At 44.6% G+C, this 72,089-nt stretch overlaps 1 long non-coding RNA gene across 2 annotated transcripts; it reads left to right on the top strand.

The window, feature by feature from the left end:
* The first annotated feature begins 13,506 nt into the window (after nt 1-13,506).
* Nucleotides 13,507-50,860, top strand: LOC128324728 (uncharacterized). 2 transcript variants are annotated; one of them, XR_008307061.1, is made up of 4 exons: nt 13,507-13,554; nt 41,428-41,528; nt 42,323-43,047; nt 50,763-50,860. It is a non-coding gene; the product is annotated as an uncharacterized LOC128324728 (long non-coding RNA). The 2 variants fall into 2 exon arrangements; XR_008307060.1 differs by lacking the exon at nt 50,763-50,860 and having other exon boundaries at nt 42,323-43,466.
* The last annotated feature ends 21,229 nt before the right edge of the window (nt 50,861-72,089 follow it).

Below are 72,089 nucleotides of genomic sequence, written 5' to 3'. Positions count from 1 at the left end.
GAGGCTTAACCCCTTTCAGGTCGCTCCAAATAGGGATAATGGGGGCCGTGAATTATGACATAAGGTACATGGCTGAAAGTGATACCGTTTGGTAGAGATGACCTTACTGCATCTTAAAATGCAGAACTGACTGCTTTACATGGGGCCAATCCCAAACCAGACTATTTAATGTCAGCTTACAGCTTTTATAGCTTACACTGTACTGAAGCATGTTCAGCTGGAATGTTCATGAAGACAAAAGGAATGGGGGGGTGAGTGAGTGAGTGGGCAGAGAGCTTCCACCGTACTGATCTGGAAAAACACACATTTTTGAAATTATAGACTCTTAGCAATAAAGTCAAATACAGCTTGTATCTGGTGGGCTTTTAACTTTCTAGCTTTCTAACTTTCAGCTTTTAAATTTGGTTTTAGCTTGGTCTGTTTTTAGTTTTGATTTATTTTACTAATTTTGGATTGTTTTATATTGTTTTTTTCCTAATTTTGCTAGCCAAATCAAGCAGTGTTACGCCAGAGAAAAAAGAAAAAAAATGCATAGAAGGAAATAAATTTTCAAAGCAGCACCCAGTTAAAGCCAATAGGGATGTGCAAACAGGTTCAATGAACAAGTTCAGCACTGAACCTGTTTGGTTTGATGAGCCAATACTGAAATGAACCCCCCAGTTCAGTTAGTTATTGTACCAGAAACACACACACCCAGACCGTTGGGGGGTGATTTTTGAGGGTGGATTATTTTTACTCACCCCCCAGGGGCTTCTCTGAAGCCACCAGAGGGGTCTCCGGTGGTTCCCCCTGCCCCACCAGCCTCCATTATGTGGCAAATTGCCCATTTTATGTGGTCTTTGGCCCATTCTAGGCCTCACCTCCATGTTAGTAACCATTTTGGAGGCTGCTGCACATGCCCAATAGGCCTCCAAAATGGCCACCGCCACAGGGGTGAGACCTGGAATGGGTCAAAGAATGCCTAAACTGGGTGACTTGCCACATAGTGGAGGCCAGCAGGGGGAGGGACATCCTTCAGAGCCCCCCCCCCCCAGCCTCCAAGAAGTCCCCTGGAGGGGGTGAGTAAAAATAAAATAAAATAACCCCCCACTAAAATAACGAACTTTCCCGAAGCTAACCAGGAGGGGTTCGAGGGAGTGCAGAACTGAACTTGCCTGGTCCTGTTTGGGAATGGTTTCGACTAAAACCATACTGGGCCAACCAGTTTTGTGCACACATCCCTCCAAAATGACACTCACTACTCAAATCACTCAAATTGATTCAAGCTCAAATAGGGGCTGATTCAATTTGAACTCAAACAACCCTTTATTCTTGGGACAATTTGGCTCGTGTTTAAATCACTTGAATCACCCTGATTCGAGTTCAAATTGATTCAACTCGAATCAATTTACACATCTCTACTCTATATTATACTAACCACAACAGTTAACATGGTAGAGATAAAGTAACTTTCTGTACATTAATGTTGTATGTGGATTGGTATACAGCCCATCTTAATCATTCATGAGATATGTCCAGAAATCTAGCTCTAAGCGAGGACCTCATATATTAAGATAGGGCCAACTTTGGGTCCCCAGAACCCAGACAGCAGATGTGGTCTCACAAATAAAATCAATAAGTAATAACCATATTAGTATAACACCAAACATCTGCACTTTACCTGTATGCATCTATGAGTCCACACTGTAATAAAGATATTCTCAACCTTGGATTCCCAGAAGGAATTATAACTCCCTTCAGCCATTGAGGTTGGGGATGATGGATGGGAATTGTAATCTTTGTTGTTACCCCTGGGCTCTGGAACACACTCCCAAATGAAATCAAGCTCTTCAATGAGTGAATGAATGAACAAATGAATTCATTTAATTGGATTTAAATGGGGATGGATGGTATCTAAGCAAACAAACAGTGCATTGTCTTGTTAGTCTCCCAGCCTAATCCTTTGAGTTACTGTGCTGATTAACAAGTATATGGGAACATACTTGTTATTATGTATTATTATTATTTATTTGATTTGTATTTGATTTGTATTTATATTTGATTTGATTTCCAAAATGGCTCAGGGCGGTTTACAATTAAAACAAACGACTAAAACAATAAAGAGCTAAAACAAATGGAAAACAATATAACAACAATTAACATTTTAAAAACATTTTAAAACAACAATTAAACAATTACAGTGATTAAAAGCCCCAAAATCGGGTTAGAATATTAAAACAGATTTAAAAACCCTGGAAAGCCAGACCAAACAAATACGTTTTAAGGGCTCTCCTGAAGGCTAATAGAGAATTCAAATTGTGGATTTCCACAGGCAGTGCATTCCACGGCCCTGGAGCAGCTATAGAGAAGGCCCGCCTCTGAGTCGCCACCAGACGAGCTGGTAGTAACTGGATACGAACCTCCTCAGATTACCTTAATGTGCGGTGGGGATCATGCAGAAGAAGGCACTCTCTAAGGTAACTCGGGCCTAAGCCGTTCAGGGCTTTAAAGGTAATAACCAGCACTTTGTATTTTGCCTGGAAACATATCAGCAGCCAGTACAATTATTTCAAAATAGGCGTAATATCGTCTCTCCGGGTTACCCCAGAGACCAATCTGGCTGCCGCATTCTGAACTAATTGAAGTTTCCAAACTACATACAAAGGCAGCCCCACGTAGAGCACATTGCAATAGTCAAGCCGGGAGGTTACCAGCTGGTGCACCACTGTTTTGAGGTCATCCTCCTCAAGGAATGGGCACAGCTGTTGAATCAGCCGAAGCTGATAGAAAGCGCTCCTGGCCATGGCCTCCACCTGAGTAACCAGGGTGAGGCCTGGGTCCAGGAGTACTCCCAAGCTCCGCACCTGCTCCTTCTGGGAGAGTGTAACCCCATACAGCACAGGAAGATCTAAAACACTCCTCAGATTCTGAGCCCCCACAATGAGCACCTCCGTCTTGCTTGGATTCAGCTTCAATTTGTTATCCCTCATCTAGCCCATTACTGCCTGTAGGCAGGCATTTAGAGAGTGAGTGCCATTTCCTGAACAAGGGAGGGAGAAGTAGATTTGGGTGTCATCAGCATACTGATAACACCCAGCACCAAATCTCCTATGACCTCACCCAGCGGTTTTATGTAGATATTGAAAAGCATTGGTGACAGAATGGAGCCCTGAGGGACTCCATATAACAGCTGCTGTTTTGAGGAGCAACTGTTACCAATCTCCACCATCTGGGATCTACCCAAGAGATACGAACGGAACCACTGCAGAGCAGTGCCGCTTATCCCCAACTCCCCCAGGCAACCCAGAAGGATACCATGGTCGATGGTATCGAACGCCGCCAAGAGATCCAAGAGGACCAACAGAGTCACACTCCCTCTGTCAGTTCCCTGATAAAGGTTATCCATCAGGCCAACCAAGACTGTCTCAACCGCATAGCCAGCTCTAAAGCCAGTTTGAAATGGGTCTAGATAATTAGTTTCCTCCAAAACCACCTGGAGCTGGTTAGCCACCACCCTCTCAATTACCTTGCCCAGCCAGGGGAGATTGGAGATTGGCCTATAACTATTCATCGCTGAGGGATCCAGGGATGGAAAGGCTTCTTAAGAAGAGGTCTAACTACTGCCTCCTTCAAACAGGGAGGCACCCTACCCTCCCTCAGCAATGCATTTATGATATTAACTAGGCCTTCTCCAACAATCTCTTTGGTAGATCGAAGCAGCCAGGTTGGGCAAGGATCTAGAGAACAAGTGGTAGGCCATACCACTCCAAGCAGCTTGTCCATGTCATCAGGAGTCACAAATTGAAACTGATCCATACTTATGGATCTTATGATAATCCAACGGCAGAAGTTAATGACACTATGCCAGGCAAACCAATAGCTACAATGAAGCATAAAGAGGAGGGCCAGAAGCTACTTACAGTCCACCCTAAACACCATTCAGCCACTACAGGACAAGTGGTGGATATACTGCTAAAATGCTGTTATAAGGGAATTGCCATTGAGAGGCTACAAGGATAGATGCTGCAACAGCTATTTCACCATACCCTACCTCTTGTACAATCTATAGTACACTGAGATATTTATTTATTTATTTATTTATTTATTTATTTATTTATTTATTTCCCGTTCTTCCTTCAAGGAGCCCAGAGTGGTGTACTACATAATTAAGTTTCTCCTCACAACAACCCTGTGAAGTAGGTTAGGCTGAGAAGTGACTGGCCCAGAGTCACCCAGCAAGTCTCATGGGTGAATGGGGATTTGAATTTGGGTCTCCCCAGTCCTAGTCCAGCACTCTAACCACTACACCATGGCTGGTTTTTGTGCCCTTTGCCCAATCCCTCTGCAATTTGGGTGGTAGCCTCCACCCATTAGGCACTACCACCCCACCCCACTCTTTTGGCCCTGGGACCCATTTTCTTGATCCGAATCGATTCAGATTCAGATTAATTTGGACCTGAATCGAATCTGGGGTGATTCGGATGGGTAAGATTCTGACCAAAAAATGAATTGGGGGTGTTTCAATTTGGATCTGAATTGAAACACCAAAAATCCAAATTGCACACCCCTAATAAATATGGTTAATGATGTAATGTTAATTATTATAAGAATGCAGTTTTTGCAAGATCTGTCTCATTATAACCACCTTTTCCTCTGAGTAAAATCACCTCACCAGTTCATGTGATATTCACTCTTGCAAGCCTTTCCTAAGAAAAATGTCATGAAAATATAAGGCATATACAAACCCCATGAATTTCTGAACAAGAAAAGGAATAATCTTAATGGCATTTATTTATGCTGTCTTTTGTATTTTGACCTTTTGGCATCAATATACTTGATGCTTATAAACAGCAGCTGAGATCCAAACATCTACTTCAGAAAAGTCCAGTGAAATCTCTGACAATTTTCTCTCTCCTTTGAATACTAACCTCTTCATCATTTGGGACATAACAATCTACTTTTGAAATTTCACCCCCAGGTTTTTTTGTTTTTTTTTAATGCTCTCCACATTGTATGGGGTAAGGATGTGCAAGCCGGCCATTTGGCCAGTTCATTTCAAATCCATACCAGATATGAACCGACCTGGCCTGGTCCACCTTTGGTTCAGCCGAACCAGGACCAGTCAGATCTGGCCACTGAACTGGACTGAACCAGTTTGTGGGCCAGTTCGGAGATACTTGTAAAGGGAAGTCCTTGAGGATTCCCCTTAGATGTAAAGGGGGTGTCCCTAATCCCTATCCTATAGGCACTGGGGGTGGGCATGGTGAGAGAAAAGGGCCTCCATACCTTTAGCAGAGGCAGCAAGGTGGCAGCAGAGACATCATAGGTAGCAGGGGGTATCTCCAGGGGCTCCTCCAAGCCCCCCACAAGCCTCCTGAATGACAGCCCAGGCAGACTGTGACCTGGTTTGGGCATCCGTGGAGGCCATTTTCATGACCTCTGTGCATGTGCAGAGGCCATATGCATCACCACACAAATCATGTCATGATACAAATGGCCTCCACATATGTGTAGAGGTCATGGAAATGGCCTATACACATGTGTTTAGGACTAAACTGGACTGCAGCAGGCTCAGGCTGTCATTTAGGAGGCCAGCAAGGGGCTTGGAGGAGCCACTGCCACTGCCACCTCTGATGTCTCAGCCACCACCTCTGTTAAAGGCATGGAGGCCCCTTTCTCTTGCCACCCCCCTTCCTGATGCCTTTAGGGGCACTCCCTTTATGTGTAAAGGGGAATTCTCAAGGATTTCCCCATTATAAGTACCTCCAAACCAGCCCACGAACTGGTTCTTAGAACCAGGGCTGGTCTGGTTCAATCTTGGACTGACCGAACCAGGCCAGCTCAAATTGAACCATGGTTCGAATTGAGCCGGCTTGCACATCCCTAGTATGGGGGATTGCTCTTTGAGAAACAGCAATCCAACAGTTCTTTGGGTCCTGGTAAGAATATTCTTATTGGCTGACATGATGTACAGCAGACTGAGGATAGTTCCTCACCACCTGTGCTGCTGCAAGCATCTAAAACAACACTGATGCTGTTGCACTTGAGCACTTTTTCACTGTTACATGGAATTGTGCAATTGTGCTTGCACGATACTATGGCCATTGGAATGATGGCCATAACATTGCAGAGTGTGATCACACAGTTTTATGTTTTAGCATAAGGGCACTCTTGTGCAAGAGCACTAGCATTGTTTTAGATGCTAGAGGCAGTATGCTGCACATCATATCAGCCATTGATTTGATATGCATTCCATTAAAAGCAATCTCGCTTGTTCAAACGCAGAGACTAACTTGCACTGAAAAATACCACTCAGTAATGCTTCACCCGCCCCCATTAATACACATCTGCCTAGATTCAGTTTTGCCAATGGGAAGTATTTTCAGAGCACTTGAGTTAGGGGACTTTTAGTAGATTACAGTATAGATGTTACAAATAGACAGAATGTTAAAAATGTAGCTGGCCAGGAAAGTGATCTCAGATGATGCCAGAAAATAACACTGTTGTCAAAATACTATTCACATTTTGACAGCATTTGTTTTAATGGCAGAACAGATCAGCCTAGTTGTCCAAAAGCTACTGAAACTTTTTAGTTGTCTGACACATTCGTCTTGCCATAAAAACAGCTTTGAGTAGGTTGCCAATCATTCTTTGCTCATCATCATGCCTAGCGCAACGATCAAGTGTCCTAATCAAAACAGTGAAACTTGAAAAACAATCTCTTTGGAAGAAATTTGCTTTAGGGACTTATTGGCCAATGTTCCATGCGAAGGATATAGTGGATAGGACTGAGACCATTTATCAGCAAACTTGCTAAAATAAACCCCTCCAGTTAAATGTTCATTTGTTGAGGAGGTTGAATGATTAGGAGAACTAATCAGCTTGGAAGCATTTTACAGCTACTTTATCATGATTGTAACAGGAATAAAGGGAAAGGCTATCTCCCCTTACATTGGGATGGAAGAATATTCTACTAGCTAGGGGTACTACAAGATGCTACCCCATATGTCCACTTGAGCACATAGGGTAGCATCTATAGCAGCATCTATGCAATAGTGCAAGCACAAGCCAATGTTCTTGTCCTTAATGTATGCTAATACTTTGTGTGTTAATACTTTTAACTGTCATTTTTATTATATATTTTTAACTTTTGTAAACCCCTTTGGGATTGTTTTTAATGAAAGGCGGTATATAAATTTCACAAGAAATAGAAATAAAAATGACCCCCCCCTCTCTCTATCTATCTATTTTAGTATTAAAATTTGTATACCACTCTTCCAAAAGGTGGGGTCTTATGCATAGGAGAATCTGGCTGCATAAAACTTTAGAAAGGGCTCCAGTTTTCAGGACGTGGTCGAATTGAAATCATTGTTCTAGTAATTTGTAGCTTGCCTTTTAAAAGTCTGCTGCCTCCTGACCCCCCTCAAAAGTAACTTCTGAGGGCCAAGGGACTGCCAAAAATAGCATGGGATGCAGTGCAGGTGGCTGGAGGGAGAGGGAGGATGTCCTGGAAACTGGGTAGAGATATCTTCCAACCACTTGAAGGGAGTTCCCAGAAATGGGATGAGGGCACTTTCCAAGTGCATGCATACTTCTGCCCAGCTCTGGGAATCCCCCCATCCTCTGCAGCCATGCATGCCACATCCAACCCCATTGCCATGTGTCCCTCATGGGGCTGGAGGGAGACAAAGGGGGCAGGAAAATCGCTTTTGCTTGTCCTCTTGTGCATGTGTCACTGTGGATGCTATACATAGTGATTTCAGGCAATCAAAAAATGTTGCATCATAATTCAAACACAAAACTTGTATAAAAAGAGTTCCAGCCCTTTAAAGCATCCCTGCTGTCTATTATGCCCTCCTTCATTCTCACATCCTTGGTTCAGTGAGGCCTAGGGATGATTGGCTGGCTGGCTATTCTTTTGAAAGTGAATCCCTGGTGAAGGTTCTGCATTACTACCATTCTGGGAAAGGGTGTCATTGAGAAATGTGAGGGTCATACACTATCTGCCTCATGGCAGAGTCCCATGGGGAGGTGTAGGATTACCTGGTCCCCCTCAATCCTCTGTAAACTGTGTATGCATTAAGCCAGGCTGAAAAGAGCAGTCAAGCTGCTAGTGAAAGACTGAAGAAAGGATTTATTTATTTATTTATTTATTTATTTATTTATTTATTTATTTATTTATTTTATTTTATTTTATTTAACAAATTTCTATACCAGCAAAAACTCAAGTCTCTGGGCGGTTTACAATAAAAATACCATTAGAACAAAATTAAAATGTTAAAACCATCTAAAATTTAAAATCTGTTAAAAGTGTTAACTATTGAAATTGTTAATCTAATTAAAAGCCTGGGTGAACACGAGTCTTGACTAACCTTTTAAAAGTTGTCAGAGATGTGGAGGCTCTTATTTCAACAGGGAGCACATTCCAAAGCTTTGGGACAGCAGTGGAGAAGGCTCATCCCTGAGTAGCCAAGGAGTTTCTAGAGAACGTTAGGAATGGGACAGCCAAGGCAGAGCACTGTAGCATCTCAGGATGCAGGGCTTGGCCTGTCTTATGTAACCTGCTGCTGACTTCTGAGAATGATCTGTTATCTAATCTGCTTCATCCAATGCTAAACCTGTATATTTGTGTAAATAAACCAAATTTTCCAAAGACACTGTCAATCAGCAGTAACTGTCCTCCCAAAGAAGCCAGAATCCAAGAATACTGCAAACCCCTGAAACTTCACACCATCCAGGGAAGTGGGGCAACTGTAGACAGCATCTATATATATATTTCTCCTGGGTGTGCCCAGGAGAAATGCGTCCCGGCAGCCCAGCTGATTGGCTGGGCTGCGGGGGCGCCTGATTGGTCCTGGCGCACCCAGGAGAACGGCGGCGGCCATGGCCGGGGAGCCAGGCAGGCCCGGCCGCGGAGGTGAGGCGGCGGGCCTGGCCGGGCCCGGCCGTGGAGGCGAGGCGGCGGGCCTGGCTGGGACTGGCGGCACCCTTGGGCCCGGCCATGGCTACGGGCCCGGCGGCGGCAGCAGCACTCTCCGGCCCGGTGGCGGCGGAGGCACCCTCGGGCCCGGCGGCGGCGGCACCCTCGGGCCCGGCTGCGGAGGTAAGGCTGCGGGCCTGGCCGCAGCGCAGGCGGCGGTGAGCCCGGCCGCACTAGAGGCACAGATGCTCTGTGCCCGGGCCCACTAGTAACAATATATAACACAAGAATATACTGCTTCTGTCTATCTTATGTAGATTTTCCTCATTAGAAGAAGATATGCCCTGTCCAAATTTGTGGTGTTCCTCTGGCTAGATTTTTTGACAGGCTGAACAGTTTGTTGTCAGGGATTGGTTGGCTTGATATAGGCAGGCACCTGCACTCAGTGTCACTTGAGAGGCATTTGGGATTTTGCCAACATGCTCTCCCTGTATGTATGTATGTATGTGGCACTGTTGAAAGGCAAATGACAGCTTCACTGCTTAAGCTGTCAAGGGAAAGCAGGGCTGAGGGAATTGTTGTCATCCAGCTGATGAAGCCACTCACATGAGACTTCTGCTACCAGGCAGTTTCATGAGAAGAGGAATTCTTGCATGATGAGAATGTGTTTGTGTCTTCTATATATTTAATTCTCTAAGGCATACTTGTAGATAATACCATGTGTGGCAGCTCTCGTGAGAGTTTGGAGAGCTGCTGGATAGGCTAGCCATGGGACGGGTAGGAGAAGGGGAAATGGCGGTGGCAGCGGTGGCTGAAGAAAACTGTGGTGGGTGGCTGGCCGGTGACAGGACGAGCAGAAGGACAAAATGGCGGCAGGCCATGCACTGGGAGGGCAAAATGGTGGGGGATGGGCAGGAGGGCAAAATCACAGCAATGGTGGCCAGGAAAGAAGGCGGTGATAGTGGCCAGCCGGTGGGCCAGGGAAGGAAGAAGCCGGGCGGGTGGGGGGGGGTAGGAGAGAAAACAATGGCGATGAGGGAGGAGGGAAGGAGGGAGGAGGCGGGGGAAGGAGGAGGCAGCACTGCAGGTGGCTAGAGGCGCAGATGCTCAGTGCCTGGCCCAGCAAGTAATTTTTATTCCACTTACCCCAAATGGTTCTAGGTTTGTGTAAATAAAAACAGATAATAAATAGCCCATTAAAACAAAAGGAAACCACTTAAAAATCATTGAAGGCCAAGCTTAAAAAAATGTGTTTTTAGGACACTTTTAAAGGCTGGTAAATACCTTAAGCCTTTAATATCTATAGGTAATGCGTTCCACAGCCCGGGAGCAGATATAGAGAGGGCCCTCTGTATTCCTCTCCTTGGGAGGTCTGCAGCAGCTGACTGCAAACCCTGAAGCCCCACAGTGGCGGGATGAGGCTGAAAGTCTACAAGAAGAGATGGGCTGGGAGGCACCACTGACTCAGGTGCCTAGAGATGCCATGCCACTGAGATCCCTCAGAATATTGTGGGTATGGGGGTGGTTGGCACTCTATGTGCACTACACCACCACTCACTCTGGGCCACCCTGGTGCCCCCCAAGTGCAGTTATGGGGCTGCTGAAACCCCCATTATTCCCTATGGGGGGAAAGCTTAAAGACTCACAAATTTCACAAATTCTTCAAAAATCAGCCCTTTGACCAATTCCTTTGAAATCTGGATGGTAGCAGGCACCCATTGGGGCACTACCGCCCAACCCACTCTTCTGCCCCCAAAACCCTCTTTCTGCCCTGAATCTTCCCCAAAGATGTGCCAACTACATAAATTCTTTAAAAATCAGCCGTTTACCCAATTCCTTTGAAATCAGGGTGATAGCTTCCTTACACCCATTGGGCACTACCACCCACCACAACCCACCCTGGTGCCACCCCCCCCCCCCAGAGTTATAACTAAGGCTTCTGGAATCCCCATTATTCCCTATGGGGAAAATCTTAAAGATGCAGAAACTTCAAAAATCATTTAAAAATCAGCCCTTTGCCCAATTCCTTTGAACTATGGGTGGTAGTTTCCACTCATTGGGCACTACCCCCACCCCCACTCTTTTGGCCCTGGGACCCTTTTTTGATCTGAATCAATTTGGATTCAGAAAATTCAGGCACAAATCAAATCTGGGGTGATCCGTGTGTGTGTGTGTGTGTGTGTGTGTGTGTGTGTGAGAGAGAGAGAGAGAGAGAGAGAGAGAGAGAGAGAGAGAGAGAGAGAGAGAGAGATTCGGACCCAAAACAAATCGGGGGTGTTTCAATTTGCGTGCATATTGAAATGAAAAAAAATAATTCATGCACTTTGCTGCTCCACAGAGGAAGCAAGCAGCTCTTGCATCTCAGGCAATCTGAGGAGATTAGAAGTGATGTCATTAAAATGAGAATTGTTGGCAAGTGACATTTCAGGGCCCAAAGCACACAACATGGTGTCCCTGGGGGTTGCATGTGGTGACTGCTGCTTTGGGGGCAATGAATACGATGTAGAGGCCCTTTCCTCTGGGGTAGCATTGTCTGACTGTAGGGACTGAAGCTCTTCAGCAGCAGTAGGAGGTTTGTATTGTGATGTTATGGGCTGGGGCTGGGTTAGTTCAGGGATCCATTCCTTTGGGGTTTCTGTGTCTATGAGGAGCATTAGAGGCTCTTCAGCACCAGGAGGGAGCATAGATAGAGCTGTCTTAGGTTGGGGCTGGGCAGGCTCTGGGGTATCCCTGCTCCTTTAATTAGCTTACGTGGGGAGAAGGTCTTCAATGATGTCCAGAAAGCTGTCATTGAGCTCTGAGTCTGTGCTGAAATCAGAAAAATGAACTGACAATTTCCTCCTGGGTCTGGGTGGGGTTACAGTCAGTGACTGGCAAGAAGGTCAACAGGTCATGCTCCAGAGGATATATTAGGGTTCTGGCAGTTGTATTAATGTGGCCCTCAGGTAGAGACTGATGTTGGAGGGTGTCCATGTCACTGTTGCCGTCTATGGTTTCAGATTCTGAGTGTGGGGAGTGTCAGTGGCTGTGCATGTTTTTTAACTGCTGCAAGTAAATCCCCCAGATCTGTGAACTCTGGGTCTATAGCTTTATGATCAACACATTATCCAGGCCATAAAGGGTTAGGCTGTGGAGGTAGCTGCGATTCAGCAGGGTCATTTGCAGGCAGTTTATTAAGGCTGGAGCTCGTTTCCTTAGCAACTTTATCATCAAGATCATTTTCAGCAGGAATGTTTTGGCTCTTGGTCTTCACTGCAATTAGAGGCTGAATGATGATGTCTATAAACACTCTATTGGGTCTAATGTTAAAGTTATGAAGAAGGTCCCCCTCCCAATCCAAAGAAGCTGGCATGGGAGGGTGGGGTGACTGAAGATGAGCAGAATTCACTTTAAACTTGGGCAGCTTGGCAGAAATTGGTGCAAGTCTAGGTCTACAGATCTGGGGTGGCAGTTGAAGAGTTGGCTCATAGAGTTAGTAATCACTTTACAATGAGCCCATCTTCTGGGATTAATAAGGTTCATTTCAGTTCTATTCGTAGTAGCACCTGGGAGCTCTGAAGCACACACATTGATTTAGATGAATGAGTTGTTTTTGGCAGTGCAGCATGTGTCCGGTGTGTGATTTTGTCAGAGGTCTGGACTGGAGCTGAGGAGGGAGCTTTCCGGGGGTTGCTGGGGGCTGTGTTTGAAGGTTTAATTGTATATGTGTGAGGCACAAATGCATCAAATGCCTGAGCGTATCTACTTTCATTGAGATTGTGTTTAAATGCCCTAAAAGTTATATGACTGTTTCTGCTGTAGTAAACCTGTGTCCCCTAAATATTTTTGTAGGGGGTCCATAGGTGACCCTGCAGGGATGTCTGACTCCCTTAGATCCCCTGTCTTTCTGCTCCAGGGTTTTTTTCAAGCCAGAGTTATTAGATAGTGGAGGAGATGCCTGATGTAATCCAGTCTCCCTTGTAGAAGACTCCTTGGGGGATGAGGGAAGGTTCTCCATGCCCAGGTTAATCTGTTCTTGGTACGGAGTGTAAAGGTTGTACTTATGGCTCCGTTGGTGGGAAGGTAGGAGTTGATCCTCATCTGCTTCCCTGCATTGGCTGATTGGTCTTTAGGGCCATTCCTGTTTCTTCTCTCATTGCTTTTATTTGTCATAATAAACAAATAAACTGCTTTTATTTTATATTTCTATCTTTAAAAAAAAAAAGTACCAACAGCCCCCAGTAGCTTTACTTGGGTGCTGCTTGGAATTTTTTTTACTTTGGATTTCTTATTCTTGCTTGTAGCCAAGCCCCAATGGCTTTAATAAATGGGGAGATGTGCTGATGTTTTTCCTTTTCCTTTTTTAATTTAAATTGTAGCAGCAGCCCCAAGTGGATTCATTGAGGGGGGAGGTTGGTATGTTCTGTCTGGTGCCCAACCTTCTAGGCTCTTTCTGCCCCCACCCCACATACCAGGTTTCTTTGTGTCTGACTGGCTGACTGGTGACCACCTGCCCTACCACCAACTGTCAGGTTCTGGTATAAGCTCAGTCCAAGAGTGTTCCTGAGAGCAACAACACTTGGAAGACTCAAGCCGAAGATTCTGGAAGCCCCCAGCAGAAACTGCCACAAGATGAGACACCCCTCCACCTGCACTGCCTTGATCAGGTTTTATTTGTTAGTTTTTTCATTTCATTTATAAATCACCCCATCCAGAGGCTCTGGGCAGTGTTTTATTTAGAGTTCTTTAAATAGGGCCTAGTTTGGAGAAGGGAGGGATTAACTGCAAGTAGGACTGTAGGAGCCACCTAATGGCACAGCGGGGAAATGGCTTGACTACCAAGCCAGAGGTTGCTGGTTCGAATCCCCACTGGTATGTTTCCCAGACCATGGGAAACACCTATAACGGGCAACAGCAATATAGGAAGATGCTGAAAGGCATCATCTCATACTGTGTGGGAGATGGCAATGGTAAACCCCTCCTGTATTCTACCAAAGACAACCACAGGGCTCTGTGGTCTCCAGGAGTCAACACACACTTGATGGCACACTTTACCTTTAGGACTGTAGGACAAGAGGGGTGGGTTTGAGTTAGAGAGGCCACAGTAATCCTCTGCCCTTTGCCTTCCCTTCTCTTAGACTTGCCCCATTGTTGCTTGGTCCCCTAAAAAAGCCTGGTTCTTTATTTGGGGGGGGATTTAATTTTTCTAGCTTCTGTATGTGCACCACAGTGCTATAGAAAGTGCTGTGTGTGCCACACAGAGCATAAATAGACCATCCCTGGGACAATACCCCCTTAAAGGTGCTCGTTCTCCCCTGTAATACTAAGCGGTAGGTTTTTAATTTTAAAAAAACACCTCAAGATGTCTGGGAAGGTGTGAATCGGAGCCTGGAGCAGAATGGCAGGCAGAGGGAGGAATGATGTTGCTGGTCATGGTGGGCGATGATGAGAGATGCCTAATTCCCAACTTGACCCCACTGATATGGTGTACCCCAGTCCTGCAGCACAGCCTCCTGTGGCAGCTGAGGTAGAATTGGGAGATATTTCTTCCCCTGTCAGGAAATAAGCTGCTCCTGTGTCATCTGAGGAAGTGTCATTGGCTGATAGCCCAGCCAGATCACACTCTCCATCCTCCCCAATCCCTGTTGGCAGTGTGACACCCCGCTGAGACTGAGGAGAAGCAGGGACTTCTTCTGCTTCCTGGACATCCTTAGACCCAGACAGAGGGCAGTGGTGGTAACAGCCACCAGAACAAATGAACAGTCCCAGTACCACTATCACCACAATGGTCCACGGACCAATAGCAGCCTGGTGTTTGTCCACACTGAGCTCTGAAATTGTGACCCACACGATGCTTCCTGCATCCACTGCAGGACAGAGGCCAGCAAAAGTAAGGATCCTAAGCATCTTATGACATCAGGGATGCTGCAGGACCTGCATTGGCATAACCCGCGGGTCCATGCTCCTTCTAAAAGCAATTGGCTTGGTGAGTCTTCAACTATCAGGAAGGTACCTGCTCTCAAGCAGGGAAAGTTGCTTGTGCAATGGGTGCAGTCAGTGGGCAAGCCATCTTGTCACCCAGAGCCTCATCTCATTACTCATGCCATTGGGGAGATTATCGCTTTGGATGACCAGCCACTCCAGATGGTGGGGAACAGTGGCCCCCACCAGCTGCTCCAACTGACTACAACACCTCCTCATGCTGACTACAACATGATTGAGTCCCCTCCGCTGACTACAACATCCCCTCATGAACCACCTTCAGGAGGTGAGTGGTGCCCTCCCTGTACCAGGCATGCAGAAAGGCCATGTCAAGGCTGCTGTGCACCAGCATGCACCTCACTGCATAACTGTGGACCAGTCCCAGTGGGAGGCACACTGCTTTCCTGTCCCTCATGGCACAATGGTGGGGGCAGGAGAAGGAGGGGGCATCTGCTGGTGGTGGCATGGCCAGCCCCTCCCATGCAACAAAGCACAGGTGGGATGTGCTACATGTGGAGATGCTGGGCACTGACCACAGGGCAGATGAACTGTCAATGGCCGTGAATTGCCAGGTGGGGTGATTGCTCTCCAGGCAGCCAAACCTTCGCTGAGGGTTCATGGTCACTGACAATGCTGACAAGATAACTAAGACAGCCGAGCAGGCTCAGTGTGTGTCCATTCGCTGTGTGGCACAAACTCTGAGTCTGGTTTGCCCCTGCTAACTGGGCAAAGAGGCACCTTTTAATGTCATGATTCTCTTTATTTAGCAGGGGGAGAGTAACTATCCTTATCCACGTCCAGCACTGTATCTCCAGTGATAGTCGCTGGTGTCTATCCTATGTTTCTTGTTAGATTGTGAGCCCTTTGGAGACAAGAAACCATCTTATTTATTTATTATTTCTCTATGTAAACCACTTGGAAACTTTGGTTGAAAAGAGGTATATAAATATTTGTTCTTGTTGTTGTGCAGAATGCATTTGGCCCTTCTGGGGCTGCGGCCAGATGAGACATCCCTGCTGCTGGTGCTGGGCACCATCCTGCTGTTGCCACAGCTGCTCTTCTGGAGAGGAGCTGCAATGCAGCAGTTTTCTTCCAATGGAGCAAAATGGATAGGCAGATGCTCAAGGGGAGGCAGCTTGAGTCCTACTTGAACACCTGATCCCTCAGGATGCTCCAGCCTGGTGGAATGTCACCTTTCTATTGCTCTGGCACCTGCAGAAGCAAGAGTTGGCCATCCATGGCCGGGCAAGGAGGTGTGGCTTAGAAGTGACTGACCTATCCCACCAGGACTGGGCACTCCTTTCTGAGATTGTCTTGGCACTTAAGCCATTCTTTGTTGCCACAGAAAGTTTATGTGCTGAGACAGCAATGCCGAGCCAGGCTTTGCCCGCTGCTCTTCTTCTCAAAAGGAAGATGGGTGAGCTCCAGACCATCCTGAGCACTGGGGAAGCAAATGCCTTGGAAGGTCAGCTGAGGACTGGAGTGGTGGTTCAGTTCAGCACACCCCTGACCAGCTGCCCAGGTGGAGGCATCTCCTGGTTAGAGAGGTTAGGCAGGCAGAGGAAAGGAGGCTGTGGCACAACTAGGAAGAGGGTGCAGGAGCACGTACTGCTAGAGTGCTGTCCACCCCTAGGTGCAGCATCACTGCCGCTTTGCATTTTATCAGCTTGGTGTCCCTGGCAGGGCCAAGATTGCTGGCAGTTCCACCTCTGTGTTCCACCCGGTGGTTCATGGAGAGGTTCCTTGGAACCTTGCCAGGGTTATGGGAAGAGCCCACTGAGCCCTGCAGCAGTGCTGAGCAGTGCGTACTGCAGTACCTGCAGGAGCCAGTGGTCGTCTGGTAGACGGAGCCGATCCAGTTTTGGGAAACGCATCACCAAGGCTTGTTGGAATAGGCAGTCATTGCTGGATGGTTCCTCTTTTTGCCCACTGAGCAGCATACAGAACGAGAGGGTATTCCCTAGGGCAGGGGGCATGGTGACACTCTGGCACACCATAGATGATACACTTGGTGACACCATGGCACGCTCATGGATGGTGACATGGTGGCGCAGCTGGCCTTCCTGAAGGCCAACCTCCTCCTCCTGAGCTATCCCAAGCTGGACATGGAAGGTGAGTGAGTCACGGTCACCCCCACCCACTGCAACACCACTGGCCAACCCTAAACCCAGATGTGTCAGTCTGCCCATTTGTACTGCTGACACATGACTGCCACCAGCCTGGCCAATTATGAGATGATGGACTGGTGCCCTGATCCATGTGTCAGGCTGTGAGCCAGGGCCCAGCATCAATCTGATGCCATGGTGTTATTCAGATGCAGGCAGGCACTCACGGATGTACACTGGAGAAGAAAGAAGACATCTTCTCATGGTAAGAGTATCTATATATTTCATTCTCTTGAACGTACCCGTCGCTAATCCCATGCATGACACCTCTCGTGAGAGAGTTGCAGATTAGTGACAGGGAGGGGAGGAGAAATGGGTGCAGAGGAGAAGCGGCGGCTGCCAGCCTGGCCAGCCACACAGGGGAAGCAGTGGCCGCCAGGATGGCAGGCAGCTGTGCAGGGGAAGCAGCCACCAGCAGGCAGCTGCAAAGAAGTGGCCGCAGGCAGACAGCCAGCCGAGGAAAAGTGGCCTGGCCGCCGAGAGAGAACAGGCTGCGGGGGGTGGGGGAGACAGGAATGGGGCTGGAGTGGGGGGAGATGCTCTGCACCAGGTCACCTAGTAAGCTTTGTTTCTTGTCAGACCATTGTGGTCATGACTGCTTTGTCCTCTTGTCTCTCTGTGGCAGGCAGGATGGAAGGAAGGAAGGTTTGATTTTCTGCTTTTCTCAGCACTAAATAAATCTAATGTGCTTGCTGTGCTATTGCTTGCTGTTACTGTCTGGTTCTGCAGGATCTCAGATTGTCAAAGGCAGAACTTGGGTGCTTTCCTTCTTTCCTTGAGTTGTGGTTTGGTCTGTTTTTGAGATGTTGTTGTGACAAGAAATAGACAGTGGCAACTCCCTGTGTAATATTTCTTGGTGACTGCTCTGATGAGTTCCATGTCTGGCCTTGAGACTAACTTTTGCTTCACTCACTGCACTGGTCTTCTCTGCAATCTGTATTCTGCATTACGAGGTGTACTCAGTCAAAATGTGGCTGAAGACATTGTTCTAGTTGAGCTTATGGTGATGCTTGCTGGCTGTTAAGAGTGTTGATTTTGCAGTATAGAAGTAAGGAGTCATAATTGTGTGTGAGAGAGCAACTTGTGCCAATGATGTTACTGCAGTTCAGGCACTGTGGCTGGCAGTGCAATCTGGATCAGTGATTCTTTTTTGGCCATTTCTGGACTATTGTTTAGCAATATGTGGTGTTCTGTGTTGGAAGGGACTGTGTGCTTCTGTTCTGCAGTGTCTTTCAAGGCAGGGTTGCAAAATTTGTGCACTCAGCTTGTTTTGGCCATAGGGAACAATGGGGAATTCAAATCATGCCATTATTCCCCATGGGTAGGTCCTAAGAACTGTAAAGTGGGTTGAGTTGTACAGTGTGATGGGTACTACCACCACCCAACCCACAAAAGAAATGGACAAGTTGGCAATTTTTTTTAAAAAAAGTTTTAAATCCCCCCCACACCCAAGAATACTATGACTGGGGGGGGGTGTTTAAGTGTTTTTTTTTTAAAAAATCAAATTGCCTGCTTGCCCATTTCTTTTGTGGGTTGGTTGGTAGGTAGCATTCATCATGCCCTACCACCCAACCCACTCTGGTATCGCTAGGACCTGACTATGGGGAACAATGTGGTGATTCAAGTCTCCCATTGTTCCCTATGGCCAGACCACTTAAATCGATTCAAGTTGATTTGATTTGAGTATTTTGTGATTCTATTCGAGCTTGAATTGAATAGCAAAATATTATTCATGCGCATCTCTAGTCCTGATGTGTTGCCCTGGGAGCTGTTCAAGGTCTAGGACATCCCTGGTCCTTGTCACAGATGAGACAAAGAAATTGCAAGAGCAGGATAGGTGTTTACGTCCAATGGGACATTATACCAATTGAAGATTCCACTTGGGGCTAGTGTCCTGACAGTGTTGATATGCGGGAATCTCCCTGCTTCCCCTTTACCCTACAGAGGCCACTTTATTTATTTATTTATTCATTTATTTTATTTTATTTCTACATGCTAGAGAATGGAAGGGGCAGGGAACAAGTCCCACAACTGTGATATTATTTGCAACCTTAAAGGGCCTCTTTCACATTATGACCTCAGGGCCAAACTTGATAAGAAGAGAAATGCATCGTTGAATTTCTGCCTTTTAAACTATGTATTTAAAAAGAAGTTGTAGGGGCATCCAGGCAGCACTGGGAAGGGGGATCCCCCATGTCCTTTTGCCAATGAAAATTGCCCTCCCAAACCTGCTATTTGCCTGGGGTGTGTGTGTGTGTGTGTGTGTGTGTGTGTGCGCGCGCGCATCGGTTTTTCCTTCCAGAGCAAATGGAAGGAAGGGGAGAAAGGCATGAAAAATGGTAAAATTCTCTTTTCCCCCACCCCCCAAAGCTTTCAATCTATATGCCTTCCCTGCAACTGCTGGTTTTTTTAAAAAATAAAAGTTTTAAAAGGCAGAACTGCAAAGATAGATTTCTCATCTCAGTTGACCCTTAATGAGATCTGTATGATACTGTCCTGCTAGTATTGTGCCTGCACAGGAATCCTTGGTTACTTACAAGTGCATGCATTATGCATATATTTTCTATTAGAATTTTCAGTGCTTTAAGTGCTTATAGAACTATTCATACATAACATACCCTTTTGAAATGTGCCATTTCCTGCCTATATAACTAGACACAGCATGATGCAAACTAGGAGAGTCAATTCAGAACTCTGGATTCAGAGAGCCAAAAAGAGTGGGACTCTTGACCTATGAAATCTTGTACACTACAATTAGAAAATCTATGGGTGCAATCATGAGCCATTACAATGAGTGAGATCTTTACCATTGACTTTAATGGGATTTGAAATTCCCCCTCTATGCACTTAATGTGTGTAGAGCCTTTTTAATAGCTACTGCTGGTCAGTTCAAGTGCTGTCATTTTCTGCACAGGGGCATCTGGGGATTTGCATACACAGTTCCACAGCGCATTAAGATATTTTGCCCTGAATAGAATAGATTTTATTTCAGTAAGGTCACCCCTTTACATGTGATACTAAAAATTTGCCGATTTGTGGTGGTTGACCGCACTCTAAATACACTCAAGGATGAGGCTTTAACAACAAAAGAGAATGCTATTTTCTTCTTAAACTGGTGCTTGCATTTCCAGTGTCCACAACCCCAGTGTAAAATCTACACTGGATGGAATGTACACATGGTTTTTAAATGACTGTCTTTCACTTTGTATCCAACATTAACAACAAGAAACATATTCTAAACTAAATGACATTTTTAGCATCGCTACTAAAGATGCCCTAGCAGTCTAGAAAGCTAGATTAAGGATATTTTATAGTGTTTTGACTCTAAAAGTAGAAAATGCTGGAGTTCACATGATCTCTGCTCTAAGTAAAAGGATTTTTACAATGCTGGTTTGGTAGTTTATTTTTATTTTCCTTGGTTGGGTCTCCTTTTAAAAAAAAATGCATGTGGAGAATCTGGAAATTGAGTGTGTTAAAGCCTGGACTTCAAGCAGTAGATTACTATCATTTATAGATGTGCATTTTGTAAATTTTCAAATGATGGTTGGGTGTTTTTTTTTAATATAATACAAAATATTTTAGTGCTCTCACAGCAAGCTCAGCTTAGAAAGATTTAACACATTTTGTAAAGTGCTTCATTTTCTAAATGGCTGAAATAGTGCTCCATCACTGAAGCACAGATCTAGCCCCTACATTACTTCTTATTCTGGTGGCAATATTAAGTGAATATTATTGCCATTCAGAAGATGTCTCTTTCAGAGATTTGTAAAGGAGGCTACAGTTCAATACTTTTTAATAAAATAGGGGGGAAATGAAAGTTGGGCATGACAAAATATGTGCCCTGTACAAAGCTGAAATCACTGGAGTGTCAACCATAAATCAAACTCCTGATTGAATCATTTGTGTCACAATTAACCTTCCTCAGGGTGCAAGTAGCTTCAGGGAGTGGGAAACTACTTACTAAAACAGCTTACTAACCAAAGACAACAATTATTCTTTTAATGTGACTCACGAGCTGCATTGCCCTGAAAGTAGCACGGCAGATTCTGTGACTTATGGTTGCAAAAGCGGATGACACATGATTCCATAATTTGTCATCAAACATGTAATGTCTCATATAATTATGAATTAATGCCGCTCATATCTGCAGTGTTCCACTTCTGATGCAAACCTGGAATATTTGCTGTTATAGAAAAGTGTTTGGAACAGGCAGCAGGACTGAGAATATCAATATCAGATTTGTGAAGAAAACACATACCAATGACCAGCTGCGTCAGACAATACAAAATGAATTTAGTTATCAGTAATAATGCAATGCAAAATGATTCACATCTGCAGGATACAACATTATAGAACACTAGTATCTTTAAGCCCGTTAAATTAATGGGTGCTAGTAGACCTTTGGGGCCAGCCTCCTCCTCCTCCATACCTCCTCCTCCGCCTCCACCCAGCTGTGCCCACCGCCTCCTCTGTATTAATGTGGCCGGGCCCCTCCGCCACTGCCTCAGCCACACCTCATCCGCTCCGCTGCCGCCTCGCCCGGCTTCCCCCGCTGCCTCCTCGCCCGCACCTCGCTCTTTGGGGATGGCTGTTCCCTTCTCTTTCCTGCCCCACTCTCCCTCCCTCCCTTCTGCCCCACACTCTTGCCTCTCTACCCCTCCCTCCCACCCCTCCCTCTCAGCCTCCTGCCCCACTCCCTCTTGCCCTCCCCTGCCCCACTCCCTCTTGCCCCTCCCCTCCCTGCTGCCCCACTCCCTCTTGCCCTCCCCTGCCCCACTCCCTCTTGCCCCTCCCCCTCCCCCTGCCCCACTCCCTCTTGCCCCTCCCCCTCCCCCTGCCCCACTCCCTCTTGCCCCTCCCCTCCCCTCTGCCCCACTCCCTCTTGCCCTTCCCCCTCCTCCTCCATTTTGAAAGTTCTACTTACCTGGCCGTGGCTGCTCCTCCTCCGTGCTGCTGGGCCGCCCCCGTCCCGCTGCTGCCGCACCACCACGGAGACCAGCCGCTGGCTCGCCCTCCCTGCTGTGGCCGCCGCCGCCGCCTCGCCCTCCCTGCTGCGGCCGCAGCCACCGCCTCGCTCTCCCTGCCACGGCTGCGGCTGCTGCCTCGCCCTCCCCGGCCTGGCCCAGCCCGCTGCCTCACCTCTGCAGCCCGGCCCAACCCGGGCCCCTCTCCGCCTCCGTGGCCTGGCCTGGCCCAGCCCAGCCCGCTGCCTCGCCTCCGCGGCCCGGCCCACCGCCTCGCCTCTGCGGCCCGGCCCGGCCCGCCTCCTCGCCTCCACGGCCAGGCCAGCCATCCGGCCAACATGGCCGCCTGGTGCCTGCGGCCGTTTCTCCCTCGGCTGTTCTGGGCATGCGCTCTGCGCATGCCCAGAACAGCTGAGGGAGACACGGGCGCAGACACGGACACGGGCACACACCGAGGGATCTTATTATAGAGGATGCCTGTGATTTTGAATGGGGAGAAGGGTGTATAACTTAGTTAACTCTGGATGACAATCCACATGCAGTGTACAACAGTGTTGCAGATTTGCATTATGACTTATCCATTTGTATGGATAAGTGCCCTAAACATATGATGCAAATGTGTGGGAAGGAGCAATACTTATTCAAATAACCAAACAGGTTTTGTGCTTCCTATTTAAAATATATTAAGTAATCTAAAAACCTTTGGTTTCAAATTAGATTTAAGCTGCTTTACATTTTCACTAGTGCTCTAAAAAGAATAGAAATTGCAAGTAAAGGTGCTCATCTTAACTTCTGTGCCATATAAGCTGTACAGACTTTGCACACTCTGATATATGATGATGGCTTTGGAAATGAGGCTCCATGCACCCACACTTTGCCTTGGTCTTTCAAATGGACATAAGGCTGGGGAGGGATGCAGCCAGGCAGACATATAACAGTTGTAGGTTCCCCAGTCACATCCTAGAGATGTCCCTAATGAACTTCTGCCGGATGCATCTCAGATCAAGGCAAAGTGTGGGTTCATGGAGCCTCATGAAGTCTTACCTGCCCCTCTGTTGCTCCTCCATTGCCCACCACTGTGTCAGAGCAGCCTTTTTGCATTAAGCTCTCTGTTTGCCCAGCTGTATTTGCTTAGGAACAGGAAGTTCTTGTTCCCAGCAGCCTTTAGCCAGTTTTGATGACCACTTTGAGCACTGCCAAAGTGAGCCTACTTGTGCTGTCTCTGTCCACTGCAGGGCATAGGTCAGCAGGGGAAAGGAAACTAAGCATCTGGGTATGTCACTGATGCAGAGGCACATCAAACGGCATTAATATGGGCATCCTCACTCCTACTGGTAGCACTAGGCAGCCTGTTTGGCCTCAACTAGCAGTGGCAAAGGATGCTCCTGCTCTCAAGAAGGGCACATTACCTGTCACAAAGTGGATGAGTCCAGTGGGCAAGTGGTCTGGTTGCCCGGATGCAAATCTCATAACCAGGGCCACAGGAGAGATGATGGCTCTGGATGACCAGCCATTTCTGATGGTGGAGAATGCCAAGTTCTGCTGATTACTCCAGCTGCTTTCCCCTGAGTACCAGATCCCTTCATGCACCACCTTCAGTAGGAGGGTGGTGCCCTCCTTGTACTGGGCATTCAAGGAGGTTGTGTCAGGGCTGCTGGACTCAACAGGGCCTGACACCAGTTTATGCTTTTAGGAAGTGCGTAGAGAAGGCAAACAGCCAGCAAGTAGACCTAATTCAAAAGGCACTCCTCAAGGAAATAAAATACTCCCTTCTCTATTCCTGCCTCCAAGCACTTCCTATGGCAAGCCTTAACTTGTAATTTGGACCCTAAGCTAAATTACCATCAGTGAGATACTTGTTAAGACTACCAGTTAAGATTTTATTGCCTCATAACCTTTGCCTTCCTGTAGTCCTATTTGCCCCTAAATGAATCTGTTGTATTGCATTTCTACCTCCTCATCTTTTCCAACTACCAAACTTGTACAAATTTGATACTGTAATGGGACTGCTCTCTCTTGCTAAGCTAATTCCTCATGCTAAGCCAAAAGCACAGTTGGAACATCTAGCCAGGGTTCTGGGGCAGTTCTGATAACACTGTTGGTGTTACACATACCAGGCAGCAAAGCCCAGGTGGGCTCTGCTGCTTGTGGAACTTCTGGAGACAGACCACATGGCAGGTGAGCTGTTGGTGGTCATCAGGCACCAGGTGGAGGAATGGCTGTCCAGGCAGCCAAACCTCCACAGGGGCTTCATGGTCACCAATTGCTCACTGATAATGGTGCCAAGGTGCTGCGGGCAGCCCAGAAGTTGTAGTTTGTATCCATACACTGTATGGTACTCACTATGCACCTGGTTGTGACAGATGTACACATCTGTCGGGGCGAGGGAGCATTGGGGGCTCCCTCCTCAGAGGCTGCTGCCATGGCTGCTCTTGTGGAGAAATGCTGCAAGATAGCAGCCTATTTTCACTGAAGGAAGAAGGGTAGGTGAATGCTCTGTGAGAGGCAGAGTGAACTTAGCCTACCTGGAGACATTATCCCTAGCGATGCTGAGACACAGTGGAATGTGACCTTTCTCTTGCTCCAGCACCTGCCCTGGTGGGGAACTATTGCTTGTGAGTGTGCAATTCATCCATCATGGACTGGAAGCTCATTTCCAAGCTGGTCTTGGCACTTGAGTCATTCCTTCTTGTGACAAGCAGCTTGTATGCCAAAGCAGCAGCTCTGGATCTTCTCTTACCTATCCTGAGCTCCAGCAAAGTCTCCGCTGCAGCCATCGTTTGCCTGGTGGCGGAAAACAGTGTCTGTCTCCCCCTCTCCTCCTTCCAGCCCCTCTTCTCCCCCTTCCTAAACTGCCTTAATGGACATTCCTCTTGCTGGTCTCCCTCCCTTTTTGAAAACTGTACTTTAGCTTTTTGCTCTCTGCCAACACAGCTTTTGGCTTGTTTTGGAACAATCAGGAGATGCAAAAGGCCTTCAACCACTTGCTCCTAATGAAAGGAAACTCTTCTAAACTATTCAGCATTTAGTAGAAGGGTTAGAAAGAAATGCTTTTTCTGTTAAGAGTCAAAGATGCCTTCCACTTATTATTAGTATGAGTTAACTGTCATGGAAATTATTAGACCAAATTAAATGGGAAACACTGATTGAATTGACAGATTGGGGGAATTGTTTTGGGTTGTTGCTAAGTAGCAGCAAGATAAGGCACTCTTGCACACAAAAGCTGAATTCCTCAGCTTGCTTAGCTGATAACATGACTGCCTGCTTCTTGGTGAGGCCAAAACTCTTTCCTAGCTAGCAGCTCTGCATTTTGGTAAAGGGGGGAATAATTTTAGGAATGCTTTTAGCTGTTACTGAACACTACATTATCATCACAGAAAAATGAAATTGATAACTACTTGCTTATATGCTGAATCACCTACACTTGTAATCATTAGCCTTAATAAAGCCCATTAAAACTCACAGGTGTGTGTGTGTGTGTGTGTGTGTGTGTGTGTGTGTGTGTGTGCGTGCACGTGCGTGCACACGTGCATGTCATTTTTCCTTCTCCAAAATCACCCATGAATCTCAGAAATGAACATTTGAGGCAGCTTGTTGGCTGCATGTGGTAGGCTAAGGGTCAAATCAACCAACACCACCCCCTTATTGTATCAGAGGGCCCTCCTGGTTCAAGAGGTGAGGCAAGCAAAGGAGAGGAGGCTGGGTCAGAACCAAGAGAAGGGTGTTGGAGCACCTACTTCTAGTCCACACCCAGTAGTAGCAACTGCTGCTTCCCAGTTCAGCAGCGTGGTGTCCCTGGCAGCATCAACATAGCCAGCATGTCCACCCTTTTGTTCCACCCTGTGTTTCAAATGGGGGTTCCTTGGTGCCTTGCCAGGGATACAGGAGGTGTCAGCCGTGCCCTGTACTGGTGCCAAGCAAAGTATTATGTAGTACGTTCAAGTGCCAGTGGTGGTGGACCTTAGATTGATCTTGTCCAGTTTGGGCCAATGCATCACTAAGTCTGGTTGGCCTTGGCAATGGTTGCTGGACAGCTCCTCTCCTGCCCCCTGACCAGTGTCAGAGTGAGAGGGTGTTCTCCATGGCTGGGGATGTAGTGACACCCCATCACTTGTGCTTAGAAGCTGGCTTTGTGGAGCAGTTGGTCCTTCTGAAGGCCAACCTCTCCCTGATGAGCTATCCTAAGTTGGATGTGGAGGGTGAGTGACTTATGGTCACCCACTGCAACACCAACTCACCCTGGGCAACCTGAATGCATCACAATCTGCCTGTTAGTGTTGCTGACACATGCAGATAAGCATGGACGCCACTGCTAGGCTGGTGATGATGGACTGGTACCCCTGGGCCAGCACCCATCAGATACTATGATGGAGCATATGATGGAGTGGTTTTTTGGCTGGTTTTTAAATGTTGTTGGTTTTGTTTTGTTGGTTTGTTGTTTGCTTCTGCAGCACAGCCAGATACACATACATGCACAGACAAACACATGCATTGGGCCATGATGAGTCTAGACTGGTTTCCTGATGTGTCAGCCTGCAGGTTGTCAGCCCAGGCCCAGCCCCTGAGCAGGGGCGTATCTAGGGTAAGACAGGTAGGGCATGTGCCCTGGGTGCCACTTGAAGGGGGGTGCAAATTCCTAAAATTAATTAAAAAAAAAAAAAAAGGCCACTGCACATGCTCAAATGGCCTCTGTGAGGCCCTAGGCCATGCCAGTCCTCACAGAGGCCATTTGAGCTTGCACGGTGGCTATTTTGTTTTCAGCAGCCATTAAAAAAAATATTTTAAAAAATGGCCACTGCACATGCTCAAATGGTCTCTGCGAGGCCCTAGAGGCCAGCGGTGGGAGGGGTAACCTTTGCAGATGCCCCCTTCCCATGGCCTATAGGAAGCACCCCGAAGGGGCTACAGGTAAAAAATAATTTAATTTAATATAATATAAGTCACTGTACACATATTCAGTTTGGCACTATGTACAGAGAATCAGGGCTTGTGAATACTGAGCTGAAGCTTATGAGCTAAGATTGTATTCATTTGCTCTTACTTTGCTTCTTATGATAAGTGAGTTAAATGTGGTGTCTTAATAATATGGCTATTAATGGTGAGTTTGTCTTTGAATCAGTGTGAAATTCTTAGTATTACGGCCCACTGGGAGTTTCTTGCTCTCTTTCTCTCATTTTAACTATCTTTCTGAAATACTAGAATATATTCCAAGCAGTGACACAGTTTACTCTGCATATTCTTTAATTATTTTCAGAGTATCTGGGAAAAGCCAAATTCTCCATTTATTTTTAAAACTTATGTAATAGTGATGCTACAATGCATAGTAAAGAATTAGATAGGCACTTCTGTTTAGTTTTCCAAGTACACTTCCACATAAGTATTTGAGTATTTCATGAGCCCCAGCATACTGATATTTGTAGTTTTCCAGCATTTTTTTGTCTGGCTACGTCCACTGCTAAATAGTTTTTGAAATTTTAAAAGATTAACGAGCTTGACTTATATTTTTCAGCTGAAATTATAGTAAAGTTATCTGAAAGATGGGTGTTAGATGTTTGGACAGAGGGCGCAATTTCAGTGCTTGCCTAGGCGCTATTTTCCCTAGATACGCCTCTACCCCTGAGGCCAACTTACTGAAGACACAAAGAGAATAAAGAAGACTTTTCATCAAGTATGTGGTTTTCTTTTTTCAATCTGTGTGAAACAGGATGCTGGACTACATAAGCCTTGGGCCTGATCCAGCAGGGCTGTTCTTATGTTAAAAGGTTGCTGCTGCTGCTGCTCTTGCTAGAGAATAATTGTTTGTGTCTGGAGAGCAACTTGTGGCAATGATGCATTGGCAGGTAGGACACAGGAAATGTGTGGCTGGCAGAATCTGCGCCAGTGAATAATTTTTGGTCTGTTTTGTGCTGTGTTCCACTGGGACTTGGGAGATAAACCCTTTTAAACAAATATATGTGAACATTTTTTTAAAAAAAACTTGTGTGGTGTGGATTGAGTTTCTACCAGAGGGAATAATGGGAATTTGAACCAGCCCATTATTCCCTATGGGTAGTGCTCAGGCTACCAAAGCGGGTTGGTTGGTGAATCATGATGGGTGCTACCTACCACCCAACCTGCAAAGCAATCGGCAATTTCTAATGAATTTTTGAATTTTTCAGGGTCTGTAGGTCAAGGATTAAAAATTCCAAAAATGCATTAAAAACAACCCGTTTTGGTGTTCCTAAGTGCTACACAAGGAATAATGGGCCACTTCAATTTCCCATTATCCCATATGGCAGAACCAATTTGAACTTGTTTGACCATTTGAACTGGACCAGCAGCTGGTTCAACAGAACTGGTACTCAAACCAGGGTCGCCCGGTTCGAGTCCGGTTCAAACTTGAATTGAACTACCAGGTCCAGTTTTGTGCACAACCCCTTTGAGTAATTGGTTCTGACTGCTTAGATGAGACATGACCAGCAGTCTTTCATGGTGTCTCTTTTTTCTGTGTTTGAGCAGTTGTTTGTATTGCCTCTTTTGTAGGGGTGTGAATTTTGGAATTTTCTTGTTTCGATTTGTATCCGAATCGAAACATCCCCATTTTGTTTTGTACCCAAATTTTCTGAATCCGAATCAGCCCTGTTTTGTTTTGTAGCCAAATTTTCTGAATCCGAATCCGAATCGATTTGGATTTTTTAAAAGGGTCCCAGGGCAAAAAGAGTGGGGGTGGTGGTAGTGTCCAATGGGTGGAAGCTACCACCCAATTTTGGTCTATGACCGTAAATAAACATGACTGACTGACTGAAGCTACCACCCACATTTCAAAGGAATTAAGCAAAGGGCTGATTTTTTTGTGAAAATTTTTTAAGCTTACACATCTTTAAGAATTTTCCCATAGGGAATAATGGGGATTCCAGCAAATGTATCGCTTCAAATCAAGGGGAAAGGGATGACCCAGAGCAGAGTGTGGTGGGTGGTAGTGCCCAATGGGAGCAAGGAAACTTCCAGAATTATTTCAAAGGAATTGGGCAAAGGGCGGATTTTTTGTGATTTGATGAAGTTTACGTGTCTTTAAGATTTCTCCCATGAGGAATAATGGAGGTTTCAGCAGCCCCATAATTCCACTTGGGGGGCACTGGGGTTGCCCAGAGCGAGGGGTTGTGTTGTGCACATAGGGTGCCAACCACCCCCATACCCACAAGCCTGTGGGGTACTGGGTTTTGTTGTTTCTGAGGTGTTCATTGTAGATTCTCTGGTAGCATATGGGATTTTTCAGTGAAAAACAAGAATCCACTCTCATATGCTACCAGAGAATCTACACTCAGAACACCACAGAAACAGCAGAACCCAGCACCCCATGGGTTAGCAACCCTTCCCCTAACCAATGTGGGGTCAGTAAAGAGTGGGAAGAAGCAAAATAGCCAATGGGGAACAAGGAGGGAATTGTCAGCAGGTCAGCCCATGATTTAGGTCACCGATCAGAAGGTTGGAAGGGTGGGAAATTCAAAGAGATGTCAAACACAAAATGGAGACTGACTCAGAGATCACCACAAAATGGAGGTCCGAAACAACAAAACGTTTTGTAGCCGAAACAGGGATGTTTTGTTTTGTATACAGAACTTTTGGATCTGGAAAATGGGTGTTTTGTTTTGTCTACAAAACACCCGAAACAGGCTGTTTTGGGTACAAAACGTTTTGTATCCAAAACATTTCTCACATCCCTACTCTTTTGTTTAAGAAGGTCCTGCACAGTTGTTCATCCTATGTTGGTTTTATAGGCATTGTAATTGGCAATGAGCTCGTCTTCGTCTTAGTCGTCTTCGTCTTAGTCGTCTTCTAAGTCAAACCATGGTTTGGAGCTGTGCAGGCAATGTTTGGGGCAGGCAGCGTTTTCATGAGTTAGGTGCTTTTGTAGTTCCTGCACTATGTTTCTGTAGCCTTCTAGGATTAAAGTGGGGGACTCTGCAGAGTGCAGGGAAAGGCAGATGCATTATAAATGTTCAGTGATGAGTTGTTCTGTCATTGCTTTGTCCATTTGTGGGGACCATTTAATGCAGCAGGTTCTTCCTGCTGGTAGAATTTGTGGTTGATATAATGCTTCGGCATGGGGTGCTGCCAAAGGGTTTTAAGTGTAAAGAGACAGGGAAGTGATCGCTGTCAAATTAGGGGATCCCCTCAAAATGGTCTTCAAATTGGAGCAACTTTCTGAAGACAATTACATAGTAAATGACACTCATTTTGACCCCAGCCCAGGAGGTGAATTTGGTGGAGTAGTTGTTTGAGAGGGAGCTATTAAGGATGCAGAGGTTAAGTCTGTTAGCCATTTGGGCCAAACAGAGTCCTGCATAGTAGGGATGTGTGAATTGATTCATGGCCGAATTGATTCAATTCAAATCTAATAGATTCGAGTGATTCAGCCACAAAACAAATCGCCCTGGGTTCAGTGGCCAAATTTGAGCTCGAATCAATCCTGTGATTCAAGTACCCATTTTGTGGCTCTGAGTCTTGGTCACCATTTTGTGTCCCTGCAAAGAACATTGAAAATCCTGGCCTCTGAGCTTCTGATTGGTCACTTACAAGTGTGAAGTGATTGGCTGGCATTCCCCCTTGGTTTTTGATTGGCTTGTTTTTATTCAGATCTTGTGTTGCTAGGGGAAACTGTGCCAGCATTGGCTAGAGGGGAGGGACAAGGCAGATGGAGGGACTTTCAGTTGTACTTAAGGAGGGAACAGCCAGCCATTCTGCCTCATGGGAGAAGAGAGAAGAATCAGAAGAGCTGCTGCTGCCTCTGCCTGCCTTTGTTGGGGTTCTGCTGCTTTTGCTCCTCCATGCTGCAGGGAAGAAGACTAAAGAAAGAAGATCTTCAATCAATTCCCTCCCCCATTCCTGCTCTTTCCACCCCCTTTCATGCTAAGAGAAGCCACTGCTGACTGCCTGGTTTGTGGAGAGGGCCCCTGTGGCCACTGGCCACCAGGCCAGGCCATCTCCTGTCCCCCTTTCTATTTTTATTTTGCCTGACTTTTGCCCCTGGGTGGCTTCCCTGTGCCCTTCCCTTTCTGCCCTATTATTATTATTATTATTATTATTATTATTAATAATTCGATTTCTATACCGCCCTTCCAAAAATGGCTCAGGGCGGTTTACACAAAGAAATAATAAATAAATAAGATGGATCCCTGTCCCCAAAGGCTCCCAATATAAAAAGAAACATAAAATAGACACCAGCAACAGTCACTGGAGGTACTGTACTTGGGGGTGGATAGGGCCAGTTACTCTCTCCCTGCTAAATAAAGAGAATCACCGCATTAAAAGGTGCCTCTTTGCCAAGTTAGCAGGGGTTAATTTGAAGAGAGAATCAGAGGAAAGGAGAGGAGACCACCACCACACCAGACCAGACAGGAGGAGACAACTGGACACTATGTGGTAGAAGGCCTAGACTGAGCCAGTACCCCATTTATTTATTTTTCACACATGTACACACCACACACACACACACACACACAAACAATTAAAGTAGTGATTGTAAATTGTGTACTTTCTGTATTGTGCTTTTTTCTGGTTGGGTTGGGGAGGGAGGTTTGACTTCGTGTTTTTAAAAAAGGTTTCTTTTTAAAGTGTTTATTTAGCTTTAAAAACCATAGGATGTGTTGGTCAGATGCTGCTCTTGTGGCTCCAGCAGTGTTCCAGGGGGCACATTGGGCAGCTGCAGCTGTGGTGGTGGTGGTGGTGGTGGTGAGGGTGATGATGGGCATGCAGCCCCATAAGTTGTGTTTAAGGGGTTTTTTATTGGTTTTAAATGGTTTTCAATTGTGTTAAAATTGTTTTTATATTGTTTTCAGCAGTGTGTTTTAAATGGTGTTTGGTTCTGTGTCTCTTTAAACTTGTTGTGCACTGCCCAGAGCCTTTGGATGGGGTGATCTATAAATGTTGTTATTATTAGTAGTAATAGTAGTTGTTGTTTTTGTTGGTATTGCTGCAGGATCATTATGTGTTTCTGATATGTTTTACTCCAGTGGTCTCCTGGGGGTTTGCATCTTGGCATTATGTGGTTGGTGTAGGGGCTCCTTTCCTTGGAGTTGCTGTATCTATGTCTTGTAGTAGTGGGGGAGATGGTTTACATGCATGCCCATCTTTTGATCCCCTGAGGCTTGCATGCAGTGACTGAAGCTCTTGAGGTGGTGCAGATGATGCTGTCACCCCTTGTTTTAAGTTTGTTGTATCTATGTAATTATCCTGGGGCTCTTCGGCATTGGGTGGGAGTGCACATGGAGGTATTATAAACTAGGACTGGGGGAGCTCAGAGGTTACCCCATTGGCTGATTGGCTGGCACTGTGCGGGGTGCGGGATGAATCTGGTTCTCTTTTGGAGAGAAGAACTCTCTTGGTTCTCCTGTCTAAATGTATGCATTTAACAATAAATAAACAAAATAAATAAAAAATAAATGTATACATTCAATGCATAACTGTAGTGAGACAATACCTTGTTCTGGAAATATGGTATCCTGGTACAGACATTTCCTATCTTCTTTATTGATTATATATTTAACAATAAATAAAATAATTGTATACATTGTATACAATACAACTACATATACAATTGTATACAATACATTGTATACAGTGTATGTATAAATTGTATACATTTAACAATAAATAAAAAATAAATGTATGTTAAGATTTTGTATGAGTACCCTGTTTTAAGAAGTATTGCCAACCTGGATCCATACAGCCCATGATGTTATATACATTTATTAATTTCTAAGATCTGAAAATAAATGGGCAGAGCCCACTCAGATGACCTTGTCAAGCGGGCAGCACCCCTTGGGAGCAGGCGGTCCCTCAGGTATCCCGGGCCCAAACCATTAAGGGCTTTAATGGTCAAAACCAGCACCTTGAATTGGACCCGGAAATGAACTGGCAGGATTCTAGGGGCTTTTAAAAACCCTATTATTTATATACCACTTATATACATGGTATAGTACAAGCTGTACTCTACTTTCAGCTAGGATTTTTATGGCCTCTGTACTGAAGAAAACCTAACTTTTGTACCATGAAAACATAAATTTTGCATTTTGAATACTTTGCGTAATGTTCATTCTGCTTCTGAGAAGCTATAAAGAACACTGGCCTACATGAACAGTGCATGAAAACTTTGAGAACTTTTTGTTGTTGAAAAGGGGTATGTAAATAATAGGTTTTTTAAAAGCCCCTAGAATCCTTTTATAAACCTTAGAACAACTCTGAGAGGTGATTATCCCCGCTGCAGATGAGAGAGAAACTAGCTAAGGCTATGAGGAAATGGCTTGCCTAGTGAGTTTATAGTAGCGGTGATATTTTAATCAGGGACTTTATGTTTTAGAGCTCAGTTCCTATCCATTATGCTATACTAGCTACTCTGGAAGCATGAGTTAGGGTGGAGCAGGAAGTCAAAATGAAGAATCTGAAAAACTTGTTCTTTCATATTCATTGGGCTGGTCCATACAATACACACAACTGGCTTAGCTAAATCATGTGAGAAGGAGGATGGATATGCCCATCTTCTTCCTACCCAGCATGCCATGCCATTGCCACATAATCGTATGCGGCTGAACCTATTAATCATGCCGATACAAATCCAATGGGATTTTGCAGGACCAATCAGACATATTGTTTGAGCCAGCCTACTAAAATGGTGGCCGATATCCTGACTAATGAAGCTTGTTGCTTTATGAGATGTGCTGCTGCTGGCTGCCACAACTCAGTTTCAGACTGAGACAGCATCGGCATTTGCAGAGGGCGCAGCCCGTAGGGCCATTTTTGAGTGGCACAGAGCACTTCCTAGATAAGGGGAGGTTGTCAACATTTCCCCACTTCTGCGCAAGTGCCAGTGCTGCATTAGGTGAACCCATCAGTAGCACCAGCCCATTGTGTAGCACCAGTGCTTCATTAATCAGGATGTTGGCCAATGACAGTTGTTGTGCTACCATTCTGTCAGGGTTACTGAATGTCCCACCTTCTAGGTTCTTCACAGGAAATGGCTGGAGATTAACATCTCGCAGAATAGCATTGCATGCTGTGACATTTTAAGAGTTTTCCAAACACTATAAAATAGATGTGTTTCTTCTCTCTTTCCTGTGAGCCTTGGAATTCATTTGCGAGAAAGAGGGTCATTCCTCAACCTGCAGGAAGACACAATTTTGGCAGCCAGCATATGTACAGTATGTCGTTTTCTTCTGGTTATTAACTAAGCCATCTGGCATTTTGCTGAACACAGAACAGAAACTAAAACCAATTCTAATATAAAGAGCAAAGCCTACTTTGAAACACAGTTGTGTTTGAGATGCCTTTAATGTTTATAAAACACCTTCATAAAATCTGTGCAGGCCAATTGTGTATCAGAACACCAGATTTTGTTTGAAATCCTTTGCCAAAAAAAAAAAAAAGTTATTATACACTACAATAGTCTCTTTCAGGTTTACTTGAACCGTCTTGGCTAGAATGATGATAAAGCATATCACTTGGTTGGTCAATTACAACAAAGAAACTTGTTGGCACAGCTCCAGGAGGATTACCAACTATTCTAAAAGCAGAGGAGTACACTCTCGCCAGATGAGCTGTCAGCAGAAACACAGTATACAACACTAGTGTTCCCTCTAACAGGGATTCCCAGATGTTGCTAACTATAACTCCCAGAATCCCCAAGCATAAGCCATTGCAGCTGGGGATTCTGGGAGTTGAAGTCAACAACATCTGGGAATCCCTGTTAGAGGGAACACTGTACAACAACACTTCCTGCTCACCAGACCTTTCAAACACAAATATTAGAAGCACATCTAACATGCTTCTTTGTAGTTCCTTCCTTTGTCTAGAGTCAATCAGGCTCTGCAGGGTCAGAACAGCTCCCAGCGTCAGAACCCTCATCTTGAGCCATGACAAGGAGGGACTTATTCCTATGAAGGGTGGCCTACAACACAATTTAAAAATACTGGGTGACATTCTGCTCAGTCTCCCTTGGATGCTAAGGACATGTTGGGGCTGCTGTGCAACTTTAAAGGCAGCCCTGATGGTGTAGTGAAGGGGCTGCTGTGTAATGACTTTAAGGACACCATATGTTGACTCAAATATCTGACCAAGGGCATTGAACTTTACAAAGTATTTGTACCTTTAAAAAACGTCCTGTTTGTTGCATTCCCCAATTCAAGAGCCTCAAACCACTTTTGCTATTATTAATTAAGGGAGGCTACTGCTGATTTAAAAAATATGTTTTCAGGATAAACTATTAATGAAGGCAAAGGATAAGATTTGCTGAATTTCACATCAAACTAAGTATTTTTAAAAGTTGGATGGCTTTAATATTTGCTAATTTCCAAAAGCATAATATATTTTCAGCAGGATAACAACGATCATTTAACACACATTACAGATCTGGATTAAAGTGTGTGGGGGGGAGCGGGGAAACAATATAGCTTGTTTCTACTTAATTAGTTTGTTTGGTGAGACTGTACTAAAATCTTAGATTTATCAAGACAAGGAGGTTACCTGGAATAGAAGGTGAAGGTAGAGTGTGCTGTCAAGCCGATTTCGACTCCTGGCATCCACAGAGCCCAGTGGTTCTTTGGTAGAATACAGGAGGGGTTTACCATTGCCTCCTCCCACACAGTATGAAATGATACCTTTCAGCATATTCTGTATCACTGCTGCTCATTATAGTACCAGCAGGGCTCTGAACTGGCAACCTTCTACTGGTTAGTCAAGCATTTCCCTACTTGTATAGCTGGACTTTTAGCATCCTCATGCAAACACAGATTTTTGCTTTACAGTTAGAAGTGTGTGCAGTACAGTTAGGTACTGTACCAATTCAAACTGCCCAGTTTGGACCCCCAAAGAGGGTGCCCGTTCAAGTTTGAACTGAAATGGGCCTGGTTTGGATTGAACCAGTTCAGCCCAGTTCAACCAGCTCGATTGCCCTGCTTGTAAAAGGGAATCTGGTAAGGATTCCTCTTTACAAGCAAAGGAGGATTTGTGTCTAAAAGTGGGTTCAGTGGGGCGGGCAAAAGGGCACCTTACCAAAGCTCATGGCAATGTTGGCTCCACAGCAGGGGCAGCTTCTCTTGGCCCCATGGTGTGGTGGAGGAGCAGCGGCAAGGCTGAGAGGGACCACTGCCGCCACCAGGGAGCCAGTAAGGTGCCCTTTCACTCACCTACCCACCCACTCCGAACCCATTTTTAGACCAACAGTTCCCTTTGCTTGTAACAGAGAATCCTTACTAGATACCCCTTTACAAGCAGGGCAATCGAACTAGCTCAAACCAGTTTGCCCTGTTTCGAGAGCTTGAACTGAACTGCCACCAGTTCTAATGAACCAGCTCATGAACTGGCCAGCTCAGTTTGAACTCGAACTGAACCACCCAAGCTGGTTTAGTGCACACCCCTAAATACAGTAAGTAAGATACAGACAGTAAGGTCTTTCACATGTTCATCTGGGGCTGGTTTGCACACACACGAGTAATGCAGCTGGATCCTCTGAAGGCCAAAGGGTATATCCAGAATGCATTGTGTTCCCAGTAGGGAGGTAGCCCTCACCGCACCATTAGATCTCCTCTGCTCAGCCCCTTAAGCTGCAGCACTCTGACAAATGTGGCCACTGGCTGCCAGGGACTACTTAAAATAGCAATTTCACCACATGATCAAAGACTGAGGCTGGACAGCTGCTATTTTGTCCTACTTTGGTAAAAAGCAGGGTAAAAAAGTCAGGCTACACAGGTTTGAATGGACTGGGTAGGCAGAGACACATGGATTATCATGATCAGCAATAGGTAGCTTTACTGCCTCCTACCCTCTAATTCTGGGATGTGAGAATGGACTTATTATCTCACTTTCTATCAGCATACCCTCTCATTGAGCTTTTCCCCATTTTTAAGACTGAAGCAACCCTTTAGGGACCAAAGGACATGTAATGTCAGTTCCATGACTAAGGCCAATGTGCTTGCTTTTTTACATAATGTAATCCTGCTCTTTTATTATCATTTAAGATACACTATTTATGTTTGGGGATCGATTTGTACTCGAATAGGATTTTCCAATAGAAATTGGGATTCAGTTGTACCCGGAAGGAAAAATTTGGGATAAATTTTTTTCAAGATTTTTGAATAGAAATAGAAGTTCACCCTGTGACCTCTACACATCCATGAGCTCTTCCTAAGATGCTCAGCTTTGCAGCATTGTGGCTGCAGGCTGGATTCCTGTCAGTACAAACAATGAAGCTTACAATGGAAGCAACATCCACCATGTTATAGAACAGTCACCTTGGCTATCAGTTGGTTCTCTGTTTACAACTATACATCCTTACTAAGTGGTACAGGTTATCTATGCTGCTTTTAGTAGCACTGTGGTACCAAAGCTCGTATGTCTTTCCATCCACTATGCTCCATATCATGATGGATAGCAGAATTGGAGCTTTGCCCTTTTTCATTGCATAAGATACCAATGTCTGATGCAATATAATTCACAACATTAGGATAGTGGCTTCCCTAGTAGATGTGGTTGTATCCCATGCTTGTAGTAGGCCTATTCACACCTCATGTTCAATAGTAGCCCTATTCACACCTTATGTTCAATGAGTGTACAGTGTACTCAGGTACAGATATTTGTATGTTATGTCAAACACAGTTACAGCAGTACACCTCCTATTTGCACAATGCATTTGAGGTCTGTATCCAGGTTTACTTTTAAAATAAATACAGGTACAGCCATTTGCACAAAAAGATTTGCAAGTGTACAGACATCTATACACTCACAGTATAAGCCCTCTTCAGATGTTGTTTAAAAGGATGCTGCACTTGTGCACACCATTCAAAGGGGGAATGGAAGTCCCACCCCATGAGCACATAAATCATTTTCCTCACTACCCCTCCTGCACCACTCATACTTTCAGCATTCATCTGAAGAGATGTCCACTGTAAATGTGATAGCGGCTGCTTCCATGATTCTTTAAAGCTGCACATTTGCTTTAAAGAGGTTCCCTTGAAATTGAAGTGGTTTCATTGTAAGTAAATGTAGCTTAGGATCCAAGCACTGGTAAAATTGACTGACATCCTGATGAATGCAGCACTTGTGCTGCTAATACTACACTACACAGTAAGAAAAAGCTTTTTTTTTTCTATCTCCCTTTCCCTCTGAAGCTGATTATGACTGCTGGATATATGTCCCTGAGGGCTTTGGGATCCTCAGGGACATATTTTCAGGAGTCATAGACAGAGGGGAGATCAGTGGAAATTGCACCTCTGCTGTAGTATACACACCATGTCACTGCACTAGTGCTTCATTAGTCTGGACGTCAGTCGTTGATTTTAATTGTGGTTAAACTTGGCTTAGCACAAGTACACTGATATCGCTGCTTGTATTTCAATGAATTAGACTGCTTCAGATTGTGTAGTTTAGGGGATTGTAGCTGATATCTGTATGTAGCAGTGCCCTTACAGAGCTGTGTGAACTTTTGTCTGAGGCAATGTTTTGAAAATAAATGAATACAGAAAAGTGCATTTTAATTGAGGTAACCTTTAAATGAAATCTCTACAGGCAAGAGGAAAGCTTCAAATATGGCACCATAGTTATTGCATAAACACCGCACATGGGACCTGAAGTCATTGCAAGTCTTTCTGTCAGGATGCTTTGTCATTTTTCCATCAGGTGTTGGAACAGACCTTAAACTATGCTGGGAATTACAAATGTATTATACCTTGTTTTGGATTAATTATGGTGCCAACATTGCTTCTAAACTTTCTGTAGAACTAAGGTTTTGCATTTTGGTGGTAGCATTCATCAAAATGTGGAGCAAATAGAAATAAAATATTCCTTCATGTTTTTCAGTGTTTGTGATAGAATTGTTGAAAAAGTAAGTGAAGCAACTATATTACTAAGCAGTTGTAAAGCAGCTGAATGCTGAGTATTTCAATCTGAGGTGCAATGGAACTCTGTATAGAACAGCCTAACAATTTTTATGAAATGTAATTGCTTTGATATGTGATGTCCTTTGATGTAGGGATGATGTGTATGAGAGGGGAAAAAACATTTGTATGAAAATACAGTAATTGAGCAGAAAGAACCCTGTGTGCATGTTTTGAGAAGGAAAACCCAGTCACTCACCATAGCTTATCCATAGCACAGCTTGTTTCCCTCAGCCTTGCTTAGATGAGACTTGAAGCAAAAAGAGGCAGCTGATTGGCTGTCAAGCCAGGAAGGGGTAAAGCTTAGACAGCCATTGCCGCTCCCACCCTTCCAGCCTGGCAGTCTCAGTTGGGAAGCAATGTCCCCACTGCCCACCCTGGGAATATAGTGTGCTGTTAATCCTTTGTGGGGCTGGGTAGGAATTTTTTGGCCCTTGTCTAATTGGCCTTCGGTGGTCTTTTCCCCCTATATCAAACTATACTCGTTCATTACTAGTTAGGTTATTCTATGGTCACAACAGCTGGTACAATGCAGATTAATATAATAGTGTAGGATTTTGGTGACTATCTTAAGACACACATTTGCCATAATGAGGAGGCCAGGTCTTCACAGCTCACTGTAACACTGGTTTGGGCTTACTCTGGACTGCTGAGGCACCACCAGCCGTAGAGGCTTTGCAGTTTTGGGGAGGAGGTGATGCCTTTTGCCTTGATATTCAGTTGGCTAAGGGCAAATTCAGCCATAGAGCAATGAAGCTGTCTGGAGCCAAGCTGTGTTTTCCATTGCATTTTAGGCTGGGGCTTGCACTGTTGGCAGCAAGCCTCTAGCTGCTGCACTGTAAGGGGTAGAGAACCAATCCCCATTTGTTCCAATTGATTATCCGTTAATAAAGTTGTGCCCTTGACTTCCATTTCTTGCCTCGTGTCTTCATTGGTCTGGGTGCAGACAGTCATTCAGTCAATATCCATGATTAGGTGAGTGGTTTATAGATCCCCAGCACTTGTCCAGCAAAAAGCCACCACCAACCTCTGCTGCACACTTCAAATTCAGCTAGTACCCCCAATGCGGGAGATATTTGGGGCATGGTTGCTTAGTTATCCTTTGCTACCTTCTTCCACACTACATCCACAGTTTAGATATCTCAAAAGAGGGGCTAAAAAGGAGACATGCACTCACCACAACTTCTGAAATGACTGGACAATTGAGAAATTTAGGCAGAAAGGGAATGCGGTCAAGACATCAACATTCAACATACTTCACTCAAAATCAAACCACTCAAAACTTTTAGTTCAGATTGTGCATCATAGTGTGTGCTCTGTACTGCTTATATTTTATTAATAGTAGCAGGACCTTATTAACAGCAAGTGTCTATGCAAAAGTCTAGGTCCACATAGTTTACTATTCTAATTCATCATGCAGTTTAATTAGCAGCCCTGCATTGAAACACCCATCTGACAGATTGTACTATACTTAAATTAGCAAAATAGTCACTGATGTCAAAGGTCATTTTATTTGACTAGGCACACCATTACCTGGTCTGTTGTTATGACGGTAAGTACATATTCTGCATCAGAATCCCTCACATTAAGTGCTAATGCTCATGCTAAAATGCGGGGAATTCCTGAAAAAGTATATGACTTCTATTTATTGTTTAAATGTCTATTTATCTGAAAAGAACTGCTACGGGTGCATTAAGATTAACCACAGTTAAGGTGGATTCATGCCAATCTTATGAACCGATTAGAAGAAAGTACCTTAAATAAGATACTTATTAAAGTACCCCTATCAAAAACAAAATTCCAGGCCATCCAGATGAATTATATATCACATATCTTTTAGCCGATAAATATCCCAAAGTTACATATCAAGTAGCAAAATTTTGTTTCTTAGCCCCAAGGGCTTGTTGCATTCTGGTAGCTCCTCCATGATTATGATCATATTGCTCTTGGAATTTCAGAAGTAGTATGTATGCATTTGTTGTTTTAGTATTTAGTATTTTTATTCTTGTTATTTATTATCATGCTTATATTGTTGATTGAATCAATGCTTGTATTCTGGTCTATGACCGTAGTAAAGTAAAGATACTTTAACTTTCCTCAGTTTGGGATCAGGCTGATCATCAGTTTGTACATTGCTCTGGAGGCATTTGTACTTAAGGGCATTAATTTATAAGATGAGTAAAAACATCAAGGAGCTCATAAACTGTGTCTTTTAAGTGTTCTACACTAGACCTTCACACACAAAAAGTGCTGGTGAACAGACTAACAGGGCTTCTGGACATCAATAAGTCATGATTGCAAGAAGGATTCATAAGTAATTTATCAATCATGGGTCATCTACAGAAAACACATCTCAAGTTCTGAAGAAGACTGATATAAGTGCATGCTTTTATAGAGCGCGGAAAGCCTTTTGATTTAGCAAAAACAGAAATTGGGTTGGAAGCACTGAGCTAAAGGTGCTAAACTATTTATACAGGGCTCTCTTCTGTTGCTTTGACACACCATTAATGTTGTTTTTGGTATTTTCCATTTAGAAAGGTATCCATACATTTGGGATACCTATGTACTGCACAGATTGACTCATCACTATCTTAATGATCCATAGAGAGCAGGTCTGGAGGAAGACTTCTCTGGAGTAAGTCAGTTTCTGGTAACAATCTGTGGTGGCTATCGGAGTGGGGTGGGGAAGAACACTCCCCTCACTAGCTTCTTGCCCCGCTCAGCTGCTTCAATCCCTCTCACCTTGCCCTGCCATGACTTTAACCCCAGGCTTGTGGGCTGCTCATTTGCCTGGACGGAGGCAGCTGGACAGGGCAAAAAGTAGGTGAGGGGAATGCAAATAAGCCACATCTGTGGTTCATTCCCCCCATGTATTGCACCTGATCGACCACCACTGGTAACAATATGATTCTTAATCTAATGAAATGTTAAACTAATGATACTGTATATTCACTTTTTAGGTTGTATGTGCTCTTTCTAATCTAATAAGCATTTGATCTGTTTACCATTTTAAAATATTGTATGTTATATGGAATGAAAATAAATGAAAGACATTGGCAATACATATATATAAATTGTGAAGGTTTTTTAAACTGCCACCCAAAAAATCAATCATACTTTTTGAATATAATCCAGTTGGCAATTTATAACTTTTAAAAAGTACCAGTAAAATCAGGACATCCACTCATTTTCTAAACAAATGACTCCTTTTAACTTGCTCTGTAACATGGCACATTTGTATCCCAATTGGTTAGTCAGCAAGATGGATCATTTCAATACCTTTTCTGATCGTCCAATTCCTAATTTTCTATATTGGGTATCACTTGAGTGAGTGAGTGAGTGCTTGACATTAACAGTGTCTGGGGTTATAAATGAAAAGGTTCTGATGATTTCCAAGTATTACCTAATGAATCTTTATTCCCATTACAGAACTGACAAACAGGACAAGCACAGTTGGCAGTTTTGACTCATGGATAGATGAGAGCACATCAACAGGACAGATGTTGCAGAAGCACATTTGTTGGACTGAGGTGGAAAAAAGTACTTAGCTACAACAAAATCCACTGCAACCCTCAAAATACCTACTCTTGAATCTGACATCTGCAATTGTAGTATCATGTGCAAGGAAGCAGAACTATAGTGCTAAAGTAATCAAAGAATGGGGAGAATTACTATGTTTATTGACAGGTGTCTGTGTTTAGGAAGGAGGAATTCTCTAATTAACCTTCCCACCCTCTCGTACTAAATTATAGGCACGGGCATTGCCTCAGAGTATAGTCACTCCACTCCTTTGCCTATCAGCGGCAGCAAAGGTCTGAGCTCCTCTCAGGGAGTCCAACAGACCAAGAAACCCCATCCCTGCTGTCTCATCTTCTGCAGCCCCTGCCTTACATAAAGCCGTACATTTAGGACACTCCTCCCCACTTCCAGCTTGCTCCTTCTTCCCTGGCCAGGCAAGTGGATTGGCCACCCAATCCCTGGCCTCCCAAGGGGCCTTTTTCTCCAACTCCACCTGCTTCACTAGCCTTTCCACACAGGGCTGCAGCTGTGGAGCTGATATCATCACTATTCCATCACCACCATTCTGCTGCCGCTTGGGCCATACCCGCCCATCCTGTTTTCTGCCTCTCTGAGCCCTTCCTGACTTCTGAAAGGTAATTACTGGGGTTGTCCTGGCAACTGGAGCCCTCTGCTTCTCCGGGCACACTGCCATTTGACTGGGTGAACAACCCTGTCTCACTGAGGAGGGTAGAAAACCCCGACAACAGGTAAAACTTTTATTGATATGCAATAAGGAGAATAACTTCATCAGAGTAAGTTATCTTGGTTTATTAGCATCATTGCATAGGGGAAGCTTTCTCCACAATGAAATCTGTATTGAATACTGCAGTATAATTTAGAACAGTAAAGGTTGTAGACAAATCCAGCAAGAGAGATATGCATATATGTGAAGATGTGGATACCTATGGATTTATATCCCCATTGCAATGTGTACCTTAGCCATATTGGAATAGGTTGGATGTGTCTTTCAGTGCTTTCCAAAAACTGCTATGGAAATCAATTTCAGTGTGCAACTCATAACAAAATAAACCAAGAATTATTGTATAGTTTTCAGTGGAATATTGGTGTAGTTAAAATGAGCATCAGTCTCCTAATATTTTTATTCTATTCATGTAAGCAGTTAAGTCAGTTTCATTACCTCATGTTTATTATGAGTGAAAGATTAGCCAAGAAATGAAGACAGAGGAAACCCTCTGACCTAATATAAATGTGTTGAATTTATTATAGCTCCCTTCCTGTAGTGTTGTGAGATAATTTATGATCTCTCCAAAACTGGAAGTGACATCAGTAATTCAGTTTTTCATTTTTATTTTGAAATTGCTGAAGCCTTGTTTCCCCAAATCTGAACAAGAAGCTGATTTTAAACTTGAAGATTCTAAAGGTTGAAAACTCTAAATACTTCCAACAAGATCTCACTTGTGTACAAGGAACATATCATCATTTGCCCACCATGGCAACCACACATTCCATTTGCTCCAAATAAACTACACAGAGCTTGTTTTTCAAAATGGCTGAATCCATGTATCACATATGCTTCTCCATGCTGCTTTTTAGAGAGACAGAACAATGTAAATTGTAGGGGTCACTGGATTTCTATGGAAATTATTACATGTATTTTCGTTTGTTGAAAAAACTATTCAGGGTGTGTATGTCAGAATTATTCCTAAGCTGAGCACAGTAATGACCTGCATGCTGTACAGAGTATACATTTAACATTTATTTTTAAATGCCTAGCAAACAACTAAACAACTAAAAACTATATTTGTTCAGGCTTTTGCCCCGTAGGAGTTGCCAGTCTCTGCTGCCCTTCTGCTCTGTCTTTGTCTTTTTATGGCTGTGGCTTTGTAGTATTTTTGTGGGTTTTTATTGTTTTTAATTCATTTAAATATTTTAATGTAATTTTTATGGAATTTTATTGTATTTTAACTTTTGTAAACTGCCTTGGGAGGAATTTTATTAAAGAGGGTATAAAAATTGAACAATATAAGTATAAAAGAAGTCCTTAGATTTATAACACAATTGGTTCCTGAAAGCTGTGTCTTCAGTCAAAACATCTTGACTTGAAACCCATTTCTCCATAGGAAACAATGTTATAAGTGAGGGTTTGGATGCTGAATAACGACTGGATATGCCAATTGTTTCTGCTGCTGTAAAAGCTGTGGTGGTGTATCAGTCACAGAGAGAAGTTGATGGTGGAGAATCAGAAGTTGCTCACCTTCCACTCACTCCCATCCTGGCTCTTTCTCATTTCTCCGTGGAAGGAAGGGAGGCAATTGCGCAGCTCACCTACATCTCTTCCTGGGCAACATTAGATAGGAAATAAGGAGGGTGAGCAGAAACTGGCATGTAGGCTAGGAATGTGCCAAGCTCTCACCATCACAGCACAGCAGCTGAGCCTGGAAGAGAAAAAGAAGCAGCAGCGGTGGTTGTGGTAGTGAGGGGAGCCTTTTGGACGGGCAAGTCAGCCAATACCTCTGCTGCTGTTAATGAAATTGCTCCAGGATGATTGGTGAACACCCCAAGATTGCATTTGGGCTTTGTGTGGGGAAATTAGGACCTTAACGGGCACTCTCGAGACCATCCCAACTTTATTAGTATTCCTATTTATTTATTGGATTTCTATACCGCCCTTCCAAAAATGGCTCAGGGCGGTTTACACAGAGAAATAACAAACAAAACAAAACAAAACAATGATAGTTAAAATGATAGTCCCAGTGTTGAAATCACTGGGGCAACAAAGGGAGGAAATGTTACTAGCAATGCTTTTCTGCCGGCTCCCAGAAGCATCTCTGCTTATGTCTGAGTCCCCAGGCTTGGGGATTACACTTGTGACATGCGCAGGAGCCTCGTGGGATTATGCACCCTCAGCCTGTGGCACAAAGGGACAGGTGGATCATGGGCCAGTCACCCCTAGATTTGGCCACTAACAAGCAAATTGAAGGGGGGGCAATTAACTTTGCAAAGAGGCACCTCTTTAATGTGGTGATTCTCTTTATTTAGCAGGGGGAGAGTAACTGGCCCTATCCACCCCCAGCACAGTATCTCCAGTGACTGTTTCTCGTGTCTATCTTATCTTTCTTTTTAGATTGTGAACCGTTTGGGGACAAGGATCCATCTTATTTATTATTTCTCTATGTAAACTGCTTTGGAAAGCTTTTTTGAAAAGTGGTATATAAATATTTTTTGTTGTTGAGATGCAAGCACCCCCACCCCGAATGTTGGGACCCTCTAAGTAGACCCCAGCAAGTTAATTCACAGTCAAAGCTACTCTGCACTCAGAGTGAACTGCCTCCAGTCCCCCGCCTCTTCAATGCTAAGGAGCTTGATGTGCCCATTAACTCAGCAAGAAGGTGCAGATAATTAGGCAATTCTCCCCTATCACAAAGGAAGGTTGAGTCAGCGATCTCAGGGTGTACCCATCAAACTGACTGGTTGGATTATCTGACTTCACCATCCATGCAAAGTTTCCCTTTGCACATCTATTCATTCTTATTTTCATGACAATCAGCCAGGAGCCTCAGCTATTCACACACTGAATAGGAAGAGCAATCAGGAACAATGGGATCCATGCTGGTTCCTCCCAATAGACCAGCTCAGCAGAACAATCCCCACTGGAATGTTGCCCCAGGACATGTTCTTGGGTATATCAAATCCCAGTTCCATGATCTAGTGTGCTCCTTTGTGACCCACACACACCTTGGAGTCACCAGCAGCTTGGGAGATTTGCTGCTCACATGCCATCGCCCAAGGCTCTGTCCAACTTTTTTTGCCAATTTCCAGATTGGTTCCCTGGCCTAATTCAATCTGACCCGTCTTCCTCACCAACACAGGAAGCTAGTTCCACAGAGGACGTGCCCTCCTGGATTCACCTCTATCACCTAACCCCTGCAGTCTTTTCACCCCTGCTTTTGACCGAACTGTCCCTGAGGAACGAGGTTCTTCAGTTGTTCAAAAATCCCAGAGTTCTCTTTTGCCCCTTGCTGGGGCCATCTCTATTCCTGCTCGTTTTTCTTAAATCTAGCCACCTCCTTCTCTAAGCCTCTTTCTCTAGCCCACCAGGGAATTCATACAATTAGGACTTTAAGGTAAAATGCCTCTTTGCAGTTGAATGTACCTTTAATAGGATTGCTCTAATCATGCATTTCTTTCCAATGTACCCCTCCCTTCAATAAACCTTTCTTTTGATTCTTGAAGCTTCAACCTTGCCTCAATCCAGTTATTTTCTGGACCCACACATAAGCAGGGAGGCTTCTGGGAGCTGGCCAGAAAGCATTGCTAGTAACATTTGCCCCATTGATGCCCCAGTGAACACTGGTGGTATCACCGCCTCGGATGCTGCAGCAGTTGCTGCCAGAACTGCCAGCTTCAATGACAAAGTGAGCCTGTGTCACTGTTGTCTTCTTCTCCTCCTCCGCTAGTGGAGACTTCCTTCTTGCACCAAGTGCTATAAAGTTGAAACAAGGCAACAATTTACAAAGATCTTAAGTGCTATTAGTCTTAACTTGAAGTAGGGATTTGCACTGAACCAGTTCAGGCGGTTCAGATTGAATTCGAGCCTATTTTGAACCAAACCAGCAGTCTGTGAGCCATTCAATTGAACTGCCCGTCATCCACAGATGATGGCATCCACAGAGGCTGCTGCCAGCCTGCACTGCTGGGGGAGGGGAGAGGAGTGCTGGTGGGGCATATAGGAGCTGCCACAGAAGCCAGTAAGGTATTCTCCCCCACCCACCCTTTACAACACTGTTAAAGGATTCCTCCACCCCTTTGCTGTAATGGTGAATCCTTACTGGGCCTAATCCAATGTGGATTGGTTTGATCCGGTTTGAACCAGGACAAACCAGTCTATATTGAACCAGGCCCAGTCTGGTTCAAATTCAGACTGGCCACTTTGGGGGGGGGGGGCGGCAGCGGTCCAGTTTGAGCCAGTTCAACTGAGCCAGTTTGAATAGAGCCCAGTTCAAATCAAACTGGTTCTACATACCCTAAATTGAAGCATCTTAAGTCGAGGACTGCATGTATACTGCTTATTTTTTTTAAAGACAGCAATCCAACTTGATGTAAAGAGAGTGGTGGCATTATAATTTCAGTTCATAATCTCCTAATGCTAATTAGTTATTCAGCACCAGTAGATTCCTAGCCACTGTATAGGATGCAAATGTGCTAGACCAAGAAACTTGACAGCTAAGCAAGGCTCCAGTCCTAAGGCTTAGGATCATACTGCATATGAGAATACTAGGAGAAAGGCAAGAAATGAAGATAAAGCAATAATGATCATAAAACTGCTGCCAGTCGGTCAGTAGGAATGTAAGCTCTTTTATAGCCATAAGGTGCATATTATTTTTTTGAGAAATCCTGAAGAGGCAAATATCTTTGGAAACAGAGATCCTATCTGAAGAAAGAAAAAAGGAGATCATATGAACTGAATCAAGGGATTCTTGTTGTCTAATGATCTGAGATCTGTATTTCAGAAATTCTATCCAGCTCAGTGCATTAGACAAATAAGTTGTGCTTCTTACTTTTTTGAAACAATCCTCTCTAATAAAACGCTTGGTGTCCGTGCCTCCCTGCCCTGTTCTGCGCCTGCGCGAAGCGCAGGCACAGAACAGGGCAAGGGAGACACGACCACCGGCACCCGGTGGCCATCTTGGGCGGCCAGAAGCGGCCGCCCCGAAGAAGCCGGGTAAGCGGCGGCGGGGGACACTGGCCGAGGAGGCGGCGGAGCCATGGCAGAGGCCTGGCCGCCGCCGCTTACCCGGCTTCTTCGGGGCGGCCGCTTCTGGCGGGGCCAGAACGCGCCGAGTGAGACACAACCACGGCGACCAGGCGGCCATAATGGCCGGGGGAAGAAGCAGCGGCTGAGGAGAAGTGGCAGCCACGAAGCCGGGCGGGTAGAAGAGGTGGGGGAAGCCGGCCGAGGCGGCGGCGGAGCCGCGGCCGAGGCCTGGCCGCAACTCCGAAGACGGCGGGAGGGAAGAGGCGGCGGGGGAAGAAGACACCGGGGCCGGGCAGGCAGCAATCTGGCCAGCGGGGACGAAACTCTGGGCGGCACTCTGGGAGGCGGGAGGGAAGAAGAAGCGGGGACTGGGGGAAGGAAGCCAGGCGAGCTAAAACGTGAGCAGCGGCTGCGGAGTTAAATAAAATAAACCCTCATTTTAATGGGCACCCATGAGAGCAGCCACGAAGGCGCCCCAGCGACTCCCCTCCTTCCCCCCCACTCGGAGGCAGACGGCGGGCCACAGAACTCTGCGGACGACGACGCCTCCATGGCAGTTGCCGTTGCCCTTCTTCACCCACCGCCAGGAGAGGGAGAGGAGGAGGATGCGCTGCCGGATGGCTGCTGCTCCTTCGGCCGCGCTGCACCCCCTCACAGCGCCGCCGCTGAGCCCCGAGAAGAGCTGCCGCTTCTGGCCCAAGCCTGAGCCGGCGGCGGCACCGTCAGCAGCAACAACAGCGGCCCTGGAACATCCCGCCACCTCGCCATGCCCGCCAGCCTCGCGTTCTTGCCCGTGCTGCTGCCAAGAAGCCAGGCGAGTGGGCTCCGCTCCGTGTCTCTGCCCCACATGGCTAGCAAGGTGTTGTGTCTCCCTGCGCTGAGCTCTCAGGTTAGGACGGGTCCAGCCTGGGGACCCTTATTTTAACGGGCACCCGAGAGAGCAGCCGCGAAGGCGCCCCAGCGACTCCCCTCCTTCCCTCCCCCTCCCCCCCTCGGAGGCAGACGGGCAAGCATACCAGGTCTTAAACCAGTTCAGTCCCACTGAACTGTAGGGTGTGCTTTAATATTCCATGTTAGCTTAATTTGGTTTAGTCCCTGAATCTTCAGTGGGGCTAAAGTAATAAGTCCAAATATACTGCTTTAAGTCATTTGCTGCTTGCCAGATTAGAATATATTTGTATACATGTATGCCTTCTCCCACTTTTTTTGACTGCACTGCACTTTTTCTGACTGCACTTTTTTAAAAAACTGCATTGTCTTGATCTTTGGATTTATTTGACTCATTTTTTCATGTAATGCAAATTGTCTTGGGAGCCCTTGGTAGGGTGAAAAGGGAGCATATATAAACCTAAAGCAATGAAATAATAATTAAATTAAATAGGCATTAAATAGACAACAGACTTCAAATCCATATGCTAATGCTCTGATGCAGAAATGGACCCTCACCCTGTAACCTCTTTCCTATTCCTTTTAATGAGGGGAGCACATTTGTTTGTATATTCTTTGGGTCCACAGAGACTGGCTCCTTCCATTTGAATGAATGCAACAATGTGTGAATGGAATGGAATGTGTGCATACATCAAGGTGAACATGAACCAGGATCAAATAAGATGTTACATCAAGCATGCAATTGGCCCTGGCATGTGAACCTTTTCTCCTTTTCCTTTCCTTTATTCTTTTGCTTTTTGCTAAATAATAGCTGCAGACCTAATCTGTATCAGGAACACAGAATGGAGGAGGGGGCTTTACTCTTTGCTCTTGCCATGGTCCTGATTCAGACTCCTCCCCCCACAACCTACAGCTGTTTGCCCCTGTTGGGGAGTCTACACACGATAAATCATTTGACAACCTGATTAGAAGGGTTCGTCATAACTTTTTGATTCACTGACTGTCTTCGTATAAGGCCAAATTAACAAATACTGTATTTGATTAACACAGAGGATATCCTTGCTAAAAAAAAAAAAAGTTTACTACATTAAAATAAACAGTTTTATATCAACTCTCAATGCAGCAGTAGGGCAGACTATGATTGTAAGCTGCACGCTTTAGAGAGACTTCTATAGCTTTTAATTTATCAAAGGAAACAATCAGCACACTTTGTGGCAGAGGAAATGAAGAGGTTTTTTGGCAGTGCTCTCATGCAATGAGAGAGAGGGAGAGGGAGAGAGAAGGGAGGGAGGAAAGCGGGAGAGAGAGAGAGAAAAAAAGGAAGGAAAGGAGGGCGAGAGGGAGAGAGAAGGAAGGAATGGAGAGAGAGAGAGAAGAAAGGAAGGAAAGAGGCAAAGAGAAAGAAAAAAGAAGGGAAGGAGACGAGGGGGAAGAAAGGAGGGGGAGAGAGAAAAGGAAGGAATGAAAGAGAGAGAAAAAGAAAAAGAAGGAAAGGAGGGCGAGAGAGAGGGAGAAGGACTGGGGGGGAACGGTACTAGCGCCCGTTATTTTAACGGGCTTAAAAATACTAGTAGGCAATAAAGGATAAACTTATATTGAGGGATTCCTTAGAAAACAAAGGGAAAGTGGATATATTGATTTTTTGGCAATCTATATTTTTCCTCTCACATTTGTTTCTGTGTCTCCCTCGTTGCTCACTTAAAGGATTTAATTGGCGCCCAACTTCAACAAGGATTTTCAGTCGTCCTTCAACTCGATCATCCTTCAAAACAAAATCTGGAACCATTCTCCGCAGCACGGAGAGACTTTTAATGGATATCTTCACCATAAAATGACAGATTTTCATCCCAAGAGACCAACAGTATAAGAGTAAGTTATACTTTAAATGGAGCACCTTAGCTAAGTAGAACACAAACACATTCAGGCCACCTGCCACTTTCCTTTCTTGCATGTGTCAATCTGATCATTTGCATATATTTTCATGGATTTTCAAGTGTCATACACATGGATGTGTCATTTGATTAAATTGGTGACGTGACAAGAAGAGTTGGCTGGTGATGAGGACTTACAGGGGCCAAGAACATATTTTGGAGGGGTTTGAGGGTCTGCTTATATTGGAATGGGAATTTTAAGCTGAGGAAGATTGTTTTCCAAATTATTCAGATTCTGAATTCACCCAGATCTGATTTGGACAATACGATATTGAAGCGGGGATACGCCGAGACTGCACTCAGCCTGACATCTTTCATTATGTCCCAATGCCCTCCTGACATGTTGATTTATTGCATATGGGGTTGTTCATCTGAATGGCAGATCCACATGTCCTCCAAATACTGGTTTAAACTAGTGCATATTGAAGTGCATATTGAGCAGCCATTTGACAGATCACCCTCCCCCTGCATGAAAAAAGGATGTGCTGCAAAGACATTGGGCCATTGCAAAAGACCTAAGAACATAGCCCTTCTGGACAAGGCCCAAAGCCTATCAAGTCCAGCATCCTGTTTCACACAGTGACACACCAGATGCCTCCAGGAAACCCACAAGCAGAAGATTGTGAAGGCATGCCATCTCTTCTTCTGCTGCTGCTCCTGCTGCTTCCCTGCAACTGGTATTCAGAGGCATCCTGCCCCTGAGCCTGGAGGCAGCCTATAGCCATTGATAGACCTGTCCTCCATAAATTTGTCTTGATATCATGATGGACATGCTCTTCACATGTCCCCCTTTCAGTGATGTAGGCTGGGAAGGTATCATCCAAACTGGCCCCCAACCAGTATTCTTTAGTGGATTAATATTTCTAGAATGTGGGCCCTTTGGAGACAGAACCATCTTTTCTCTATTATTCTTTTTTCTATGTAAGTTGTTTGTTTAGATAAATTCATGGAGGACAGGTCTATCACTGTCTAGTAGTCTGAGGGCTATTGGTCACCTCCAGCCTCAGAGGCAGGATGTCTCTAGTACCAATCACAGGGGAGTAACAGCAAGAGAGAGTGCATGCCCTCACCTCTTGACTGTGGGCTTCCCGGGGAATCTGGTGGGTCACTGTGTGAAACAGGATGCAAGACTAGATGGCCCTTGGGCCTGATCCAGCAGGGCAGTTCTTATGTTCTTATGCTTTGAGAACTTTTCCAATGAAAACCAATATATAAACATAAACCACAATAAGAAAAAGTCAAACATTGTATATGGCTGCATACAATAAAAGGAAGTCATGGTTACACCTCTCATGATTACACCCCATTGATATCAGTGAGACAAACTAGGGCTGGAAACATCACACACACACACACACACGCCATGAACTTAAAAGAGAATTTCAGAGTTCCTCCAGAGAGAAACTGAAATTTGAAGAGGAATTTCAGGTTCCTACCAAAGAAAATATAGGAGAATTTTCACAACTATCTCCTGTTTTTCCACATCCCTAGCATTAATTTCAATGGCACTTAATCATAACTAACTGTTTTTAATCTATAAACCATTTTGATTTTTGAGTGCATTCCCTCTTTTTTAACATTTCCTTGCCAAAAGAAAACAAATTAAACAAGATATATAACCAATGCTTTATTTTAAATAGTTCCATGTGAGATAATTTGGGAGAAAAAATGACTGTTTACTTTCTCTGTGATAACTGATTAATAGGTTTATAACTTGGATAGCTACCTAACTTTGTTGAGAAAATTGTCTTTGTCTCCTGTTATGAGCAACAACCAAAAAAAAAAAAAAAGATTGAGAGAACATTTAATGACTTCTCACAGGCTTTAATTTCCCATAAGACCATGTAGCATTTGGTTATTACACTGAAACCAAATTGTCTCTGCCAATCAGAGCACAGATAAACCACAGTGACTAATGTAAGGCCCACTTTTTCATATTTAAACAGAAATTAGATGAAGGGATCTAAATTTATTATCCTTTGTTTCTTGATACTGGTAATAGAGATAATCTATTTATTATATTTAAAGTGTGGTGGCAAATGGTCTTTTTAAGTTTATGAAACTTGTGCCCTATAAGTGCTTAAAGAATAATTATAACAATGTAAAATAGGGTTCTTCTTCCTTGATTAATACAGTTTTTCACATTTTGCCAGCTGTAAACTTTGCTCCTTCTCAGGCATTAATTATGTAATGGTACATGGTTATGCCAACAAAATTGCCCAAACAAATGTTCTCCTTAACCATGCCTCCTGCTCTCCACATATATGGTGTTTAATTGCAGAGACAAATGCTGTACTTGGGGAAACATCCTCTCTGTGATCAGGAGTGCTGGGCGGAAAGGACCTTTTTCTGGGTGCAGCATTTGTCTCTGCAGACTCTCAGGGATGATCCATAAGCAGCAGTCACCAGGCAGTGCAAGGCAAGAAGTGAGGGACAGGAGAGTCAGGAAACCAATTTACAGTAGAGGTCAAGCCAAGCAGGTATTCAGGAATCAGAGGAAAACTGGTCGCTTTTTTGTCTGCACCCCCAATACCCTCCAAGTAACATACAGGGCTATTTTATTATTTATTATTATTTATCTATTCATCAAATTTGTATACCGCCCCAAACTTTCATCTCTGGGCGGTTTACAATAACATAAAACCAGTTAAAAACATATACAAAAATTTAAAAACACTTTAACAATTAAAAAATAACCAGAAATTAAAACCCAAAAATATTAGGAAGCTGAGAAAGCTTGGGTGAAAAGATGGGGTTTCAAGTGTTTTTTGAAAATTGCCAGAGATGGGGAGGATCGTATCTCAGCAGGGAGTGCATTCCACAATCTCGGGGCAGTGACTGAGAAGGCCCGTCTCTGTGTAGCCACCAAACGAGTTGGCGGCAACTGGAGACGGACCTCCCCAGATGACCTCAATGAGTGGTGGGGCTTGTAATGAAGAAGATGCTCTCTTAAATACCCAAGGCCTAAGCCTTTTAGGGCTTTGTAAGTTATTACTAGTACTTTGTATTTTGTTCAGAAACCTATTGGCAGCCAGTGCAATTCCATCAGTAAAGGTGTAACATGGTCTCTCCGAGATGACCCAGAGACCAACCTGGCTGCCGCGTTCTGAACAAACTGGAGTTTCTGGACTACATACAAAGGCAGCCCCAAGTAAAGCACATTACAAAAGTCAAGTCTGGAGTTTACCAACAGATGTACCACTGCTTTGAGGTTGTTGATCTCGAGAAACGGGTGCAGCTGGCGTATCAGCCGGAGCTGGAAGAAAGCACCCCTGGCCACCACCTCAACCTGAGAAACCAGGGAGAGGTGTGAATCCAGAAGTACTCCCAGACTGCAAACCCATTCCTTTTGGGGAAGTGTGACCCCATCTAGAACAGGCAGATCAAATTTTCTCTAGAGTTCTGCCCCCGCACAATAAGTACCCCCGCCTTATCTGGATTCAGCTTGAGTTTATTCTCCCTCATCCAGACCATTGCTGCTTCCAGGCAGGCATTTAAGGAAGATATGCCAGCTCCTGAAGAAGTTGACATGGAGAAGTAGATCTGGGTGTCATCAGCATACTGATAACACCCCACTCCAAATCCCCTGATGATCTCTCCCAGCGGTTTCATGTAGATGTTAAAAAGCATTGGAGACAGTACAGAGTCTTGAGGGACACCATACTTAAGCTCAGATTTTGAAGAGCAACTATCTCTAATCGATACCATCTGGAATCTGTCTGAGAGGTAGGAGTTGAACTACTGCAAAACAGTGCCCCCAACACCCTCAGACGTTCCAGAAGGATACTATGGTCAATAGTATCGAAAGCCGCCAAGAGATCCAGAAGGACCAACAGAGTCACACTTCCTCTGTCAATTCCCAATTGGAGATAATCCATCAGGCCGACCGAGGCAGTCTCCACCCCATAGCCCGCCCAAAAACCAGTTTGAAATGGGTCTAGATAATCAGTTTCCTCCAAGACCGCCTGGAGCTGAGAGGCCACCACCCTCTCAATTACCTTGCCCAGCCATGGGAGGTTGGAAACAGGCCTATAATTGCTCAACTCTGAGGGATCTAATGCAGGCTTCTTTAGAAGATGTTTAATGATTGCCTCCTTAAGACAAGGAGGCATCCTGCCCTCCCTCAGAGAAGCATTTATGATTTCCACCAGGCTGTCTACAACAACCTCCCTGCTAGATAGAACATTTATTAATAGTGTGGAGACTGACTCTCCAAATCACACAATACTTAACTTTGTTTTGTAAGACTAACATTATTACTAAACCCGGTGGATTATTTAAAACAAAAGTATAAAGAAAAATGCAACTCTTAATCCTAATCTGTGCTGGTCTGTGATTGTAATAAAGGTATTCATAGATTGAGTGGGTGATTGATTGATTGATTGATTGATTCTAATGTATTCACTTCCCCGCATGTTTTTGTTTTTTGCAGAAAAATACAAAAGAAAACAAATTACAAAAAATTACACATAAAACTCAGAGCAGGGACAAACATGTCATTTTTTTCTGGATCATTACTTCACTTAATCCATTTAGAATATTTTTTAATACAGTTACAAACTAAAAATCTTTTCCAGATTGTCATTCAGGCAGCCTGTTTTCCTTCAAATCCTCACAATGCTGGCTGCATTGGTGCTGCCAGGGATGTCATGCTGCTGGACTAGGAAGAGAAGGGGGAAGGATGCACCTGCCTGCTGTGGAATGCACACTAGAAGTAGGTGTGCCAGCACCCTCCTCCTGGTTCCTAAGCCTCCTCTATTCTTCCTCTGACTAGCTCAACCAGGAGGTCACTACACCTGGTTAGGTCATCTGTGCTGCCAGCATTGTCCTTCATTGTCCTTTTGGTTATACGGGCATGCCAAAACATGGCCTTCTGAGTCACCCAACTTCTTGCATAGTCTCTTCATTTCCCCAATCTTCAATCGATCTGCCAGGACTCTGCCATCCCTAGTCGTCAATGAGGTCTAGAATTTGCCCATCAGCTTCTCAAGGAGAAGTGTGGCAGGTAGAGGCATTGCCTCAGCACACAAACTCTTCATTGAAAATGGGAAGGGCCTGAGTGCTGAGACACACTCAGACATGAGTTTCCACTCTGAGCTGGAGATGTCGCACACGTGCAAGCCATGATTCCTTGCCAGGTCATGGAGGGCCACCATGGAGCAGGCACTGGAGCAAGAGAAGGGTGGAATGCCATTGGTTCTCAACATCCCCAGGGATGAGGTGTCTTTCTCAGTTGCTCAGGTGCAGTCACTCAGTGAAAAATCAAAAGCAGACAGAGCAGGGCCTAGAGCCTGGCTGGCTGGGCAGGCACAGGTATAAGGAGCCAGGCACAGCTGTGCTTTTGAAATAAAAATGAAAAGCAAGCCGTCAGTTGGGGGGAAATACAATCAATCAATCAATCAATCAATCAAGAAAGAAAGCCAGAGGCAGCAGGCCACAGGCACTGCTCTGCTTTAAAAAATAGAAAATAACAATCAGCCAGGGAAGAAGAAAAATCCAATATATTTTTTTAAAAAAATAATCCAAGCAGGCAAAGGCAAACCTCTGTGAAGATCAGAGACTTCACAGACTGACTCTGCCAGCAGCTCTGTCCAATCTGAGCAGCTTGAGAAACATATAATTTCCTAGGCCAGGGGGTGGCCTTATATACAATTTGAATCCCCCTCCTTTGCTGCCCCCCCTCATTGCTCCCTCCGAGCCAATGGGGTCACAGTTGCAACAACAACACTCCACTATTGTCAAGTAAATCAGAGCAGACACAACTGGCCAATCACAGCAATGGCAGGATAGGCAATCAGTAGAAGCAGCACATTGTGTCACAAAAAGGCCACTGCCACTCACTCACCATGAAATGGGCTCTCAAGCCATCGAGCCACATTCAAGCCAGCTCAGTTTGAACTGGGCTTGGCTTGGCTCAAACACAAATTGTCCTCATTCTTTACGGGGTCAGTTACATTTGAGCTTGAGCCTTCGAGCTGAGCTGGCTTGACCTTAAGCTGGTTCAATTCCAATCTGGCTTGCACACCCCTAACACACAACCATGATTTCTGCCGATGAAACCATTTCACACAAAACAGCTGGGACTTCTCAAAATGCCCTTTCCGGTAGATTTGATGCAGACCAAGAGTTTAGAGGCTTCATTAATGTCTTGCATCCTGTCAGCCAATAAAAAAGAGTAACTGGCAAAGAAAGATGGGGAAAATATGTGCATGCAAGTCCCATTAAGTATAATGGCATTTCTTTTCAAGTACATGTGCTTAAAATTGTAATCAATGACTCTGATGTAGCAACTTGATTGAATTGTTTCAGGCTCCTCAGAAATCATGAGCTTTAAAAGACAAGGTCCAAGGTGCTTTTTAAACAGCTCTCTTTTAATGTGTCGGAAGGGAGCATTTGATTCTCCCTTTTGCTACTGTCAAGGAATGAAGAGGAAGTGGATAATAATAATTACATTTAAATTGCTCTGGTTTTGCATTCTGGACTTATTCTTCTATTAAAACAGCTTTGTGACTTGAACTCAGAAATTAATGATTATAATAATACACAAGGGAGTACAGTGATTATATGATAAAACCATTTTCACACTGAAATTTAACTTTTATGATTGGTAATGTGTAGGAGGAAATTGTATTTTAATTTGTTTGCTCTAACAGTCTCTTCAAAATAATTTATCTCTATGATATTTTAAGAGGAATTGTTGAGATTGGTAGTAATATCCCTCATAAAGGTTTTGAGTCTGCACCAGGGAAAGCAATTGAAGATGTCTGATTTCCAGAGAAGCAACAGGCATCATTTCCCATACTGTACATACTCATTTGTTTTGTTTCATTGTAGCCTCTGGTCAAACAGGTGTCACAGGTTTTTGAAGCCCTCTAAAAACCTACAAATCCTGTTCACTAGAGACTGAAGTAGGATGATGTACATAGCATGAGGAATGTCACTTCTTTCATGCTACTTTCAGCCCTCTGAGGATGAAAAGAACACAATACAAAAGGAGGCTTCACGGTGTGCTTTTCAGCTATGGTGAGAGTCCAGCTTCACAAATGAGCTGACAGACGAGCATAGCAGCAAATGGAACATTGGTTCAAGCTGTCATTCTTTGCCATCCTGCCTGTTCAGTCACTGCATGTCTGCTCTCTTGCTGGGGGAAATGAACAGAGTGCCCTGTCACTGAAACCTATCAAGGAGAGCTTTTTGCTATCCTCCTTGCCTTATTTATTTATTTATTTTAATTTACTGGTTTTCAATGAAAAACATACCAAAAGTGATTTACATAGTGGAGACATGAAAACAACAGTCTCCTGTCCCAAAGGGGCTCACAGATTTTTAGGAGGGAGGGTGGGAGACCCAAGCAAAAGCCATGGGAATGGATGCTATGTTTTTGGTCAGGAAGGAAGAAGTTGAGGGGAATGTCTTCTGTCTACTGACAGACAACTAAGCAGCATTGACTTCATGCTCTTTAAACTTTGGCAGCTGGAGCTGAGATTTTCTTTCTTCTTCTTCTTGTAACAGTTGAAAATATTAATGCTAAGAAGGCAGCTTTAAAATTCTGGCCAAGATAAACCAATTTTTTCATAGCCCCACAGACAGTTGCATGAGACATGGTTCCTCTCAGGCACCCATGGCTGCAAATGGCTGTAGCCAACATGGCTGGCTGGAGCCAAAGCTCTAGGTGTTCCCAGTATCACTCCTGCATTCTTCCCCTCCTTGCTCACTTGCCCCTTCATGGCTTTGGAGTACTAGAGGAGGCAGTTCTACAGACATCCTGCATACTTTTCCTGTGTGCAGACTGATTTCTTCCAACCAAGCGGTGAGAAGATCTCCCCCGGCTTCATGGATTGTGCATGTCCTATGACCATCCCAGGGCTTCCATGAGACATCCTAACCTCTATGTGGTGAAAAAGACAGCTCTATCTATAGCATGCTATCTGTGGACTTCACAAACTGTGCCTCTCAAGCTCTCTGATGGTCCTCCTGCTCAATGGACCTGGATGATGGAGCCACACCTTTCTTCTTGATCATGCCTGTCTCAATGACATCCCAGCTGTCTGGCCAATAAGATGGGAATTGCTTTTCTAGGACTGCCTTGTTCCCTTTGCTATGTTTCCCAAATCCAGGCTCAGTGGTCAGAACTCTCGGCTGATCATGTCTGTATGGTGGCTTCAGATATAGGGATGGGAACCCTGCATAAGGCCCTTTTGTTAACCCTCCTATCTAGAGAAGACAGCCGAAATAGTGAGGGGGTGAAGAGGGGCAATACTGATGGCAGGAACCTTTTTAAAAAATTTACTGGTATACTCATCAGATCATTTGTGAAGCTGGGAAGAACCTGCTAAGTTTATGTCTGTCTTCATCTTGAAAAAACTACCATCTGTATATCCGCTGAAAACTTTGCAAGCTCACGTTCTGAATCATACAGCTGATGTGTGCAACATTTATGAAACCACCTATCTATAAACGATGTCTCAAAATATATTATTGAGAATTGGAACTGCAATTAGATAATCCATTCTGGATTGAACTCTTGTCTGCCACTGTAAAAAATTACTTTTCAATTCTGTGAATAAATGGGAACAGAAGAAGTGTTAATAAACAGAGAATTAGGTCACTAACTATGACTGAGAGGTTCAAATATTCACCACAAAAAGTGTAGAAGACATTACTTGGCTAATTCTGAGAAAAAGAAATAAAGATGGTAACAAGTCACAAAGAATTCCTGTTTTCCCAGCAGAGCCAGTTTGCTTGTTCTTTCTTTTTAAAATATCTGTTGTACTGCTGGTATACTATCACATGCAGTTTATCCTCTCTGATCTGCTGCTTCTCTTTTTTCCCTCTGATTCACTTTTCATTTTGTACGAATCAATGGTAATTATATATTCTTGCATCTGTCTTGGTTTGTGGTGTTATGCCTTTCCTCTCATGTAATTCTTTTCCTCCATTTATTTTCAGATGCTGGCATAGACTCCACTTTTGATCTATTTAGATCACAACTGGGGCTGAAATGCTTAATATTTGCCGTCTTTATTCTGTATGTTCTTGAGAATTTGCTTAAGCACTGTCTTCAAAGTATGTCTTTTTAATTACTGGCACTCACAGGCAGTACAAACATGCTGAATAACCTTTCAAAATGAGAACAAGATAATCTTAACCATATGCATACTTGTTGGTTGTGTTTTGATACATAGTTACATGGAGGTAAAACTATCCTAAAATTTGCACATATTCACCTATGTTTGGTGTAATGAGGAGGAATACAAAGGTGTTGTGGTACAATCTAACACATCTATTCTTACTGGTTTTCTATTTAAAATGTATTGTGTCATCATAATTTCAATGTGCTCTTCAAGATAATCAGTAGTTATAAATTGGAACCCATGAAAATTTGCCACATATAAAAATAGTCATTATGTTCCCAACACATTGCCTGACACCCAAATTAGATACATTGAAGCTATTCACATGTACAGGAAAAACCGGGCTAAGGAAGCCCAGCCCAGTTTTGCCTGCATATGTGCACCATTGGGTTAGGGCCCGATCCTGGAGGCACTTTGGTGGCAAACCCACCTAGGCAGCCACCCTCCAAAATGAGGTTAGGAGAGCAAGTGATCTCTCCTAACCCCATTTCCGTGATCATCTGCTAGCCATGGCTGCTTGCAGCCACGGCTGGCAGACTGAGGAGAAATTGGGGAGCAGAGGGAGGATCCTCATAATGCACTGCACACTCATGTCGGTCATTATTTGAGCTCCGGGGGTGGGGTGGGGTGATGCGGGGTGACACATCTCTGTCCCTTGCCCCTCCAAGCTATTGGCAGCAGCTGGTAGTCATCTGGGTGAGTGATCTGCCCACCGAAGAGGACACCATCATTTGTCTGTGGGGAAGTAAGCTCTTTATGGCTTTCTCCCTGCTAACCCTCTTTCCCTTTCTCACTGCTTGTGAGAAAAGGCTCCTAGTCTGACACACTTTAGGGTCAGGTGTCCATTCCTTGTTCATTGTGTTATGGGGATGGCTCTTTGGAGAAGGGAACTACATTCCAGAATCATGCTTGGTATCATGTTATCCAGGAAAAGTCATCCTAATGTTTATATAGTGCCAAGATATCTCTGCTCGCTATGTAAGTCGCTATATAATGCCGCTATGCCTGTTGCACCATCTTCTCCAAGAACTTGCCATCACTTGAGGCTGTGGGTCTTTGAGCTAGCCAATACTGGCACTTAAGCCCCTTGCGTACAATTATTAACCACCCCCACTGTACCACAAATCTTTCTATATTGTGCCCATGCACACTACTTACATAATTTACTCTGTTTACACACGGTCCAGATAAACCCTTAGACCAGGGGTGGGGAACCTTGGCCCTCCAGCTGTTTTTGAATTACAACTCCCACCATCCCCAGGCTGGGGATGATGGGAGTTGTAGTTCAAAAACAGCTGGAGGGCCAAGGTTCTCCACCCCTGCCTTAGAGCAATAAAGCCCTCCTACATTTTAGTTCGTCCGCTGCAGCTCTTCTTTGCTATTAGCCTTAGAATCTTAATCTGGCCCTGTTCACACACCTGACATCTTGGACATTCTCCAATTTTAACATATAAGCCTTCCTTATAAGGGCTGCTTTTTCTTGATGGGATGGGTAAACTCCACATCAGCTCAGCGACACAGCTGGTGCTGCTGGGCGAGTGGTGGGTGCAGAAGGAGCTTGCAGGCAGCCCCCTGGAGGCCCACAGCCCAGGGCTTTTGCCTTCCCTGGTGGCTGCATCAGAGATTACTGGATTAAATTCAGAACACTTTCATGCAGTCTTGTGAGGCTTATCATACTGTCTCTTTAAGACTATATAAAGCTATGCTGGGTTCCCTCCAGAATTGTGCGAGTGGAATTTGTCTAGGTTTTTCTTTCCAAGTCTTGTGTCTACAGAATTTTCCTGATTAACCTTGTGAAATAAAGTAGCCTACTGCTGGAACCTAGTATCCTGGTTATTTCTGTCTTAAGAACTTGATTGAAAGGGACTACCAAGATGATGCACAAAATGAGTACATCCAAAGGACTCACAGCCATAGGAAGTTTGGAAAAGAAAGGAAGGACATATGTTTCAACTGAGGCAGTTCACACATTTAGCAGACAGTCAAAAGTGTAGAATAATAATGTATATGCATATGTGAACTAGTCCTAGAAAACTGTAAGCGGAATATACTGAAGAATCCATTTACATTTTCCTAGCTGTGGTTCACCCATATGCTACATGAACGTTGGTGATTTTGGTTGGAATAATTTCAGTAGCACTTTTAATTTGTTATCTTCTTTATAGTCTTGGTCACATTCATGATCACAACAGCCCTATGAGTAGAGTCACTTTTATTACCTTTCTTCTACTGCTTCAAAAGTGCATTCTGGCTTTCCAAGAAGACTAATAGGTCTTCATTTGAAGTCACATACTAGTCACATACAACCTGGAGTGCCTGATATTTTGATCAAAACTGAAACTGAAAGTTCCTTGAATTACTGTATTTACCTGAATCCAAGATTAGGTTTCCCACCCAACTTTTTAAATATTAGAAGTTGGGATGTCATCTTAAATTCAGAGTCTTGTTTTATATGAGTAAATGCAGGTATAACCTGTATTTAACCTCTACTTTTTAGGTGGATCATCTTACATTCAGAGTTGTCTTGGATTTGGGTAAATAAGGTATAAGCTTTCAAACAAAATTCCATGAAGTCTAAAAAATATGAATAAAACTGGAAGGAAAGACCCCCTGTGAGTCCCAGCTGCCAAGTGTTGCATGATTTAGCAGTCAAAGTAGTAACAGAGGTGGAAATAACATGCTACATACAGCAATGCTGCTCAGGTTTGCTTGATGAACCTAAACAACTGGCAATTCTGCTGTCTTGGATTTACCAGAATCTCTCTCTCTCTTTCTCTGTGGCTAACCTTGTTTTCTGTTTTATTTTGCTACTATCTACATTTTTGAAGGGTGATACATTGCTGAATGTTCAGTAACAGATTAAAAATGAATTACACATACTTGGTTTTGCATCCCATCAGGAAAATGACACATGAATATGCATTCATGAAATAATCAGAAATGATCAGAAAAGTCTGTTTGTGTAGCACAATATGCTCTTCTCTTGCCGGTTTATTTCAAGCAAACATTTTTGTCCACAGCTTCATCTTCTTCCCTCAGCTTTCCAGGATGGTCTTGACAAAAACAACAAAACTACTGAAAAGTGTAATTGTTTCCTGCCTCAGATGCCCCGATCTTTCACCTTTCTTACTCTAGAGCACTTCTATAATGGAACTGAAAATTGCTCAACAGTTTAGGACAATTAACTGAAGAGGTTTCCAGTTGAGGTTTTCTCTCTCTGTCATTTTAAGTCCTTTACCTGCTTTTTTTAAAAAAAAGGTTTCTTGCTCTTAAGGCCATTTTAAAATAGATTCAAATGTACACACAACTGAAATATATTTTAAAATCACAAATTTATTTGCATTCGTTCATTTTGTTAATGTGGTAAATTTTGCTAGGCTCTTATATCTACAATTGGTATTTAAAATAAATATTATTTTTAAAAATTTTAAGCTGGTTCCTCTTGTTCTGGTGTTATGAGAGAGGGAGACATTTCTCTCTCTCTCCACATCATGCATAATTTTATAGACTAATATCATGTCTCCCATTAGTTGTCTTTTTTCTAAGCTAAAAAGCCCTGGGAGTTGTAGCTGTGCCTTGTAGGGATGTGCAAACTGGTTCAAATTTGAACCGGTTTGGTTCGAAGGTTCGAATTTGGACCAAAGAGGGCACTGCATTGGCAATGCCGGTCCGAGTTCAAACTAATTGAACCAGGTTTGGTTCAAGCCTCTTCGAGCTGGTTCGCAAGTACTAGAGGCCATATTAGATGTTGTCCTCATTGGCTGAGCTCTTGCTTCCCTGATTGGCCTGATGAGTCTGGCTTTCTGGTAGGCTGTCCACTGTGCTAGTCCTTGAGAAAGTTCACCCTATTGGCCGGGGGGAGGACAAAGAGGGGGCTCCCAAAGGAGGGAGTTTCAAATCCTATTTAAAGCCAAGCCTCTGGCCTAGCAAAATTACTCTGGCTGCAGTTGTTGCTTGGCTTCCTTCTGGCCTGCTGTTGCTGGTGTGGTGAGAGTCTGCTTGGCAGACTGCTGTGTTTTTGTTCCAAATCCCCTAGTCCCTTCTGCCTTTTTCTCTCTGCCCACCTCATCTCTCTCAAGCTTTAAACCTTTTCCCCCCTGGTGTGTGTCTGTTGTTCTGCTGTGTTTTTGTTCTGCTGCTCCCCCGCCCCCAGAGTGAGAGAGTGATTGTCTGTCTCTCTCTTTCTGGGATTCCTTTTTTTTTTCCTCCTGACCAGAGTGGGGGCAGAAGATCTCTAGGACGAGGGGGTAAGTGGTTATTTTTTTGTTGTCTACTTCCCCCCCTTTAGTGTTCCTTAAATTTTATTTAGTGGAAGAAAGTGTTTCTTGTGTTGGGATTTACTATAGACAATAACGCTATTCACACAAGAGGCAGGGAGAGCAGGCAGGCAGGGGAAAGGCTGATCAAAACCTACCTTTCCTCAGATTATCTGGCAATGGTGGTGGGAAGCACGGCCTGCACTCCCACACTATCAGCGGAGATCTCCAGGAGCTGGGTCTATGTGTCCTGGCCTCCACGTATTCCACAATGCACCACACAATGAGCATGGTGCATCGGGGGATACCTCCATGCAACGGGCACTCTAGGCGCCCATCTCTGTGTCCACTTAGGCTGCAAGCAGCTCGAGCCCACACACAACCCCAGTGCCAGGGCTGAGGGCACACTCGCACCCTTAAGCTTGGCTAAAGCACAGGCTAAAAAGCTGGGTCAGTTCGGCAAGCAGCGCCAGGATCATGCAGAGCATGACACTTCACACACAGAGCCTAACCCTGCCCTAGGTGGTGTTAGGCTGCACATGTGAATACCCTTAAGGTCTCTGTTCTTGATCTAAGACTGGCTTGTATTTATTTGAATGTGTCTGTGTTTGGGGGTGGAGTAACTGTGTTTTTTTTCTCCTCCTCACTTATTGCCTTGAAATCAAGCTGAGAGGTTCTCCCTCTCAGAGACTGTTACTCTGTTTATTGTCTTCTTAGCCTATGAGGTGATTCTCATGATTGCCAGGGTGCAAGTGTGGGTGGGGATGGAGAAGGCTTGATTAACCTTACTTTCCCCACAGAGGAGCAATGAGGCAGGGGTGGGAGCACACTCCATGCTCTCACAGAGGCAGCCCTGCTCCTTGAAGCTCTGTGTAGCTAGCACAGAGCAGGGTGGAGGGATCTGGGGACAGAACTTGTTGTTCTGACCTCCTGGCATTCCACAATGCACATGTGACACATGCATTGCATTGGGGGATTCCCCCATCAGACAGGTGCTCTATGCACTCATCTCTGTGTCTCCTCAGGCTGAACTAAGCCCAAGAAGACACAGAATACATGGGAGCCATGTTAAGGGTCCGAGTGCACCCTTGGCCTCAGCTAACAGCTGTGTTGTTTAGGAGGGTTCAGTGGGCAGGATGCGGAGGGATCCATGGAGATCCCGTTGCTTCTCATGACCAGCCTCTATGTTTTAGTTCATAATAAATATCAAACTCTTGTTTCTCAATTAAAGTTCGTTCATTCATTCATTCATTCATTCATTCAATTTCTATACCACCCTTCCAAAAATGGCTCAGGGCAGTTGCTTCCTGTTTAATTGCTTCCTGTTTAATTACTTATTGAGGAAAGTAATTTCTCTGCAACATCTTACAAGCTAAGGCTTAGGTATAAGGTATCAGGCCTGGGATCAAACCAACAGCAGTCCAGTAGAACACAGCCTGAACAGCTGTGCTCAGAGAGAGCACATACATTTTACCAGGTTCTTGCCTCAAATCCGATTGCCTTCTCATGGGCCCCTCCTCCTCTCTTATTAACTTGCCTAAATCTCCATAGGTTTAGAGAAGATACATCACACCACTGTGCATTAGAGGCTGTACATAGTAGAGGAGGTTCAGGTAACCTGGGCTATGTCATCCTTGGGTTCTGCTGCTGGAGAGGAAGAGGTTGCGTTTAGAAGGTTGCGTTTAGAAGCCTTCATCCTTTGCCAATCAAATTAACCAATTTCCTCTTTTCTCTGTTCCAAGCTTATCCTCAGTGCAATGCGACTCTAATGGGAGGTTGTGACTTTTTCTGAGATGCTCCACTCTGCAGATGCCACGTCATCACTTCTCCTCTCACACCACCAACATGACCAACACTATTCTTCTTCAGCTACAGGACTGGTTCAAAATCCTAGCAGTTTAACTCACATTAATATTTGAATTTGGCGCTGCTCACCTCTCAGCCTTGATCCATCAGCTTCCCAAAGCAACTTTAACTGGGACACAAGTTCAGCCAATCTAGCAACCTGCCTTTTCCTGGACCTCCAGAGAAAGGGGGAAAACTCTTCGTGATCCCAGTGGACTACCACTAATGCATTAATGTTAAAATCATAAATTAACCCTTGAAAAATGTGTTCAGGACTCAGAAACTTTAGCCAGCTCTGTCTTAGTCAATAATGGAGTTTTGATCAAAGTTATCATGCAACGTACGTTTTATTGTATGTTGTATTTTCAGAAATCTCTAAAAGAAATGATGCTGAAAAAATGGCAATTGTGGCTGATGAGCTAAAAGAAAATTTAGCTGTACTAAAGTAAAAGGATATCATGCACTAGAAATGGGATGCTTGCCAGTGTTAGAAACAGCACAGAGGCAGAGGGATATAAAGATGGAAGAACATCAGGTTAGCTCTTCAATTATTTCACACATTCCTACAGCAAAAACACAGCCTTGGAATCATATATATTAGCTTTTTATGGGGATCTCGATTCTTCCCTTTTATGGTTTAAAATAAGAATCTTGGAATTTCTTTCTAACTCAGTGGATGACATTTTCAAAATGCTTTCATAGGAGTCCCTCATCACGAACTCCAACCCTAGTAATAAATCTGGCAGCCAAAAGCATAACATTAGCTGGAGATGGTTACAGAAGTGATTTTTCTCAGAGAGTTGAAAGTGGGATGACAGAACCATCATTGCCTGTGGTGCTCAGACTCACTGCACTTGCCTCTCTGTTGTAGAGTTTCAAAACCCTCTAAATGTTTGACCAGAGAGGACAATGTGACAAAAGAAATGAATGTGTACACAACAGGAAACGATGCCTCTGTTGTACCATCTTCAACTTTCTTGACCACTCCAGCCCTGTTTTATTTGGACTGTATGTGAGTACTTGAACAGCATAACAGGGACATAGGGAGATAGGAAGCTGCCTCATACTGAGCGGTTCGTCTAGCTCAGTATTGTCTACACAGACTGGCAGCGGCTTCTCCAAACCAGCTGCTTGGAGTCTCTCTCAGACCTATCAGGAGATTCCAGAGAGAGAATGTGGAAACCTTCTGCATGTAAGCATGCAGATGCTCTTCCTGGAGTGGCCACATCCCCTAAGGGGAATATATTGTTGGGAATTCTCTCTGGTAAGAGAATCTCTTTTTCATTATAGCAGAGTGTACAGAGGCACAACACAGCGGAATTTGGTTAGGTATGCGTGTATGCTGAGAGTAAAATAACTTAGAGGCAGTTCATAGTTTCAAATCAATATATAAGGCATTTCTTAGAGAACTCCATTCTAGATAGGAAAGTGAGGAGTTAGGATCTCTAATCTATCTATCTAGCTGGATGCAGATGGATTCTGCATCTCTGCACACATGGTGCAGGGAGAGGAGCTTGAATATTGCAAGGTAGAAGGAACAGAAAGAGAAGGGAGAGAAAAGAAGTGGCCAGAAGGAAGTGTCCCTAAGAGTAGCAATCTATATTCCAAAGGGATAGTGTCAGAGCAGTAGAGAAGGGATGACCAATGTCTTGACCCTCTAGACCTCTGACTCACTAGTCAGTCCTCCACTGTCATTGAGACAACAGACAGCATATAGTCCTTCACTTACAACATATATTACAGTGGCGCAGCAGGGAAATGACTTGATTAGTAAGTCAGAGGTTGCTGGTTTGAATCCCCACTGGTATGTTTCCCAGACTATGGGAAACACCTATATCAAGCAGCAGCCATATAGGAAGATGCTGAAAGGCATCCTCTCATACTGCGTAGGAGGAGACAATGGTAAACCCCTCCTGTTTTCTACCAGACAACCACAATGCACTGTGGTTGCCAGGAGTCAACCCCTACTCGATGGCACACTTTACCTTTACACGCATGTAGTCTCCCATTCAAATGCAAACCAGGGTGCACTTTGCTTAGCAAATGAGGCATTTCATGCTCGCTACAGAATGGCTCTGCCAAGATTGCACTGGAGTTTAGAAGTTTTCTGAACATTTGGCTGCAGTTCTGGTCCTAAACCCGGATGAAACTATAGGCTAGCACTTTTCCTGTCTATGACTTCTTTGCTCTTTGGGATTTCCTTGATAGCACAATACATATATTTTATGTATTATGTCTGATAGGATACAACAAGAGACGTCTAAGACAGGGGTCATGCTCTTCCAAACTGCAACAGTTAATGCAAACTGTCAGCCCACAGCTGTTAATGTGTGCTCTGCTTTTGGCAGAACAGATCTTTGGCTATTGTACGCTTTATTGAAGGAAGAGAAGTTTCATTTAGAGGACACTCTGCAGAGAAAATTGTGTGTGTGGAATATGCTAATAAGCATTTTTGTCTTAGACACAAGGTTAATAAAGTATTAGAAGGCATAGGTTAGGATGCATGACAGAGGTTTCTGCTCCAAAAACAAAAGTAAATGGATGCTGACTGCTGGAGTTATCAAATGCACTTTATATTTCACACTCACCATCTCCTAAAAACTAGTGTCTATTTTTAAAATCATTTAGAAGGTCATCTGCATGATAACAAAGATCTATATTGCTGTAGAGAGGATTATGTTGTTTAAAATAAAATCAGCTGATCCTGCACAGAGCATCTGTGCAGCAGTACACTCCCCACAACCTTATGCCCCAGTTAGTTGCCCCCCCCCACCCTTCAGGCCCAGTTAGTTCTCAAATTTCTGCCCCAGCCTCCCCTGCCCTCCTTAACCTTCTGCCCCAGTCTCCCCTGCTCTCGCCCACCTTCTGCCCCAGCCTCCCCACACACTTCTGCCATCCTGCTTCTTCTCTCATGTCCTCACCTGTTGCCTGTCCTCCTCCATCCTAGCCTGTCCTTCTCCGTCCTGGCACCCGTCCTGCTGCTCAGAGCAGCGCAGCTTCGCCCACTGCCTGTCCTCCTCCATCTCGGCCTGTCCTTCTCCATCCCAACTCCCATTACCGGTGCGTGGGGCAGCGTGCTGGAACTCTTGCGGGATCTCGCGAGAGTTCCACCAGGCATCTCTACACATCCCCACACATCCCCACACATTCTGGCTTAGATAACTAATTATATAGATTATGAAGTAGGAACTGTGGTTTATTTACTATGTTCAACGGCATTAACAATACAAAAGCATGGGCAGCAGAAGGCTGCAATGCATGCTCTCCCATTTCATTTGGCCGGATGCGAAAATGAAGGCAGGGCTTCTGGGGGTGACAAAGAGGCTATTATCACGACCTCTCCATACTGGGCTAGGGGAACCTAGCCCAGTTTGGGGAGGTCGTGTGCAGCACTAAGAGTCACACAGCTCCCAGCTGCTAGTCCTCCAAAGTACCCTTCACCTAAAATGAGGTTAGCAGATGCAGCTCCACAGTGACTCATGTGGAGACCCCCGACCAGTAGGATACAACAAGCCTCCTGGTGTTGGGGGTCCCCCCAGAATGCCCCACACACTTGCTCACTCGCACAGGGCATGCTGAGACTTCCGGGAGCCGACCAGCCCCCAATAGAGATTTATGTATCAGGCGATATAAAAATATGATAAATAATAAATAAATAAATTCCCACCACCCCAACTGGTTCTGTGACAGAGCCGGTAATCATGTGGGCAGCCGATCTGGCCGCACAGGGAGGGTGGAGTGCTCGTGTGCAGGGAAAGCCAGCTAAGCTCGCTCTCCCCACCAAACCTTCCTCAGCTCTCCACACTGCTTGTGTGGAGAGCCTCTATATATTTCTGGGAAAACCCTACTTGCTTATCTTGTACATGGGTTGTTCTCGCCCAATCTGCAACTGTTTGAGGGCCATTGTTTTCACAACTAGGGTCTTTTTTCCGCAATTACTGATCACATCATAAATGTGATGATGCCATGATGCTAAACTGCAAATCAAAATTGACTGTGTAACATTCATTTGAAGATGTGGAGAGTAATGCTTCCTGGATTAGCACAAAATTATACTCAGTGACTGAACACTTTCAGTCTTTTTTAGAGTGCTCTGACGCAGTGACATCATCAGACCATGGCTGGCAAGGAGTTGGATAAGAGTTGCCAGCAAAGACAGGTTGGCAGTGGACAAAGGGGGGATGGTGTGAGTGACAAGCACAGCTGCAAAGGCAGGTGGAGTCAAGACCTACAAAGGCAAGTGGGGTTTGAAGTCACCACTCCAAATCTCACCCCAGGACCACCTTCAACCTTGCTATATCCCCTAGCAGTAATGTATTAAATGATACCTTGCAGGTAGAGTTGAAGTTCTTTTGTTACTTGAATATGATCTATCATCCTAGTTTTTATTTTTTAAACAGGAAGTTCAAATAGTTTTGAATGTTCAGTGCCCGATGCACTCCCTGATATGCTATAACTTTGTGGAATGCAAGCACTTATACACTAGGGACCAATTAGCTCATTATTTTTTCACAGATAGTACAAATTCCTAATTATACTAATGTTCTAAACTTGGAACTTTTTCCTTCAGTAAATTAATAGTCTGCTTAATTTTAAAACAATCTTGTTAGTCGTTCAGAACCCAGCATTCAGGGAACTGTTGACTCTTTATAGCTTAATGTGGTTAGTCTAATTCATTCCCTTTTCATTCTCCGTATTTCATAATATATGTGAACAAGTCCAGGAAATCTAGTTTGGTAGAAATGATAGCTGCTAAGAAACTTAGCAGCGCAATTCTGCGAGTACTTAATTAGAAGCAAGTTCATTGTATTCAGTGCAGTTTACTCTTCAGTATGAGGATCTAGAGAGTGCTTAGGATTGTATTGCATGGCTGTAATGCTATATGCACACAGAGGTCTACTAACCACTGGATTTTAGGACCAGCCCATGGCCTCCAAGGTCAGGGGGGCTACAAGGGACCAGGGGGCCTCCAGGGGGGCATCCTGCCACCACCTTGCATCCACTCTGCAGCTGCTCCACCATGCTGGGGCCAATGTGCTGGGCCAGGGGGTGGGGGTGAACCAAGCAGGCCTCCCCTCAACCCATGGCGGTGGGCACACTGGAGTGCCTCACAGTTTTCAAGGACCGCTGGGCCAGACAGAGAGGCCCAGAAGCCATTCCTCCCACTGCTGCCACTGAAGGGTGGGGGGAAGCCTGCTCACCACACCCAGCCACTCACATTGGCAGCTTAAAAGAACTTTCATGGTTCGATGTGGTGGGGCAGTGGTGGGGTGGGCATCGAGTGGCAGCAGGAGCCCCCCCCAAATGCAGGGGGGCATCACTGGGCGGGCAGTCTGGGCACCGGTTTTACCTAGGTGTGCCACTGTATGCCCAGTAACCTGGAGTAGGGAACCATGGTTCTAAATGAACCAACCCAGTCTGGGTGGTCTGAGTTTGTTTGTTTGTTTTATTTGATTTTTATACCACCCTTCCAAAATGGCTCAGGGTGGTTTACAACAGAATAAAAACCAAGTAAAACCAGTTAACAATTAAAATCAAAACTATAAAAACAGAATAAAACTAATTAAACATTCAACAGCTAAAAACCCTGGAGAACCAGGGCAGACATTAAAACAATTAAAACAAATTAAAAACTCTGAAAGGCCAGGCCAAACAGATGGGTTTTAAGGGCTCTCTTGAAGGTCTCTAAGGAATTAAGATTGCGAATTTCTGCTGGGAGTGCATTCCACAGCCTGGGAGCAGCTACAGAGAAGGCCCGCCTCTGAGTCGCCACCAAACAAACCGGTGGTAACTGGAGACGGGCTTCCTCAGATGACCTTAACATGCGGTGGGGATCATGTAAAAGAAGGCGCTCTCTAAGTTATT

This window comes from Hemicordylus capensis, chromosome 4, assembly GCF_027244095.1.
Source record: "Hemicordylus capensis ecotype Gifberg chromosome 4, rHemCap1.1.pri, whole genome shotgun sequence".
Classification (NCBI taxonomy): Eukaryota; Metazoa; Chordata; class Lepidosauria; order Squamata; family Cordylidae; genus Hemicordylus; species Hemicordylus capensis.
Note: the sequence above shows the minus strand (reverse complement) of the source record. Positions and strands in the feature narration are given on the sequence as shown.